Raw genomic sequence first — 72089 nt, forward strand, 5'->3', positions numbered from 1 at the left:
CCTGGACAGACCCTTGCATTCGTTTCTTGCTCTTCGGCCCTCCGGACAGACTCTCACCTTCATTCCTCGCTCTTCGGCCCTCTGGACAGACTCTCGCCTTCGTTCCTTGCTCTTCGGCAGGCTCTCAGTGCCAGGATGCTCTAGTGGGACTCGGAGCTGCACACATAAGACATATCCCGCCACCCAAAGAATGTTGTGCGCCGTCGCTGCACATGCAAAGCGTCATCACCTGCGCCGCGTGTCCTGTGTGTCGACCACGGACAGCAGGTTACCACAGATGAGTGGCTCGTGGCTTCTGAGTCTGCCTCAAAGTGTGAGTGCCCCCTTGACCCCCGAGGTGCCACAACTCAGACACATGAAAGGAAAAAGAGTTCCTTGAGACTCGTCCTACAGGCTGGAGCTCCACCGCACACCAATAGCGCCTCGAAGCCACCACGTGTCAGCATCCTGCACGTGACAGCTGGGACAAGCTGATTGGCTGAGTCCAGCCACCCCCTCTCTAGTCCAGCCCTGATGAGCCCACGTGCACAAACCCTTCTAAACTCCCCCGCGCGTGCAATGGACGAAAAATACCACTTGTGGCGGAACAGACCAGGATTTCGACTCGCGCGAGTGAGTCTTTCACTTTTTATTTGTAATTCAGTTCTAACCAAAACACAATAAATTACACGTCAGGCGCGAGCTGAAGCAAATGTTACCAGTGAAAGACGCCACGTTAAAATCTATGGGGCAAACATTAGAATATAAAGAAATATTAAAATGAACGAACAAGGCAGGAGGTAAAACCTTTCATTCTAAGTCCTACAGATCCCCCCCCCCCCCCGCTCCCCCCTCCCACCGCCGCCAATCAGGAACACAGACGGAATCAAAGTGACGAAGATATTCAAAGTACACAAATCATTAAAATGTCCAAATGAAAGAAGCACTTCTGGTCTTCAGGGGCATATTAAAGGGCGGAGATAATTTAAAATTATCTCTGTCTTCAATAATTGTTTTAAGATTTCCCTTGGCGAAGACAGGCAGCGAGATGGCTCCGTGGTTAACCACTCCCCGCTGACCTTGGCTGTGAACTGCAGGCCAAAAGGTTCAGATCCTGGAGTGATTAACTAAGTGTTTCATTCCTCGGAGATTGGTTAATTGTGGACCATAAAACTGGCTAATAGCTCACCTGCGCCTAGAAGCCCAGAGCTGCTTTACCTGCTTAGTGCAAGCGAGTGCTTTAAATAGAAATGTAAAAGTGCACATTTTTTTATTTTGAGAGGGAGAGTATCGGGACCTTTAATTGGAGAGCACCGGCCCTTCTCAGAAACAAGCAGGTACCCTGCTACGGAGTACCTGCACTTCTACGTTTACATTTAAAGCACTGAGTGCAGGTACACTCCCTTTCAAGCAAGAGAACTGCAGCTGCAGGTCCCTTCCATTACGAAGAGTGCACACATTTGCTTAAAGGAGGAGTGGTGGGGGCATTTGGGCAATCGTACCTTCCTGGTAGCCTGGGCTCGGTCTTCACTCCTTCCCGCCTCAGTCCCACGCGGTAACCAGTACCGTTGCACGGAGGGTGGGGAAGGGGGAGCCAGGCACTTCCGCTGTGACCGGTTAGCGGTCTAGTTGCGGGGAGCTTGTTCAGATAAAAGCTACATGCCTCAGCGGCCACGCAGCGGGTGCGCCGAAAGCGCACCAAAGGCAAGCCCGTCTGCGCACGGCCGGCCGGGACCCGGAGCCAGAACCCCTGGTGGTTCTGGGCCAGGGATACAGTATAGCGCCCAAGATCTACTGGCTCTCTGTCCAGGAATGGTGGATTTGTGTAGGCATAGCATTGAAGGAGGAAGTAAGTGCTGGGACTGCAGGCATTGCGCGTTTAGATCTAGCGCTGGGAGGGGGGTGAAGGTGGCGAGCCCAGTTGTGAACTGCGGCCTATTGAACTGCAGATCACCAAGGAAGCAGAGATTGGAGGTCTATGACCTGCTTTTAGAGGGGCAGGCAGATGTGATGTTCCTCTCTGAGACATGGCTGAACGAGGATTCTGCGCCTGAGATCTTAGAGGCACTACCTAGTGGCTATGTGATCCCTAGGATAGATAGGGGCTCCGGCAGAGGGGGTGGGGTGGCGAACATGTTTAAACACACCATCCAATGTGCCCTAGAGCCAGTCACTATTGCTGATAGTGAGGCTGGGTTCTTCACAATTAGGGTGGCTACAAACTACATCTTGAAAGGGCTCCTGATCCATAGACCACCTGGACCCCCTACTCGCTTTTCCCCGAGCCTGATAGAATGTCTCACGCAACCAGCACTGCGGTATGAAAAACTCTTGGTGCTTGGCGACTTTAATTTGCATTTGGATGATGCAAAGAACGTGGGGGCTAGGGAGCTGTGTCAAGAACTGCCTACCCTACAACTGATGTTAAAATCTGATTCCCCTACACACCAACTGGGCCATCTGCTTGACCCCATTTTTTTGCTAACTGGGAGGCCATAGTTGTGAACCCACCTCTTCCTGTTCCCTGGTCAGATCATTTCCTGGTCCCTTTTGAGCTAATGCTGCCGGGGTTATAGGTACAGCACGCCGGAAGTGGGCTGGTTTCTCGCAGGAGAAGTTTAACAGTGCTCTCTTGCAGGGTGGGCAGCCGGGGGTTACAGATGTCGAAAGCACATGCAAAAACTTAGACAGCCGCATTACGGAGGCACTGGATAGCACCGCTCCCTGGACACATCAAATGCCGGGGACAGCACAAAAATCTGCTCCCTGTTATAACACTGCCTTGAGAACTGCTAAAGCAGACTGTAAACGTCTAGAAAGGCGGTAGAGGAAAGGCTTCTCGGACCAGGCTAGGAGGGAGTATAAAGTCTCTCTGAAGAACTATCATGGGCTCATTAGAAGGGTTAAGGCATCATATTACCAGGGAAGAATTGGGGCGGCAGAGAATTCGGCAAGGGAGTTGTTTAGGGTCTATAAAGAAATATCTTCCCTAGCAACAACGGAAGTGCCAGCAACAGGCTCAGAGGAATCTTGTAATCGTGTGGCGGATTTCTTTGCAGATAAGGTGGAGACAACTTACTCCACCTTTCTGCACTCGAATCGGCCAAGAGATCCCTGGGAAATGAGGGCACGCTCTAGATATGGAATGTATTGACAGTTTTATCATTCCCCCTCCAGAGCTGTTAACGAAAATCTGTATGAGTGTAAAGTCGGGCTCACCAAGAGACCCTGCTTCCCCTAAAGTACTTGGAGGGAGTATTGTAACTCTTGAGCCATGCAACAGACACCTATTGGAATTATCTTTCAGGACAGGGACAGTGCCAGCTAGGTGGAAGGAAGCAGTAGTCCTTCCGCTACCCAAGAAACCGCTCATTAGCCCAGAGCAACTTGATAATCTGCGCCCAATCTCTCTACTCCCTTACTTCGCAAAGGTTGCGTAGAAGGTGGTAGATACGCAACTTACTGGGCATATTGGGTAATGCAATCTTCTGCATCCTACGCGGTCTGGATTTCGGGCACTCCACTCGACAGAATCAGCCCTGTTACTCACTACTGAAACCATCAGGAAATACATAGACGAGGGTCAGACGGCGGCCTTAATCCAGCTGGATTTAAGTGCCGCCTTTGACACTGTTGCCCACCATACCTTGCTGCAGTGTCTGAGGAAAGGAGTGTCAGGGAGTGCACTGAGCTGGATGAAATCCTTTCTGTCCGAGCGCAGTTTTCAGGTGAGGCGGGGCTCTCACTACTTCAAGGTCATCAAGCTGAAACAGAGAGTGCCGCAGGGATCAACCCTGAGCCAGACCCTGTTTAATCTCTATGTAACACTTTTAGCGGAGATTGCAGATGGTATTGGGATCATGGTTGTGTCCTATGCCGATGACACGCAACTGGTGGTCTCCCTGACACAGGATACGGCAGCCTACAATTTCGGGGCATGCATGCAAGATCTTGCATCATGGATGGCTAATAACTGCCTGAAATTGAATGGCAGTAAGACCGAGGTGCTTGTGGTTGGGAGAGCCCCGTCAGTGTGGTCATCGGTATGGTGGCCCCAGAGTCTGGGGCCCACCCCTACGCCCTGCAATCGGGCAACAAACTTGGGGGTTTGGCTGGACAGAAAGCTCTCCTTTGAGTATCATACAAGGTGGGTAGCAGGGGCCTGTTTCGGAGTCCTGAGGGGCTTTCGGAAAACCCTGGATATGCTGCTCACTGCAGCCAGAAGGACCATGGTTCATGCCCTGATTACAACGCGCCTTGATTACAGTAATATTCTGTATCTGGGTGCCATGGGTAAATGCATGCAAAGACTCCAAGTTATACAGAACGCGGCTGCTCGGCTGGTTCTTATGCTCCCAAGGAGGGCCTCCTGCACTGGCCGCCGATACGGGAGAGTGTCCTGTTCAAGCCACTGTGCGTCTGCCATCGTATCTTTCACGGGACGTGTCCATCCTATTTGTCAGATTTACTCACGCTCTACTACCCAACACGCCAAGTGATATCAGAGGGGATGGGTCTGGTGCGGTTCCCTGCCATTAACCGCATCGCTGCTGCGGTGATTTTTGCGCTGTGCTGCAAATTGCCATTTTGCTGTTGTCATGACGAGCTCAGCTCGTCATCAGCACACGACACCCGTGGGTGATGACGAGCTGAGCTCGTCATCAGCATCGAAAGGGTTAAGAGAGCTAGGATGGGCGGCCTCTCTTTTCGTTTTTTGGCTTAACAACAATGGAACAAGCTCCCTGTGAGCCTCCAGCTGGAGGGCTCGGAAGCTATCTTTCGGAAAAATCTGAAAACGTATCTCTTCCCCTTGGGATAGTCTTGCCGGGCTAGGTTAGGGGGTAATGCTTCATGCAGGTTTTGCACCGCAGCGCGGGGACACACTGGCCGAGTGTAACCATGCGCTCTATAAATGTGTTTATTATTAATATTATTATAAAAGCAATGCAGGTACTCAGTACCGAACAGGACCTGCACATTTAAAGCACTGGTGCAAGCTGATGCTAGTCCCAGTGTGTACCCGCTCCCAGCCCTGAGAGTGGCCACAGTGAGCACGCACTGCCAGCACTGATAGTGGCCACGGTGTGAACGCGCTGCCAGCACTGACAGTGGCCCCGATGTGCACGCGATCCCAGCCCTGACAGTGGCCATGGTGACCACGTGTTCCCAGTACTGACAGTGGCCCCGGTGATCACGCGCTCCTAACCCTGAGAGGGGCCCCGGTGAGCATGTGCTGCCAGCACTGACAGTGGCCTCGGTGTGCACGCTCCCAGCCCTGAGAGGGGCCATGGTGTGGATGCGCTCCTAGCTCTGACAGTGACCCCGGTGAGCACGCGCTGCCAGCACTGATAGTGGCCCCGGTGAGCACGTGCTCCTAGCCCTGAGAGTGGCCCCTGTGAGCATGCGCTCCCAGCTCTGACTGAGGAAAATTAAATTTTGGTCATGTTGTGTTCCCTAGCGCGTACCCCACCGACTCCATGTACCAGCTTAAAGTGCATGTAACTTCCCTCCTGTGCCAGCTATGAAGACGCAAATACATTTGCGTCCACCGTTGACTTGTCCTCTTTCAGATCCACCATGAATGGATTATGTAGTCCGTTCCTAAGTATGCTATGCCACCGTCTTTTTGTAATACACTCTACATGTTTTTCCTGCTCTAGCAAGAGTAGGCCCTGAATTCCTGCCATCTGAACCTCTTTTGTGGCTCCTGACTCTGCCCAGGCTACCTCTGTACCCGTGAACTCTGTCCTACTTTCAGCGCGGCCCCTCGCGCTCAGCTCAAGCCTGCTTTCTGCCAAGACTGACTATAACCTTCAAGTTATTGTTTCGCTCCTCGAGAATACATTCCTGCCTACTAGATCCTGTAAACATCCTCTCCAGCTGCAGAGCCAAAGGGCCGACCTGTCTTAATGCAAGTAATTCATAGCCTCTGTTGCCATGCTTCCATGGAAGGCCCCGTGCCCCCACGCTTCACATGTAGACACCCAGGCGCTTATACACGCATCCACAGTTAGCATAGAGTAGCTTCTGCCCTAGAGACCTTTCTGCCCAGATAGTATAGTTCCTAAACATCAGATATCAGATATGATAGAAGTACAAGTTGATCTGACATGCCAGACTTCTGTCTCTTTCCGTCAGTGTAAATGTCAAGTCCCCTGCACCCCGTCAATCACACGTCATGCAGCTGCGCGCGCATCCAAGCTTCCGAATTCTGCTGACATTGCAACATTCTGTTAGCACCACCCCTTGGTGCCACCCACTTGCGTCACCTATCAGTGACGTTTCTAGCACACACCTCTGGTTCACGCCTAGTTTACGCCTCTTGATGATGTACTAGTATCACGTGTATCATGTTATCTTGTCTTCTCTCAGCTGTTACGCCTCTTACATTATTCTTTATGGTATAAATCAAGTATATAAGCTATGTACTGTCAATAAAATTCAGCGCTCTATCCCTTCTGACACCCCTGTGGTGGTCAGAACATGATATCTTGATTCCTTTATGAGGAATAAAACCCTTAGAAACTCTAACACCACGGACTCTGTCTTTTTTCATTCTGATTGAGTTATTATTGATTAAGTACTTACCTGCATAGAAATTAAGAGAGTAAATTAATTATTTACGTCATTTTGGCGCCCGAATAGGGACCCCTCCCCCACCTCACGCGCCGGTTGGTGCGTTGCAAGCTGTGTCCCCTGCCATCAGTTAGATGGAACACACGTGTATTGGCAGGATTTCCTGCATCTCCCTCTGACCCACGGAGGTGACGAAGACTGCGATCAGTGCCCAGACGAGGCGGTGAGGAGTGCGGAGGATCCCGACCAGAGCCTAGCCGAAAGAAGCAAGGTCCGAGGTGTGAAGAGGCCCACCAGTTTTCCGAAGTTTTCCGAAATTTTCCGAAGTTTTCCGAAGTTTTCCGAAGTTCCGAGTCGAGTCCAGTCGAGTTTTCCGAGGCCTTCTGTTTCCGTGCTTCCCGGTGAGTACCATTGCTGGGTCGTATCTAGACGGGTTTGGGTACGCAAGTCCGGTCTGCACTGTTTTTAGGCAGTGTATCTGTACTGTTTAGCAGTATATCAAGTATTCCGAATTTCTGCACTGTTACACCAGTGTATCCGTACTGTTGAGCAGTACATCCAGTATAGGGGGGTAGTCATCTATGTCTTCAATGTTCTTATGTGATTAATGTTGTGGTATGAATGTGACTGTTTAAACGTGTATTATTGTGTTTCTCGTATAATCTAGCTGTCAAGAGTATTAAGGAATAAAGATCTAGCGTTCAGTAATAAGTAAGCAAGATGCCGTTTTTCAACAAGTTAAAACAGATAGGAACTAGGAAAGGGTTACTGGAGGAAGAAATTCCTATCCCCCCTAGGGACACTCCCGGCAATTTTATGTATCAGAAACATGGCATAGATGCCATATTATATCTAGATTTATGGGCCGATTATACCAAGCACCTAGACGAAAGGCACAGATGGCCTGTCACCGGAACATGGGATGCCGAGTGCATCATGAGGGTAGAAGAAGCATTATGGAAAAAGAAAGCTAGACAATCTCAGAAGGACGCCATAGAATTTTGGCGTAAGGAATCACGTAAGCGTGCTGATAAAGCACTCCGTAGAGAAGACAGACTTAAAGAATCAGAAAAAGACCTAGAAAACGAATTAGTTACTGAAGGAGTCCGAGTAAAAACAGAACAAATAGACCGTGCCCGAAATAATCTAGTAAACGGTATGTATCTTGCAGCAGATGGCACATCTGAAGCCCAATCAGAGTCACCGAAAAACTTACCGACACCATTAGTTCCAACTAAAGTAATGCATAAAACGACTAAAGACATATTCCTAAATTCATATCTAGAGGATGTAGCACCAGCTTACACCAATCTGCCTGTTCGTGCCCTGCCTACAGACAGGGATGGGGGTGGCACTGCGCCCCCAGATAATGTCCCGCCGGTACCACGACAGACCTCCCCTGTTCCGCCAGCTCCGCCACTTCCCGCACTCAAGACTGACCTACCGAAACCAATCCTACCTGATCTTACTAAACGACAAATTCAGACTCAGATCCAGACTCCGCGGAGAGATAATGCTCAAGCATCCGCCTCAGGAGGTGCGACTGCGGGTCTTCAGACCCCGCCATTGACACACAGACTCAATTTAAGGGACACGCAGAATCCTTTCCAGACTCCCCACTCGCCGCGTCTTGACGCATTCAAAGAGAAAATGTCAGTTTGCAGATATGATCCAGTCCCCGGAAGAACCGATCTAATGATATTAGCATCACTACGATTAAGATCTGCCACCGATAGCTTGCTATGCTATGTAGGAATGAAGGAACTCCTCGACAGATTATATAAGTTTATCCAGACAGGGAAAGACCCCGACAGTGTCAAAGATGCCATGCATAAACAGAAAGTTGACACTCAAGCACAGATATTACGATTTTTCATAAATTGTGTAATAAGAGAACGAGACAGGCCCGGGACAGATCAAAGTGAATTAGACGCATTAAACAAGTGGGGTCAAAATATAGCCGAAGGAAAGCATGATAGAGGGAATTGCATAGCCAGTATGTCCCAGAAAATTAGAAAGGCAGTATTGACTGCACACCAAGAAAGGAACGATAAAAGTTCCTCCGAAGAGGAAGATGAACATGAAGCATCAGGAAGATCTACAGATACTATAGCGTATGTAGGTAGGGGAGCCTACCTTAGGAAAGGTGTCCGTCCAGAAAGCAAGAGAGTTTTTCTCTCTGAGTTAACAAATCCGAACTCTTCTGAACATCAGTTCCAGGAAACTGATAAAAGGCTTCGAGACCGAATGGGGTACCATGTACTCAATTCTATGGATGAACAGGAATTAGCCCGGTCAGCTGTATTATGGGCTGAAAACTCAGACATGTATAATGATGACACGTTAGTGCAGACATTCCTGAACCTTTCCCCGGAAGAGCAGAAAATAGCAGGTGTATACATGATCCAGCACCTCCTCATCAAGTTCAGAAACCATCATTCTGATCCAGGTCCCTTACACGAAACATTAGAAGCACTACTCATGGATAGATGGAGAGGTTTTAGTACCAAATTAATACAAATAATTCTAGAACAACGACGTAAGTATAACACCTTTATAAGCTCTGAATATGTTCCCGCCCCGCCTCCAGAAAGAAAAACGTACCACATGCAATGCGGTAGTGGCATTGAAAGTCAGAATCCCTTACGAGAAGTACACCCAGTTATGGGTACGGATCAACGCTTGAAGCGTGTGTATGTTCACACACCACTGACTAAGTTAGAACTGTTAGAAATGAAGAAATTAGTCCCGTGTCATGATAAAGACCCTGCAGGTTTTCACAGAGAGCTTAAAGACATGTTACTGATGGGAGATTACACGTATGATGATATTATGAAAATGTTAAAGGTTCTGTTGCCCACGGGCATCTACGAGAAATTAAAGGAAAAGGATTGGGAGGTGGGAGAGTCAAAGATAGCATGGGCAGAAATAGAAGACGAAGAAAGCAAACGAGTCCCAGGGTTAGGCCTTGGGGATAAGACTAAAGCATTACCAGGTTTAATAGTACAGGTTTTGCCAAGATTATTGACAACTAGAAAGGAAGATTGGGACGCAATATCGTCCTGTAAACAGAAACAAGATGAAGATACTAGTGACTTTTATTCAAGATTCGAGAAATGTTTCATTATAAATAGTGGCCTAAAAGTTAGCAGCGAGTCATATCCACACCTTTTTGTAACAAAACTAGTCGAGAATGCCCTACCATTAGTCAAAAATAGAGTGTACAAGGTTGAAAGTACTTGGCAGGCAAATACGCCATCCCAGATGTTACAAATGTTGCAATATCACCAGAACAGAATTAGGGAGGAACAAGATCAGGAACAGAAACGTATGAAAGACACGAAAATGAAAATGTTAGTAGCTCAGACGATCCCAGCCGACGGTCATAGAAAAGGTGGGGCCCAGACCAATCATTCTGCAGCTCCCGTTAAAGGGACATGTAATTATTGCAAGCAGCCAGGTCACTACGTACATGAATGCCCAGTCCTGAAACATAACATCGCGACAGGTAAAACTAAAGAAAGACCGCATCCGCCTAGGCATGAACAGGGTCATCAACAGACCTCACAGAACGAACAGCCAATGCAGAATACACAGCCTATGCATGATCAGTCCCACACCGTACAGACAGTAGCAGTACCGCAGCCACAGCATGCCCAGACACAGCCCATTGCCGCAACTCGGCAAGTATCACAACAGATGTACCAGTATGCCCAATCAGCATATCCAGATTATCCCCGATACACATGAAACAGCCTAGAGAGGGAAAGTGATTTGCCTCTTATTGAAATTCCTGTAGATCAAGAAGGTCCTTATGTACACAGTCACGTATTAGGAAAAGACAGAAAATTTTTAATTGACACAGGGGCAAGTCGCACTACGATTAGTCACAATGAAGTCCCAGGGGCACCCCTCTCAGGCTCGCAGAATGTTTCCCTTGGTTTTTCAGGACAGCCTATTGTAAATGAAGTATCAGAACCAGTACCATTAGCTGTAGGTCCATTATCTCGAGTTACAGATTTGTTACTTACGAAATCATGTCCAGAGAATCTGTTAGGAATTAAAACACTGAAGGCTCTAGGAGCTATAATATGCTGTTCCCCGGAGGGAGTCAGACTCTTTCTACGGGATTTCAAGGGTCATTATGTTTTACGTGATTTTGATGTCAGATTGAAAAATGTACCAGATCACTTATGGGCAAAAGGCCCAGCTGATGTAGGTTGTATGCATATCACTCCATATCGTGTGACACTCAAGACAGGAGTTGTTCTACCCAGAATCAGACAATACAAGTTACCGCCCGATGCTGTAGTGGCCTTACTGAAAATAATTGAAGAGCTTATTGCCCAGGGAGTGGTCGTAGAGACCGACTCCAATATCTGTAATTCACCTATCATTCCGATTCTTAAACGTACAGACCGCAATGCACCGCCAGTATATCGGCTGGTGATTGATCTTCGAGAATTGAACAAATGCATTGTACCACAGTACCCTGTGGTCCCCGATATCTCTTCCCTATTGACTGCTATTGATTCAGAAGCAACGTTCTTTACTGTAATCGATCTCAAGAACGCTTTCTTCAGTGTACCTATTGACCCAGAGAGCCAATATCTCTTCGGATTCAGTTTAAATGGACGAAGTTTCAAATTTTCCCGCGCACCTCAAGGATTTACAGAAAGCCCCAGCATCTATAGTCAAGCACTGAAAAGACAACTAGATTGTATCCAAATGCCAGTTAATACCGCTTTACTGCAATACGTCGATGATCTACTGATCACCGCACGAAGTGAGCCCGAATGTGAACAAGCATCTCTGACAGTTTTACATTTTCTGGCAGACAAGGGACACAAGGTGTCCCCTTCAAAGCTACAATTCTGTGTTCAGCAAGTTGTGTACCTGGGTCACTTGCTGTCCAAAGTGGGGAGACAGCTCACTCCCGATCGCATTCAGTTAATTATAAATATGCCACGACCCCAGACACAAAAGGAAGTGCGGGCCTTCATAGGCCTCACCTCGTACTGCAGACAATGGATTCCTCAATATGCATTTCTAGCTAAACCACTCATCCAGTTAACGACACAGGAGGTAGCAACTTCCATTGCCCTCCCTTGGACTCAGGAACACACACAAGCCTTTGAGGAATTAAAGAAAGCTTTATGCCAAGCACCAGTTTTAGCAACACCATGTTACAGCAAACCGTTTACACTTTTTGTTACAGAACGTGATGGTACAGCATTGTCTGTCCTCACTCAAGATCAAGCAGGTTCACATAAGCCTTGTGCTTATTTTTCAAGTACATTGGATTCAGTGGCCCAGGCACTCCCTGCGTGCTTAAAGTCAGTAGCAGCAACAGCGTTAGCAATCAGACAAAGCGACTCAATTGTTTTAGGTCATCAGTTAACAGTACAAGTTCCGCATGCTGTAGAGGTTCTGTTAAACAGAACCCAGACTCAACACTTGACTATAGCACGACTTACAGGTTACGAACTGACATTATTCCAGCCACACATAGAAATCAGACGCTGCAGTATCCTGAACCCAGCAACACTGTTACCTACAGTTATGACAGATCCAGTTCCACATGATTGTATAGAGATCATTAATGCAGTAACAAAGCCCCGACGAGATTTAACAGATGTTCCATTGACAAATCCAGACCTGACACTTTATGTAGATGGTTCATGCATGAGAACAAGTACAGGAGAGTTAGTGGCCGCGTATGCAGTGACCACTGAAACTGAAGTTAAAGAAACACATCGTATTGATACACTGTCTGCTCAAGCAGCAGAGCTCATTGCTCTGACCCGAGCCTGTATTCTAGCCAAGAACAGAAATGTCAACATATACACAGATTCCCGTTATGCGTTCGGAGTCGTACACGACTTCGGCATGCTGTGGCAGGAACGAGGTTTTCTGACCTCTCATGGTACAAAGATACAACATGGTCCTCTCATTCAAGCACTGTTAGAAGCAATACATCTGCCTTCAGCCATATCCGTCATGAAGTGTAAAGCACATACTAAAGCCACAGATTCTGTTTCCCAGGGTAACGACCTGGCAGATCAAACAGCAAAACATACAGCACTGACTCACATTCAGACAACTGATACGACAAAAATAACAGATCCGACAAACTGTATGACAGTCAGGGATCCCACACTAGACGTTATTGACATACAGACACATGCTACTCCAGAAGAAATAAAGAAATGGATTGAACTAGCAGGGATCCAGACAGATCAAGGTTGGATGACGAAGGGAAGATCTACGTGGTTTCTCCCTGACTCTATGGTTCAAGTCATGATAAATACAGCACATAGTCCTGCCCATCTAGGAGAGAAAGCAATGCTAGACAGTTTGCAAAATCTCTGGAACAATAAACACTTACGAGCAGCAGCAAAACAGAAAGTGCGTACTTGCATGATCTGTTGTCAGTTCAATCCAGGTAAAAGCGTCCCTGTAGAGCAAGGTGGATTTCATCCTCCCGATCACCCTTTTGAAGTCCTCCAGATGGATTATATCCAGATGGACCGTTGTCGAGGATTTAAATATGTTCTCGTAGTTGTCTGTGCTCTGTCCCGCTGGACCGAAGCATACCCAGTCCCAGATTACACTGCTCCGACCACTGCCAAACAGTTGGTTCGTGAATTTTTCCCACGATACGGCCTGCCTCGTGTCGTGTACTCAGATAACGGTCAGCCATTCTCGTCTGCCTTAATGAAAGAAGTTTCCTTGTTACTGGGATACCAGTGGAAATTCCATTGTGTCCGACATCCAGAAGCCGCAGGCCTTGTTGAGAGGCATAACCAGACATTAAAGATCCGCCTTGCCAAAATATGTCAGGAAAAAGGGGTCGACTGGATAGTCGCCCTGCCAGTGGCACTATTCTATATGAGAATGGTCGCCCATTCGAGATCAGGGCTATCTCCGTACGAGGTGGTCTTTGGAAGACCACCGAATATGTGGGGGACGCCCATTCCAAAAAAGATTACTGATGTTGATTCTAACATGTTGACAGATTACCTTGCCTCCTTGATGTCTGCACTCCAATCATGTCGTTCACAGGTTGCCGCAGCCTTCCCTGACAACACTGATGTAAAGCCACATGACGTCCGTCCCGGTGATACTGTCCTCGTCCGCAATTTCGACAGAAAAAGTCCGTTGGAGCCCCGCTGGAAGTCTCCGAAGACCGTTCTTCTGACAACAAGGACGGCGGTGAAGATCGAGGGAAGAAAGGGGTGGGTACACACGAGTCACATAAAAAAGTTTGCTGGACTGAAACCTGACCTAGACTCGTCCACCCCCACCAAAGACTGTGTCAAACCGAAAGACTTTACCGAATCCGAACGAGAAAAAACTCCTCAAGAACAATATCGCATGAAATTACGATCTAGCAAGTCAGACAGTTTAATTGTTTAAGTCCTCCCCTAGGTGAATCGGTTAAATAGTCTCTGACATGTATCCCCTAGATCGAGATAGAGAGAGAGAAGCAAAGAAACGTACATATTGCAAATCACTTCGTAGTCACTGCATAGTGACACTAATAATCATGTTTATTCTCAGTATTTTAATTATTGTTGCTAGCATTTTATTGCCCATCTATTATCCTATTTTCAAGCGTGAACAATCTGCTTACAATGTTTCTGCTGAACACACTTTTAGTGAGTTACCTCCTCACGAGCTTTCCTACAGACTTGCGCTGCGCAACAATACATTCATTAGTATGTTACATCATTCTCATCAAACTAACAATGCTACAAATTGCTGGATATGTGGCCGACTCCCTCCCTACCAGAATTACAAGGGAGCTCTGCCCCTCTTTCCGTACCCGTTCACTCACAATGGCTCCTGTGGAGCATGGTTTAAAATAATTAATTCTTTAGATCCCGACATTGCTGTTTTCAATGGGGGTTGGGTTTGGGGAAACCTGAACTTAGTCCTACTAGACGTCTGTCACCCAGATAAAGAGGGACTCCCCACTAGAATAGGAACAGATCTAGAAAATGAAGTATATGGATTAGGTAATTATACAATTAGCCTTATGATTCTTACTGTCGAATCCGAAGCCACACCAGTTCTACCCATTATGTCAGTACTGCCAGTCACTGGTGAATTATGTATCAAGAAGAAAGGTTCAGTACACTTAGGTCATAGTAAATGCACTACTGTGGTCGAATTCAGTGATGATGGCAAATCATCTTTCAAAGCTATCAGTCATTCTTACTTTGTTTGTGGTCATACCGCATACATACGTCTACCTCCAGATTGGGATGGTACCTGTTACATTGCATTCCTTCTACCGCCTGTTTTTCTAGCTCCTCCTGATTACCATAGAAATAGCAATCTAGTAAAGAATAGACCCAGAAGAGATATCCCACTTGTCGACTACACAGAAACGGCATGGGAACAGTACACTGACTTTAATAAAGGATTCTTTTTCTTTTTAGGACCTGTCCAGAATAGTAAATTAATACGCAGATTAACTAGAACCCTTGAAGCAGTAGTAAATGAAACTGCCTCCGCCTTAGGTAACTTAACAGAAGAGCAGTCCGCTATACGGGTTGTTGTCCTTCAGAATCGTCTTGTAATTGACGTCATCTTGGCAGATAGAGGTGGAGCCTGTAAGGTCATCGGGTCAAGTTGCTGTGTTTTCATTCCACAAAACGCACCATCTGTATATCAAGCTATCACCCGTCTTCATAAAATTGCAAATCAGATACATCAAAATCCAGGCACCTGGACTTGGTCCGGTTGGTTCTGGACAACGTTAACAGCTTGGGGATGGAAGATCCTATCCTTCCTAGGCATTGGCCTAGTCCTAGTATTCAGTTGCTGCCTGTGCCTACAGTGTGGGCCAGCGATTTGTGGACTGTGTGCCACCTCTTGTATTGAACACTCCAGTTTTCTCTCAAAACGTAACCGAAAGAAAGAAGAACAAATGATGTTACAAGAACAGAATGATCGATTCATGAGGATCGATATTTCATGAAGGGTCCGTAGGGAACAAGGAGGGAATGAGGAAAATTAAATTTTGGTCATGTTGTGTTCCCTAGCGCGTACCCCACCGACTCCATGTACCAGCTTAAAGTGCATGTAACTTCCCTCCTGTGCCAGCTATGAAGACGCAAATACATTTGCGTCCACCGTTGACTTGTCCTCTTTCAGATCCACCATGAATGGATTATGTAGTCCGTTCCTAAGTATGCTATGCCACCGTCTTTTTGTAATACACTCTACATGTTTTTCCTGCTCTAGCAAGAGTAGGCCCTGAATTCCTGCCATCTGAACCTCTTTTGTGGCTCCTGGCTCTGCCCAGGCTACCTCTGTACCCGTGAACTCTGTCCTACTTTCAGCGCGGCCCCTCGCGCTCAGCTCAAGCCTGCTTTCTGCCAAGACTGACTATAACCTTCGAGTTATCTGTTTCGCTCCTCGAGAATACATTCCTGCCTACTAGATCCTGTAAACATCCTCTCCAGCTGCAGAGCCAAAGGGCCGACCTGTCTTAATGCAAGTAATTCATAGCCTCTGTTGCCATGCTTCCATGGAAGGCCCCGTGCCCCCACGCTTCACATGTAGACACCCAGGCGCTTATACACGCATCCACAGTTAGCATAGAGTAGCTTCTGCCCTAGAGACCTTTCTGCCCAGATAGTATAGTTCCTAAACATCAGATATCAGATATGATAGAAGTACAAGTTGATCTGACATGCCAGACTTCTGTCTCTTTCCGTCAGTGTAAATGTCAAGTCCCCTGCACCCCGTCAATCACACGTCATGCAGCTGCGCGCGCATCCAAGCTTCCGAATTCTGCTGACATTGCAACATTCTGTTAGCACCACCCCTTGGTGCCACCCACTTGCGTCACCTATCAGTGACGTTTCTAGCACACACCTCTGGTTCACGCCTAGTTTACGCCTCTTGATGATGTACTAGTATCACGTGTATCATGTTATCTTGTCTTCTCTCAGCTGTTACGCCTCTTACATTATTCTTTATGGTATAAATCAAGTATATAAGCTATGTACTGTCAATAAAATTCAGCGCTCTATCCCTTCTGACACCCCTGTGGTGGTCAGAACATGATATCTTGATTCCTTTATGAGGAATAAAACCCTTAGAAACTCTAACACCACGGACTCTGTCTTTTTTCATTCTGATTGAGTTATTATTGATTAAGTACTTACCTGCATAGAAATTAAGAGAGTAAATTAATTATTTACGTCATGACAATGGCCATGGTGACCACGTGCTCCCAGCACTGACAGTGGCCCCGGTGATCACACGCTCCTAGCCCTAAGAGTGGCCACGGTGAGCGCACGCTCCCAGCGCAGACAGTAGCCCCAGTGTGCACCCGCTCCCAGCCATGACAGTGGCCCCGGTGAGCATGCGCTCCCAGCCCTAGGGACGGTCTCTCTGCTGCCTAGGGACGGAGCTCTCTCGTGCCTAGGGACAGTACTCCCTCTCTACTGCCGATGGGAATTTTTTCTCTCTCCTGCATGGGGACTATTATCTCTTTCCTTCCTAGTTACTGTTCTCTCTCCCGCCTAGGGACGGATCTCTCTCTCCTGCCTAGGGAGGGTTCTCACTCTGATGCGTAGGGATGGAACTCTCTTTCCTTCCATAAGGACGGTTCTCTCTCTCATACCTAGGGACGGTTCTCTCTCCTGCTCATAGAGGGTTCTTTTTCCCCTGCCTAGGGAGGGTTCTCTCTCTCCTGCCTAGGGAGGGTTCTTTATCTCCTGCCTAGTGACGGTTCTCTCTCTTCTGCCTAGGGAGAGATCTCTCTCTCCTGCCTAGGGAGGGTTCTCTCTCTCCTGCCTAGGGAGGGTTCTCTCTCTCCTGCTTAGGGACGGTTCTCTCTCTCCTGCCTAGGGAAGGTTCTCTCTCTCCTGCCTAGGGAGGGTTCTTTATCTCCTGCCTAGTGACGGTTCTCTCTCTTCTGCCTAGGGAGAATCTCTCTCTCCTGCCTAGGGAGGGTTCTCTCTCTCCTGCCTAGGGAGGGTTCTCTCTCTCCTGCTTAGGGACGGTTCTCTCTCTCCTGCCTAGGGAGGGTTCTCTCTCTCCTGCTTAGGGACGGTTCTCTCTCTCCTGCCTAGGGAGGGTTCTCTCTCTTCTGCCTAGGGAGAGATATCTCTCTCCTGCCTAGGGAGGGTTCTCTCTCTCCTGCCTAGGGAGGGTTCTCTCTCTTCTGCCTAGGGAGAGATATCTCTCTCCTGCCCAAGGAGGGTTCTTTCTCTCCTGCCTAAGGACGGTTCTCTCTCTCCTGCCTAGGGAGGGTTCTCTCTCTCCTGCCTAGGGAGGGTTCTCTCTCTTCTGCCTAGGGAGAGATATCTCTCTCCTGCCTAGGGAGGGTTCTCTCTCTCCTGCCTAGGGAGGGTTCTCTCTCTTCTGCCTAGGGAGAGATATCTCTCTCCTGCCCAAGGAGGGTTCTTTCTCTCCTGCCTAAGGACGGTTCTCTCTCTCCTGCCTAGGGAGGGTTCTCTCTCTCCTGCCTAGGGAGGGTTCTCTCTCTCCTGCCTAAGGACAGTTCTCTCTCTCCTGCCTAGGGACAGTTCTCTCTATCCTGCCTAGGGACTGATCTCTCTATCCTGCCTAGGGACTGATCTCTCTCCTCCCTAAGGACGGTTCTCTCTCTCTCCTGCCTAGGGACAGTTCTCTCTATCCTGCCTAGGGACTGATCTCTCTCCTCCCTAAGGACGGTTCTCTCTCTCTCCTGCCTAAGGACGGTTCTCTCTCTCCTGCATAGGGAGGGTTCTCTCTCTCATGCCTAAGGACAGTTCTCTCTCTCCTGCCTAGGGACAGTTCTCTCTATCCTGCCTAGGGACTGATCTCTCTCCTCCCTAAGGACGGTTCTCTCTCTCTCCTGCCTAGGGACAGTTCTCTCTATCCTGCCTAGGGACTGATCTCTCTCCTCCCTAAGGACGGTTCTCTCTCTCTCCTGCCTAGGGGCAGTTCTCTCTATCCTGCCTAGGGACTGATCTCTCTCCTCCCTAAGGACGGTTCTCTCTCTCCTGCCTAAGGACGGTTCTCTCTCTCCTGCATAGGGAGGGTTCTCTCTCTCATGCCTAAGGACAGTTCTCTCTCTCCTGCCTAGGGACAGTTCTCTCTATCCTGCCTAGGGACTGATCTCTCTCCTCCCTAAGGACGGTTCTCTCTCTCTCCTGCCTAGGGACAGTTCTCTCTATCCTGCCTAGGGACTGATCTCTCTCCTCCCTAAGGACGGTTCTCTCTCTCTCCTGCCTAGGGGCAGTTCTCTCTATCCTGCCTAGGGACTGATCTCTCTCCTCCCTAAGGACGGTTCTCTCTCTCTCCTGCCTAAGGACGGTTCTCTCTCTCCTGCCTAGGGAGGGTTCTCTCTCTCATGCCTAAGGACAGTTCTCTCTCTCCTGCCTAGGGACAGTTCTCTCTATCTTGCCTAGGGACTGATCTCTCTCCTCCCTAAGGACGGTTCTCTCTCTCTCCTGCCTAGGGGCAGTTCTCTCTATCCTGCCTAGGGACTGATCTCTCTCCTCCCTAAGGACGGTTCTCTCTCTCTCCTGCCTAAGGACGGTTCTCTCTCTCCTGCCTAGGGAGGGTTCTCTCTCTCATGCCTAAGGACAGTTCTCTCTCTCCTGCCTAGGGACAGTTCTCTCTATCCTGCCTAGGGACTGATCTCTCTCCTCCCCAAGGACGGTTCTCTCTCTCTCCTGCCTAGGGACAGTTCTCTCTATCCTGCCTAGGGACTGATCTCTCTCCTCCCTAAGGACGGTTCTCTCTCTCTCCTGCCTAAGGACGGTTCTCTCTCTCCTGCCTAGGGAGGGTTCTCTCTCTCATGCCTAAGGACAGTTCTCTCTCTCCTGCCTAGGGACAGTTCTCTCTATCCAGCCTAGATACTGATCTCTCTCCTCCCTAAGGACGGTTCTCTCTCTCTCCTGCCTAGGGACAGTTCTCTCTATCCTGCCTAGGGACTGATCTCTCGCCTCCCTAAGGACGGTTCTCTCTCTCTCCTGCCTAGGACAGTTCTCTCTGCTTTCTAGAGATGGTTCTCTCTACTGCATAGGGAGGGTTCTCTCTCTGCTGCCTAGGGATAGTTCTCTCTGCTGTCTAGGGATGGTTCTATCTCCTGCCTAGGGACACATCTCTCTCCTGCCTATAATTGCCCGTTATGCCGCCTGGCAAGTACGGCCGCCACAAAGTACCCCCATTCTCTCTTTCTTGTGCAAGTTCCTGTACGGTGCCCCATCTGTGGTTCAGGGTCTTCATATCGGAGATTCTGCACTGTAGGGTGGGCAGAGTGCCGACAGTTTTATCCTCGGACTTCTGGCCTTTCCCTACAGAAGCTCCTCTGGTACCCGTGGGTATGGTACGCAATCTGGGGGTCAGCCTTAACTTAATGATAAGCTAAACCTGGAATTACATGTTATTAAAGTAGTCAGGAACTGCTTTATGCTCATCAAGGGACTTTGAAAGGCACGACCCCTCTTACCTCTTCAGGTTAGAGGCACAGTTGTTAGGAGTGTTGTCCTCAGTTGCCTGGATTACTGTAATGCCTTGTTACTGGAGTCCCGAGGTACTTGATCTCGTGGCTCCAGAGTATCCAGGCGGCAGCAGCTAAGCTTGTCCTAATGAGAATTCACAGGTCATCAACTTCCCAGGCGCTAGCTGAGCTGCATTGGCTACCGGTGAGCCAAAGGATACTGTTCAAGTCTTTGTGCATCACTTTCAAAGCACTTCACATCAACAAGAGGATCTCCTTCAAGCTCCTCATCCATGCACACAAGGCACTCCACAAGACCGGCCCAGCCTACCTCAACAGACGGCTCTCCTTCTACATCCCTAACCGCCAGCAACGCTCCGCCGATCTCTCACTCGCCACCGTCCCGCGCATCCGAAGAACAACCACCGGCGGGAGATCCTTCTCCCACCTTGCCGCCAAGACATGGAACACCCTCCCACTGAGCCTATGACAGACCCATGACCTGCTGACCTTCAGGAGGATACTGAAGACCCGGCTGTTCGATCAGTAGTGGTCCCCACCTCCACCCCCTAGCGCCTTGAGACCCTCGCGGGTATGTAATGCGCTTAACAAATGACTGATTGATTGATTGATTGATTGACATGGACCCAAACCACTTCAGGGTAGGTTCGGTTGGTACGCCCCTGCGCGTAGTTTGCGCTCCTCTGCAGCCAGTTTGTCAATCATCCCGAGGTTCATGAGATCCACATTAGGGGGAAGAGCGTTTGGCGTGGCAGCCGCCCGTCTATGGAACAGTCTCCCCCTGGAATTGAGGCAAATACAAGACCTTTTGTTGTTTCGGAAGACAGTTAAGACCTGGCTTTTTCCCAGAGTGTAATCGGCAGCTCGGACCCTTGTAACTTGCTCTCCGCCTTTTTACTGTGTCCCAGCGCCACGATGCCCGTAGGGTTACAGTGCGCTTTACAAATGTGAAATACATACATACATACATATACATACATATCTGTTTTCACAGTTCACCTCCATGTGTTCTTTGGCCTCTTCTGTTTGCCTCTGAGTTCCAGTGGGAGCTGTCCTTGTGATGGAGTCTTGTTCACCTTTGATGGTGCGTCCTCTCCTCTGCCTCTCTTCCTACTGGGGTCAAGTGGGAGCTGTCCTTGTGATGGAGTCTTGTTCTCTTCTGATGATGCGTCCTGTCCTCTGCCTCTCTTCCTTCTGGGGTCCGGTTGAGAGCTGTTCTTGTGATGGAGTCGTGTTCACCTTTGATGGTGTGTCCTGTCCTCTGCCTCTCTTCCTTGTGGGGTCCAGTGGGAGCTGTTCTTGTGATGGAGTCTTGTTCTTCTCTGATGGTGCATCCTGTCCTCTGCCTCTCTTCCTTCTGAGGTCCAGAGGTGAGCTGTTCTTGTGATGGAGTCTTGTTCTCTTCCGATGGTGTGTCCTCTCCTCTGCCTCTCTTCCTACTGGTGTGAAAGGCTAACCACTCGGTGATGTCACTTTTCATCATCCGCCAGAGTTCTGATCCATACAAGAGTGTGAACAGAAGGCATCTCAGGACAAGCCTCAGCTTCCTGTTGCACTGAGATGAACTCTACACATTGTTCGGCATCCGGAAGACTTCCTGGCCTTGTTCCATCTGTTCTTGATGTCACCGCTCGCCCCTCCATCATGTCTGATAGTACTACCTAGCGAGGGGAACTCTTCAGTCATGGTTTGCACCGGAGTAGAGGGACTCCCACGGGGGTCCCCCATGAGTGGAGCGAGGGTGAGTGTGCCAGAATGGAGCAGCAAGGAGCCACCCCCTAAGAGGGTGCACTGTGTGTGCCGCAGGTGGACGTAAACTGCCTAGGTGCTCACCCAGTGGCAGAGACAGGAACCTGATTGACCCCCTGATGAGAAGCGGCACCTGGAGACGCTCACTGCAAGATGTCATAGGGCCGGATTCACAGAACTAACTTAAGACAAAATCCTAAACTTACTACCATTTCGGTATTCACAGAAGGCACTTGCTCATTTTGGTATTCACAGAAGTTAGGAGTCCTAACTTTAGGACTCCTAAATGCCTTCTGTGAATACCGAAAGTCTTAACATTAGGATTTTTCTCAGTTTAGGAGTAGTAAAGTTAGGATCCTAACTTAAGACTTCAAGACTCTTCAAGATATGTGACGAGAAGAGAAACCTGCTGGGGACCAAGGCAAGGAAGAGGAAAGAATGGGTACGACAAGACACATGGCAAGATTTAGAAGACAGCAGGGCAGCAAAAACCTGACGAAGGCCAAATCTGAGAGGCTGCAGGAGAAGTATAAGCAACGCTACATAGAAACAACCAGAGCAGTCAATAGGATGACAAGCGCAGACAGGCCGGCGTAGATGGATAACCCTGGCAGCCAAGCAGAGGAGGCCTCGAGTGTGGACAACAGGCCACGGTTGTCAACATCCCGAGGTCAGTCCATAGTAAATCTTGTGCAACATACAACACCCCCATTATGGACAAGCAAGCAGACTCCTCACACCAGAGGAATAAATAAACACGCTGGACCAAGCAGTTCAAAGAAGTCTTGCACAGCCCAGCATCAACAAGAGGAGGGACATCCGAGAAGCAGAGACAGACTTGCACATGAACACCGCCCGCCACCAAAGAAGAGATGGTCCCTGTTGTTAGATCTCTCAAGAAAAGAAAAGCTGATGGTCAAGATGACCTGACTGCAGAAATGTTCATGGCAGAACCTGAAACATCAACCCAGATCCTGCAACCGCAGTTTACATTAAACTGGGAAGGAAAGAAGGTGATGAGAACAGTGGTGTGCAAAATTTGCCTAAATACACAAAATTTTGACATTACATGAAATTAGGCACAATTACATGAAAAGCACATCCGTCATGTTGTGGCATACTTTAGCGTGAAATGGATCCTCATGAGAGGTTTTAAGAAGATTTATTTATTTGAAAAGTTTTATATAGCGCTGGCTAGACCCGGAGGTGTCGGAGCGCTTTACATGAAATAAAACATTGTTCCAGAGCATTGTTACATAGTTACATCAGTTACAGTTACAGTTGCAGTTACCAGTAAATGCTTGGGACAAAAACGTGAGCTTACACAATAATACAAGAAATTAGCGTGTAGCATAACCAAGACACACGTCATATGGGGAATGGAAGGCAGTGGGGGAAAGGTAAACAGGGGAGAGGAAAGCAGACAGAGTCAGATAGATATGAAGGGGGAAAGTACTCCCGGGGGAATAAAGCAGACAAAGTAGCCAAAGAGAGAGACAGATAGAACCATGGAGAACCGTGAAAAACAATGTCCGGCTGGGTAGGTGACGGCCGGTGGGGTGATCCAGAGCCAGACTTCGCTATAGCTGCATAGGACAGCTCCACCGGACAGCGGCCACGGGTTGGTTCATTTCACGCGCGACAATAGTGCTAAACATCCTGAACAACAGCCGCTCATGCTCTGTTGTTTCATGTAGGCGCAGTAAATATTTACCATGAATGGCGCATAATTACTTAGGGCCAGATGTAGGTAATAAAGATTTACCGATTCTAAAATACATGGGATGTAGGTATTTATTCGATAAGTATTACCGAATCAGTCAGATTCGGTATTTACCGAATCGGTATTTACCGATTCAGTAATTCACATTCATTCCTATGGGCCTGAAGGCCCATAGGAATGAATGTGAATTACCGAATCGGTAAATACCGATTCGGTAAAATAGGGAAACATTCAAGGGTGGCAAGGTGTCACACTGACACCCTGTTGCACCCCTGAATAGTGCTTGTGTGCACATGTGGCACACATACATACCCTAAGGGCATGTATGTCTGCCACATGGCACTGTTGAAAATGCAGAAATTTGCATTTTCAAAGGTATTCCAAATTGTTAGAAATGGCGATTTCCGGTTGGCTAAGGCTTGCTCCAAAGCCAGGCAGAAACCACCATTCTACGTCAGGGTAAGGAAGTCACCCGCCAAGATAATCCCTGCTCACCCTCTTGGTAGCTTGGCATGAGCAGTCAGGCTTATCTCAGAGTGACGTGTAAAGCGTTTGCGCACGCACCCAGCAACAACACCCAAGGCCCACCACAAAGGAAACTCCACACAAGGTTATATATAAAAATAGCCTTTTTATTATACCAAACACATTAGATAATAAACACACACTTTACAATGTGCCATAGGCACAGGCAGAATTTACAGGGGATTGTATACACAGTACAGGGCCACATGGACCACTGTCAGGAATAAGCACTTTTAGAACTAGCATTTGGTAGAATTAGCACTTTGTAGGAATAACGCTTAGCACATAGCACATATAATAACTGTAGCACCAAATAGCAAATGTAGCACACAACCAGTAACCACTGGTAAAAGGTAAGTACCACCTACACAAACCCAAACACCTTAGGCAAATATCACGCAGGGAACCAGGAACTCACTAGTAGAACCTATATTAGGAAAAACAACCTCCTAAGCATCAACATACATTTAGGGGTATAGGCATAAAGCATTGCATAAATGCAGAAATCACATTAGGCAGGTAATCACACATTTGCGCCAAAAAGCACCCAGAACTGACCCCAGGCCAACCTGGCCTCTCAGGGGCTCAAACGCCCTGTGTGAAATGAAATGAAAATGATTCTTATAAAGCGCACATAGCTGCCCGGAGGCGTCCAAGCTCTGAGACTAAGGATGCTGTCTAGCGAGGCATGAGGGCCAGGGGAAGCTCTACTTATTAAACAGGAACGTTTTCAGTTGTTTTTCGGAAGGAGGTCAGTTCCGGATTGGACCTTAGATGGAAGGGGAGAGCATTCCATAACTTGGCCACATTGAAGGAGAAAGAACGACCTCTTGCTCTTGTTCTTCTGACCTTGGGCACTGCGGCCAGAAAGGCATTGGCTGAGCGCAGTTGTCTGCTGGGATGATACGGAGTGATTAGAGGAAGGTTGATTGCCGGACCAGTTTTCTAGAATGCCTGATGGGCAATACATAAGGACTTGAAACTGATTCTGTCCTTAACAGGAAGCCAGTGGAGGCTTTTCAGGCCGGGCTTAGCAGACAGCCTGCAAGGGATTTGCAAAAGCGTGTGGGCGGCACAATTTTGAATTACCTGCAGTTTGCGCAGAGTGAAGTCAGGGGCTCCCAGATATGTGTCCAGCAAAGTCAAGGCAGGCTGCGCAGGGAGCAAAAGAAGATTCACAAGGGCTAAACGTAGCAGCTGCCCACTAAGTGCTGGGCAGCTGTAGGACCTGAGCCTGGCACCAGCGTGCCTCCTGGTTCTTCTTCTGGGCTCTAATTAGCAAATGCCCCCTTCAGCATTGGGGCACCGTGGGCTCTAAAGAACTGTGTGCCCGGGAGCCTCGTGGCTCTAAATAAACAAATGTCCTCGCATTGGGGGAGCGGCCCGCTGCCAGCCAGGGCCGCTCTACCACCAAAACTGCCCCCAAATTACGTGTGAGTCCCGCTCAGGGGACTCAAAGAACAATAGCCCCCAGAGCCCTTGTGGGCTCGGACAGAAAAATGCCCCCGTCGTTGGAGCCTCTCGTGGGCTCTGAAGATAATGGGGGCTGTGTGGGAGCCCTCAGGCTCTAGAAATAACAATGCCGGAACGTTGGGGCTGACTGGTGCCCAGGAACCAATTCTGCCCATTGTTGGAGCGGCCCACTGCCAGACCGGGCCGCTCTGAAGGGCAAATAGACGTGTGCCTCGATCAGGCACACCACCTGATCTCGCTGCGCAGCCCTCTCCAGCCCTGTTCACTCACCGGGGCTTCCAGGGGCTGCTCGGGCCGGACCTGCACTGGGACTCCTCAGCTGCACCCCGGGGCTCTCCCTCGCTCTTGGGAGCCCCGGGGGACGTCGGCTTTTGGCTTCTTCTGTGGGCAGCGCAGGGCTCTTCTTCCAACACCGGAGCCCTGCCTGCACCTTCAGCCGCTTCTCCTTTCCTCACGCTGCGGCTGCGAGAGCGGAACCTCCGGCCTCTTCTTCCGGGGTCTTCTCCTGGGCTGCGCTGCAATTGGGCGGCCCGCGCAGCTTCCGGGTCGCCCGCCCCCAACCAGGCAATAGTGCCTGCCTTCCGGGTCTCGCCGATAGCGGCCTGGGAGGAACTTTGAAGAGCGGCTCGGGCTGTGGAGGTTACCCTGTTGGTGTGGCAAGTTTGCGGGGTAGGCACCCGAGTTAAGAACGGGCCCTTGGCGGGGTGGGCACCCTGTCAGGGGTCAAAAATAGGACAAATGCATGCAGTAGGCACCTGGTGGACAAGGTACAGAGGCAGGGGGGTCCCCACACGGTGCAGCTTCGTGCTGCAGGCCCCCAACAGCACTCCTTGGCACAATAAAGTGTTTCTTCAGCCAGGGAAATAAGAAGCCCTCTCAAGGAGGAGAGCTAAAGCGCCCCCTGGTGCTGGAGGCCCAAAAGTCCAGGGAAAGTCTTTTTAGAAGGTAGGGGGGGGCAAAGGCTGGGCCCAGGGGCCAGCTCACAGGGCCCCCCAGGCAGGGAGGCAGCACCCAGTGGTGGTCCTCCTGGTGCCCAGCAGCAGCAGGCCCCCTCCAAGGTAGGATCAGGAAGAGAGAACATTTTTCAAGGGGTCACAGCCCCTTTTTATGCACACAAATCTTTTGTCTGTGTCTGCAGCGTGGGGGGAAAACCAGTCGCAGCTGGTTTTGGAGCACTCTGTTGTGCTCAGCCCCTCTCACCATTCACTAGCCAGGCTAGGGTCATCTGTCGCACCACAGGGGGCGGAGCCAGCATTGTGTGGGGAAAGCCCAGCCCTATTCAGGTCCCAGGTGCACTGCTCCCTCACATCAATCATGCAGATCTCTCCACTCACCACCGGGGCAGACCCATCCTGACTCCTGGAGCCAGGCTCACCAGCCAGCTCCAGACAACTGCTAGAAGTGGCACTTCCACACTAGACACATTTATGCAGCACACATCATCGCGCAGCATTTAATCACACAAGTCCGCACATATCAAACTCGACCCTGCACTGCCCACGCATCAGGAACTACCAGGCACACATACATTCCCCCAGCATTCCTATGGGAGGGCAGGCCAAGCTCACTACACGCACGCACTTCACCCTGGGACACAGTGGTAAAGTGCACAGCAGCCAAAATCACTAATACCAGGTCACAATTAAAAGCAAAAAGTTAAGGGGTGAACCTGCCAGAAGAGCCAAGTCCAACACTTATTTACCACTGTTGGACAGGCCACATGAAGGGCCCGCTCCCCCTCTGCCCGACCAGGCCCGAGCCCGGTCCCTCAAGTGTTACACACCACCACTTCACGTTTTCCGTCCCCTCCGGGACCCCTGCCTCTGAACATCTCGACCTCTTGGGCCCGATCCACTACTGGCCCGCGCGCCCGACCTGGGCGCCATCTTGGACACTGCACCACGAGGCCGCGTGGCCTCCGATCGACCCTAACCCTGGGCCTGGCCAGGCCTCAGACATCCCGGCACCACCATCCACCCAGGAGGTGAGCGGACTACTTGGTAGGTCAATGGGAGAAAGAGGTGTCGATGGCTCTCCCCCGCCAGGTACTGCTCGCCCCCAGCCTCCCCGGGCGCTGGCTCCACCCCCCCGCTGGGTGTCTGGACTCCCTCACCCTGGACCCCCCGACCTCCAAGTGCGAGGGTCCGGACATCAAAGGGCAACAGCCCTATAACTGAGGCAGCTCCAGAGCAGGAAGGCAGTTGTATCCTGGAGTCGAGAGACGCAGAGAAGAACTCATCCTTGACGGACTACTGGCGCTGCCGTAGTCCTACCTTGTGAACTATCGTCCTGCCTGTTGGCGCTGCCGCAACCTTCGTAAACCTTCATCGTCGTCGGGACCTGCTGGCGTGGCCGCGGACCGTTTGTACCACCACCTTCATCGGGACCTGCTGGCTCCGCCGCGGACCGTCGCTACCTTCAACTATCTCGGGACCTGCTGGCTCCGCCGCGGCCCGACCATCTAGAACGCCGAGCTCGAGGATTGCGAGCTATCCATCCACCCAATTGGTAACAAGACTGTCCCGCTACCCCTTTTCCCCACCAGAGACCCGAACCGAGGGGACCCCTGAGTCCAGACCTCCTTGTACCATTTGACCGTACTCAAAGAATTGCTGATAAAGTACCGTTTAACCTTATCCTTGTGTGGTGTCCGTCTGTGGGGGGGAAGTTACTTGTCTGTACGATCGCTGGAGACGGCTCTCCCCGGAGACCTCTCCCCTTATACTCGGCCGACCCTCCCGGTCCGTCTAACATTGGTGGCCAGCGGCGCGATCCAAATCACCGCATAATCGTACAGAAAGTAGCTCACCCCACGACGAAATCACGATGACAACCAAAGAAAGCAGATCCACCGAGAAATTTCAGATGGAGAAATTGGAAGAATACAGCCATCGTGAATTAAAACAATTCTGCATCGAACTAGGTATCGCTACCACCGGTCTAAGTACCAAAGATGATTTCAAACAGGCCCTGGAGTCCTGGGCAGAAACCGGGGCCGTCAGATCCCCGGACCAAAATATCGCAGCAGTAGACACCGCGGCTCCCGAGGATCGAAGGACGGGCCTCTCGCAAGACGAGATCCAAGAACGAGAAAAAACAAGACTACATGAACTAGAAATGGCCCGGCTCAAAATGGATGGTGAACTCAAGTTGGCCGAACAGAAACTGAACTTAGAACATCTAAGGCTCCGAGAAGAAAGAGAGGAAAAACAGAGACAAAGAGAGCTCGAGGAAAAAAGACTGGCATATGAACATGAGCGCAAATTAGCTGAGATAGACTTACGCAAGCAGAACAAGGAATCAGGGGCGATCGAGCAACCCCGCACCCCGGGAGCAACAGATAAGAAGGTACACATCCCCAAGGATGTCGTTCGAGAATACTTCAGAGAGGACGACATCCAACAATGGTTCAAGGCCTACGAAATAGCTATGACCTACCACCGGATCGATCGAAGCGACTGGGGAGCCGGTCTATGGGGGAGATTCCTCAATGAGGGCCGCGATGCCCTGCTACAGCTCCCGGACCATCTGATGACCTCCTATGACCACATGAAAGCGGCCCTCCTCACCCGCTATGGGCTCACACCCGAGATGTACCGCCAGAGGTTCAGAGACTGCACCCGCATCCCGGGTACAACTTGGGTGGAGTACGTTAACTATTTCAGCAGAGCCTTCGAGGGTTGGATCAAAGGAAGCAATGTCACAACTTACGAACAGCTCTTCAATCTCATGGTGTGGGAGCATCTGTCAAACAATTGCTTCATCGAACTCCGGCAGCACCTCCTCGACAGCAAATTGTCTGATCCACGGCAGCTCGCAGCCAAAGCTGACCGGTGGGAAATCACCAGAGTGGGCCGAAATGGGTCCTATGAACAGAACCGAAACCACCACGGTCAGCACCGTCCCCGAGGAGGAGGAGGGGGGGCCAAGGAAGAGGAAAAGACAGCACTCCGGCCGCCCCCGCTGCCAGCACCACTCCCCCGGCCAACCGGGGCAGCACCCCGGCACGACCGGGATATAGGGCCAATGTCACGTGTCACCGATGCCAGCGAGTCGGCCACTACGCAAACGACCCAAATTGCCCACAGAACCAGAGCCCGAGACCCCGCCAGGTGGCTGCCGCTGCCCTGGGGGAAGAACAGATCTCCGAGGAACAAGAAGAATATGAGCAAGAACATCAAGAATGGGAGCCAGCCGCCATGGCTCTAGCTTGCTTAGGGGGGAAAGACATGGTCCCGCGGGTCCCCCTACCCGCTAACACCCGGAAATACAGCCAATGGGTGAGCATCAATGGACGCCGGGCCGAAGCCCTCCGTGACACCGGGGCCAGTGTAACAGCCGTCCGCTGTCACCTGGTGACCCCAGAACAGTTCCTACCAAATATTCTCTGCCCTGTCCGTTCAGCCGATAACTCGGAGAGTCTGTGTCGGATGGCCTGCGTCCCTTTCGAATGGGGAGGGGTCTCCGGCATGTTGAAGGTGACGGTCCGAGATGATGCCCCCGTAGACTGCCTCCTGGGGAATGACCTTGAAAGCTCTCCGTGGGCAGCCGTAGAACGAAGAGAACACCTGGGGATGCTAGGCATCCCGGACTGGGCGTGCGTCACCACCCGGTCCATGGCCGCCCGTGCCAATCTCCGACCCGAGGAACCTGAATGGCCGGCGCCTCCTCCCCCGGTCGCTCCAGTCGAAGACGCCGACCGTGCCGTCCCCCCAGAACCAGCTCAACCTCCGGGCCTCTCGGGCCTCGACCAGTGGCATCACGAGGGGGGGCCCACACAGGAGCAGTTTCGCCAAGAGCAGAAGACCTGTCCCTCCCTCGAGGGACTCCGCCAACAAGCCCTCGCCCAGAGCGCAGGGGATACCTCCGGAACACATTGGGTCTATTGGGACAATGATCTGCTATACAGTGAACAAAGGATCGCGGAGTTGGGGGCCAGTCGAGTGCTAGTGGTGCCCCTCCGTTTTAGAGACTTCTTGCTAAATCTGGCCCACGATGTCCCCCTGGCTGGACACCTGGGTCAGGATAAAACTTACAGCCGCCTAGTGACCCACTTCTTCTGGCCTAAAATGAGGAATGATGTACTCCAGCATTGCCGATCTTGCCCCACGTGCCAAGCCAGTGGAAAGAGCGGCCGCAAACTAAAAGCCCCCCTGCAACCATTTCCCGTGGTCACCACCCCGTTTGAGAGGGTCGGGATAGACATTGTGGGGCCCCTGGACCCCCGCACAGCACAAGGACATCGGTTCATCCTAGTACTGGTGGACCACGCCACCCGCTACCCCGAGGCTGTTCCCCTGCGAACTGTGACAGCCCCGGTAGTCGGCCGGGCCCTGATGGGGATCTTCTCCCGTGTGGGCTTCCCCCGAGAAGTCGTCAGCGACAGAGGCACGAACTTTATTTCTAAATATATGAAGTCCCTCTGGCAACAGTGTGGGGTCACCTACCGATTCACGACCCCCTATCACCCTCAAGGAAACGGACTCGTTGAGCGGTTCAACCGCACGCTCAAAGCGATGATTGGGGGGTTGGAAGAGCCCCTCCGTCGCCAGTGGGATGTGCTACTGCCGTGCCTCCTCTTCGCATATCGAGAAGTCCCCCAGAAGTCCCTCGGCTTCAGCCCGTTTGAACTGTTGTATGGACACCCCGTACGGGGGCCGCTCAGCCTAGTCAAGGAAGGCTGGGAAATGCCCCCTCTAAAGAACCCTCCAGATGTCTTCAAGTACCTCCTAACCCTCCGCAACCAGACCCGACGGTTCAGAGAGCTGGCAAAAGCAAACTTGGAGGCCAGTCAAGAGGACATGAAAAAGTGGTATGACCAAAATGCCTCCTCCATCGAATTTGAACCCGGCCAACAGGTATGGGTGATGTCCCCCACCGAACCATGCGCCCTGCAAGACAAGTGGACGGGGCCCTTCAAAGTAGTTGAGCGCAAGGGCCCTGTCACCTATCTCATCGACATGGAATCTTCACGGAACCCCCTCCGGGTCCTCCACGCTAATAGACTGAAACCCCATTTCGTGCGTTCAGAACTCAGCCTCCTGATGGCCACAGACAATGGAGCCGAAGAAGACTCCGAACCCCTCCCTGACCTCCTACGGACTCGGGAGAAAGACGGCTCCGTGGACGGGGTCCGACTCTCGGAGGCCCTCACCCTGGAACAACGCCAAGAATGTCGAGACCTCCTGCTGCAGTTCGCCAGCCTGTTCTCCCTCACCCCAGGTGTCACCTCCTGGTGTGTGCACGACGTGGACACGGGGGACAGCCCCCCTATCCGCCACCGGGCCTACCGCGTACCAGATCGGGTACGGGCCTGCATTCAAGAAGAAGTAACCAAGATGCTCACGCTCGGGGTCATTGAGCCCTCAGACAGCCCCTGGGCCAGCCCAGTAGTACTGGTCCCCAAAGCAGCCACCCCCGGCACCACACCGGAACTCCGGTTCTGCGTCGACTACCGGGGCTTGAATGCGGTCACCAGAACAGACGCACATCCCATCCCCCGGGCAGATGAACTAATCGACCGCATGGGAGCTGCCCGCTACCTCAGCATTTTCGACCTGACGGCGGGCTACTGGCAGATCGGCCTCACACCCCGGGCCCAAGAACGATCTGCGTTTTCCACTCCTGACGGCCATTATCATTTCAAGGTCATGCCCTTCGGCATGAAGAATGCCCCAGCAACGTTTCAGCGACTCGTTAATCAGGTCTTAGCCGGACTCGAAGGATTCAGTGCCGCCTACCTAGACGACATCGCTGTATACAGCCACCACTGGTCCGACCACCTCCACCACCTCCGAGAGGTGCTACAGGCCCTTCAGCGAGCTGGCCTCACGATCAAGGCCAGCAAATGCCAGATTGGTCAGGGGTCCGTGACCTACCTCGGACACCAGGTGGGAAGCGGCCGGGTAGCCCCTCTGCAGCTCAAGATCGCCGCCATCCAGTCCTGGCAGCCCCCCATCACCCAGACCGAGGTACGCGCCTTTCTGGGACTCACGGGCTATTACCGACGGTTCGTGAAGGACTATGGTAGCATAGTGGGGCCCCTCACAGAACTCACGTCCAAAAATCAACCAAAGAAGGTCAACTGGACCCCAGATTGTCAAACAGCCTTCGAAGAACTGAAGGCCGCCATGTGCTCCGCCCCTGGGCTCCAGGCCCCCGACTACAGCCGGGAATTCGTCGTCCAGACGGATGCCTCCGACCACGGCATTGGGGCGGTCCTGTCTCAATTGAACCCCGAAGGCCTTGATCAGCCAGTGGCCTTCATCAGCCGGCGACTCCTGCCTCGAGAACAACGCTGGAGCACCATCGAGAGGGAGGCCTTCGCCGTGGTATGGGCCCTCAAAAAGCTCCGGCCCTATCTTTTTGGCACACACTTCCGGGTACAGACCGACCATCGACCCCTGCAGTGGCTGATGCAGATGCGGGGGGAGAACCCAAAACTACTACGTTGGTCCATCTCCCTACAGGGGATGGACTTCACTGTGGAACATCGACCTGGACAAAACCACGCCAACGCGGATGGCCTGTCACGCTTTTTCCGCCTCGACGAGGAGAGTCCCCAAGAGGATGGGGGACTCTCCCCGCCTTCAGCTGGGGGGGACGCATGTTGGACAGGCCACATGAAGGGCCCGCTCCCCCTCTGCCCGACCAGGCCCGAGCCCGGTCCCTCAAGTGTTACACACCACCACTTCACGTTTTCCGTCCCCTCCGGGACCCCTGCCTCTGAACATCTCGACCTCTTGGGCCCGATCCACTACTGGCCCGCGCGCCCGACCTGGGCGCCATCTTGGACACTGCACCACGAGGCCGCGTGGCCTCCGATCGACCCTAACCCTGGGCCTGGCCAGGCCTCAGACATCCCGGCACCACCATCCACCCAGGAGGTGAGCGGACTACTTGGCAGGTCAATGGGAGAAAGAGGTGTCGATGGCTCTCCCCCGCCAGGTACTGCTCGCCCCCAGCCTCCCCGGGCGCTGGCTCCACCCCCCCGCTGGGTGTCTGGACTCCCTCATCCTGGACCCCCCGACCTCCAAGTGCGAGGGTCCGGACATCAAAGGGCAACAGCCCTATAACTGAGGCAGCTCCAGAGCAGGAAGGCAGTTGTATCCTGGAGTCGAGAGACGCAGAGAAGAACTCATCCTTGACGGACTACTGGCGCTGCCGTAGTCCTACCTTGTGAATTATCGTCCTGCCTGTTGGCGCTGCCGCAACCTTCGTAAACCTTCATCGTCGTCGGGACCTGCTGGCGTGGCCGCGGACCGTTTGTACCACCACCTTCATCGGGACCTGCTGGCTCCGCCGCGGACCGTCGCTACCTTCAACTATCTCGGGACCTGCTGGCTCCGCCGCGGCCCGACCATCTAGAACGCCGAGCTCGAGGATTGCGAGCTATCCATCCACCCAATTGGTAACAAGACTGTCATGCTACCCCTTTTCCCCACCAGAGACCCGAACCGAGGGGACCCCTGAGTCCAGACCTCCTTGTACCATTTGACCGTACTCAAAGAATTGCTGATAAAGTACCGTTTAACCTTATCCTTGTGTGGTGTCCGTCTGTGGGGGGGAAGTTACTTGTCTGTACGATCGCTGGAGACGGCTCTCCCCGGAGACCTCTCCCCTTATACTCGGCCGACCCTCCCGGTCCGTCTAACAACCACCAACTCATAGTTGGTGGTAAATAACGAATCCTAAAATAGGAAAAGCACTCATTTGAGTGCTCCCTACATTGCAAATTCGGTAATTTACTGATTCAGTATTTTAAGAAATCGGTAATTTACGGATTCCTTAAAATACCGAATCGGTAAATTACCGAATTTGCAATTTAGGCCACCTACATCTCAGTAGCTTAATACCGGTCGGTAACGGCTGAAATTCAGTAATTTCGGCCGTTACCGACTGGTATTGGGCCACCTACATCTGGCCCTACAAGTGGTGTAACAGCATAATTTAGGGGTTTCACACAAATGTGGTGAGCTTGACACAATACAAGAGGTGTCAAATAAGTGGAAGGGGTACAGCCACAGGTGGGGGGGGGGGGGAGCTTGCTGCACTTCTATTGCAGCAAAAAATTGGGCTTGGAAGCTTTCTGTGGAGGCATTACGCCTCATGTAATAATCAGAACAAGGAGGCATGGGTTCAAAGTAATGCATTCCCAGGAAGTAATGTAATTTAAGCATCATCACACCGCAGAATGGGCGACAGAAGTCATATGTCTAACTCAACAAAGCGGCCCTTCAGACTTAAAAGCGCTTTTAGTGAACACTCTAGCATTGAATGGTCCATTTATTAGTAGGAGCAGCGCACTCAGCGCATTAACCAATAAAAGCAAGTGCTGTATAACTTTATCAGCATGAGGGGGGTGCTGCTGAGGGGCCCGCTCCAAATCAATGCCACCCCCCCACCGCTGCCCCAGAAGTAACAACAAGTAATCACCTTGGTGTCTGGCTTCGACAGGCACTCACTACTTCTTGGATTATTTAAGTGTATATGGCCTCCTTTGCAGACAAATGCTAATATTTCATGTACAGCCGGAAAACTCCAGGCGAGGCGGCGCTGCCGCCCCTCCCCCCCTTTCTGATAAGCACAACGCCTATGAAAAGCGCCCAGAACATCCTTGTTTCAGTGTCTTGCCGCCACTGTGAATCACACATATAGAACTGTGTGTAGGTGAGTATCAATGTGCCATTTGTAATAGCGCTTGTGATCTCAAGGGCTTCTTGGCGCTCCTGCACAGACAGACAGATGCGCACACCACCAACCAGTCAAGGGCTCACAGCTACGGAGGTGGGGTGGAAGTGGGTCATTTACAGCCCCCAAAATGACAGTGGGGGCTGCGGGACCTTGGTCGGGGCTGTGGGGCTTGGGTGTGGGCTGTGGAGATTGTGCAGCACCACCAGTGGGGGCTGTGTGGCCTCAGTTGGTGGTGTGGGGCTTGGGTGGGAGCTGTGGGGCCTGGTACGGCCTGTGTTAGTTAGTTAGTTAGTTAGTTAGTTGCCTTTATTGTATATTGAAAGGGTTCTCCGAGCACTCAATAAATTAATGTCGAGGTCGCGGTGTCCACTGTGCTTTTATTTCAGTGTCAGATTCTTCACACATTCAGTCTTGTCACTAGCCCACTTGCCAACACGTTTCGTCAATGCTGTATCCTGTGACAGCAGGCTTCATCAGGGCTCCGTAGCACTTTGTACGCAATCAGCATGTATAGTATATCGCAAAGTTCAGATCCAACAATCAGTACCAGTGGAATATGTGTGCGTCATATCTAATGTTCCGTATCACCAGGTACGTACTGGTTATGTACTCAGCAAAATCTCTTAACTGGAGTAGTACCTTGAGGTTGCAAGACTACTTTCTAAATCGATGCCTGGCCAGCGATATTGATCTATGCTGTAGCTCCTTCCAGAGTAGATGGGTTAAAGTTGTTGGGGGGTGTGGCCAAGATGGCGGCTCGATAGGACATGCTGCTCTATCTCTCCCGCCGGCGACCTAGCAAAGCACCGGCGTTTTGCCGCTAACAGCAGTTGGATCCTCGTTAATAGGTGTCTAACTGTCACAGCCAATGCAGAGGCTGTCGCAGTGGTGAGCAGTTGCTGAATTTCCAGCCCGCTGCGTTACAAAGAGCCATGACGCCGGTAACGACCCTGCGGGGATGCGGCCTAACTTGAGGGCAGCCACGCACTGGTGCGGCAGCTGCTGGGAAAGAGAGGCCCGAGAGCGGTCCGGTTCTCCTGACGAGACCGAGACAGAGGGAGCAGACCGGGCTGCTGACCCAACAGTGCCCGGAGAGCAGCGGGTGACCTGAACGCACCTCATGCAGAGAGGAGGGCTAGCAGGCTCCAGTTCAGGCAAAGCCAGCAGTGGAGCAGTGGAACGCCCGCCATTTTGTGATGAGATCCAGCAGCAGTTTGGCGATCCTGAAGCCACCAGGCGGTACCGCGGGCCTCCGGAGCTCCATCCACCTACCACAAATCAGGCAAGTGACCTGCCCCGGGGAAAAAGTCGCAGTGTGCAATCGACCCTGTGAGTGAGAGGAGAGGGGGGCGGCGGATGACACCGGGAGGCCCAGGATGCAAGTGAAGTGTGCTTGACATCTGAATGCAACCGAGTTAAGGCCCTGCGATTGCATCGGCCATACCTGGGAGAGACCCTGCAGCAGACTGGCTCGGCGACCCGAGTAGGGCCCGGAACACAGAAGCAGTATGGGGGTACAGCGGAGGGTGCCTGGCCCGCGAGGATTGTGACAGCGAGCTACGCCCGGCACAGGGGGATGATTCGAGCACTGCCACCCACAGGGTCTACCGAGCCTACTGGGGTCGCCCAGAAGATTGACACAGAAGACCCGCTTGGCCCCGGGACGCGCCAGTCAAGGCCTAAACGTACTGCACAGGACGTGTGGCACCCCAGAGGCCTAAGCGTGGCATGGGCCCAACGCTGGAGGGGGGATTAGACACCAGGCAAGCTGAGGGTGAAAGTGACGCATCCGCTGGGGAGTGGCGCAAGCAGGCTTACACCTGGGAATGAGAAGGGACCTACCAGAATCTTGCTATAGCTGACCAGATGGATCACATTGATGGCCCACAGACGGAGGGTCAGCCTAAAGACCATGAAACGCGGCCGGGGCCGGGTGAAACCAGATCGACACGTGGTGCCTCCGAGAGGGGGCCGCAGGAAGACATCAGGGACCAGTGCCACTGCATTATGCCCCGCATAAACTCATACGGGGCCCACCAGAGCCCGCTCCAGTCGCCTGTTGGGACACGTTTTACATAAAAGGGATAACCCTGTGTCCCTCAGAACCTGGGTAAGCGTGATTAAAAACAAAGTGTTTCTGTTGGGTGGCAACAAAAATTGCTTTGAAAGAAGGCTGAATCAGCTCATTACACAATGAAGTAAACCTCTCTGAAAACAACTAAAGTTCAAATCTTTATATAATTTAAACAATCACAATACACAGGAATTACTTCATTCCGTGACGACACAAGTTTCAATAAATGCTAAAACATGTGATAAAAAGTGACTGTTGGTGAACAAAGTGATCAGTGCATTAAATTCAGTGATACATATATACAAATTGTTTTGGGAAGGCCAGAGTTTTGAGTTAGTACTCCAAGGAAACAAGAGGTTGCTGTGCAAGTTCCTGGAGGTATCTTGACCAATATTGAGCGTCGACGTTTTGACCCTGGTGCGCCCCAGTCGGTGGTCGCGGCGGGTCTTTATCAAGACTGGGGAGTGTCTGGAAATTAAGGGAGAGAGATGTCAGAGAGGTGTGGGTTTTGAACGTCAAAGAATGACGTGTACGAGCAAGGAATACTCACATTCAGTTATGGGTTGACTGACCAATTCACTTATGGTAAATAGATTAGTCCTTAATATTTAAAGTGGGAGTATCCAGCTCAACAGAGAATAAACCACATTACGTACCACGCGGGGTGTGGGGCGTCTGTAAATTAGCCAAGGTGAGGGGAACAACCACAGTTCTGGGACACCCCCGCGCCGCACGGCCACCAGCTGCTGCGTGTGCCTTCCCGCCCTGTGCCTCGCCTGCCCCGTCTCCGCCGCGAGACCACGCCCCCTGCCACCGAGCGGCGTGGTCTGCACTCGATTCCTGCCCTGTGCCCCTGTACTCGTTTTTGCCTTGTTTTTGGTCCGTTTAAATTGTAATTGTATTGCTGTTTGTTGTGCAAATTGTTTTTTTTTCTCTCCTCCTTTGTTTTCCCTGGTTTGCCTCCCTCTGCCACCCCGTCTCATCCCTCCCCGCTCCCCGCTTCCCGCCACCACCGCTAACCCCGCCCCTTTTCTTTCTGTACCCTCCCCGCTCCCGCCTCCCAGCTGCTCCGCCCACCCGCGCACTTGGCCATATATGGCGACCGTGCGACGCAGGTGAGTGTGACCCAGTTCTGGGACACCCCCGCGCCGCACGGCCACCAGCTGCTGCGTGTGCCTTCCCGCCCTGTGCCTCGCCTGCCCCGTCTCCGCCGCGAGACCACGCCCCCTGCCACCGAGCGGCGTGGTCTGCACTCGATTCCTGCCCTGTGCCCCTGTACTCGTTTTTGCCTTGTTTTTGGTCCGTTTAAATTGTAATTGTATTGCTGTTTGTTGTGCAAATTGTTTTTTTTTTCTCTCCTCCTTTGTTTTCCCTGGTTTGCCTCGCTCTGCCACCCCCGTCTCATCCCTCCCCGCTCCCGCTTCCCGCCACCACCGCTAACCCCACCCCTTTTCTTTCTGTACCCTCCCCGCTCCCGCCTCCCAGCTGCTCCGCCCACCCGCGCACTTGGCCATATATGGCGACCGTGCGACGCAGGTGAGTGTGACCCAGTTCTGGGACACCCCCGCGCCGCACGGCCACCAGCTGCTGCGTGTGCCTTCCCGCCCTGTGCCTCGCCTGCCCCGTCTCCGCCGCGAGACCACGCCCCCTGCTACCGAGCGGCGTGGTCTGCACTCGATTCCTGCCCTGTGCCCCTGTACTCGTTTTTGCCTTGTTTTTGGTCCGTTTAAATTGTAATTCTATTGCTGTTTGTTGTGCAATTTTTTTTTTCTCTCCTCCTTTGTTTTTCCTGGTTTGCCTCCCTCTGCCACCCCTGTCTCATCCCTCCCCGCTCCCCGCTTCCCGCCACCACCGCTAACCCCGCCCCTTTTCTTTCTGTACCCTCCCCGCTCCCGCCTCCCAGCTGCTCCGCCCACCCGCGCACTTCGCCATATATGGCGACCGTGCGAACGCGCAGCGGTCACGCGCAGCGGGCGCGCCGATTGTGCGCCAAAGGTAAGCCCGTCTACGCCCGTCCACGCCTGGACCGCGCCCAGTGCCAGGACCCCTGGCCCCCGCCGAAGCAAGACGACCCGCCGGACCTACGACGCCGCAACACTCATCGCACTCAACACTGGCCGAATCCCAGGATGCTACCGAGCCACCCCACGACGCTCCCACGGACCCTTCAGCTGCCATGCCTGCAAGTTCACCTGCATCCGGTCCTGCCCGGCACCAGCACCCGCCAAGCCGAACACCAGCAGCAACCACCTCAAGTGCATCCTGCTCAGCACCCGCTCCGTCCACAGACACGCCATCAAACTCTGGAACCTCCTCGACACCACAGCTCCTGACGTTGCCTTCCTCACGGAGACCTGGATGAACGCCTCCTCAGCGCCCGAAATCGCCATCGCCATCCCAGAGGGCTACAAGATCACCCGGAGGGACCGCAACGCCAACCAGGTGGGAGGAGGCATCGCCATCATCCACAGGAACACCATCCGTATCACGACCAGCACCGACAACACCCCACCCTCCGCCGAACACCTGTATTTCCAGATCCACACCGACCCGAAGACCACCCTCAGAGGCACCCTGATCTACCGACCTCCGGGACCACGCACTCAATTCAGCGAGGACATCGCCGACTTCGTCAGCCCGCATGCCCTCCCCTCCGCTGACTACATCCTCCTGGGGGACTTCAACTTCCACCTGGAGAACAACAACGACTGCAACACCAGCACCCTGCTCGACAATCTCGCCAACCTTGGACTCAAGCAACTGGTGAGCACCCCCATCCACCTCGCCGGACACACACTCGACGCCATCTTCTCATCCAGCAAAGACATCGCTTTCAGCCACGCCACAGAACTCCACTGGACGGACCACAGATGCGTCCACTTCACCTTCAGAAGAACGACGATCCACCACCACCAGCAACAGGTTGCTCGAAGAAGCTGGAACAAGATCACAGCCGACCAGCTCGCCGCTTCCCTGAGCCAGCACCCTCCGGCCAGCTCAGCGAACCCCAGCCAGGCCGCCGACAACCTCACGAAGTGGATCAGCAACTGCGCGGACGAACTCGCCCCTCTGAGGACCCCGCCCAGCAGACCCGGCAGTAAGAAAGCCCCATGGTTCACCGACGAACTCAAGAGCTCCAAGAAGAACTGCCGAGCCCTCGAGAATGTCTGGAGAAAGGAACCCACACCGGACAACAGGACCACCCTCAAGCTCGCCACCCGAAAACACCACCAACTGATCCGCACCGCCAAGAAAACGGCTTTCAAGAACCGACTGGACAACAACGCACACAACTGCAAGGAACTCTTCAACATCGTGAAAGAGCTCTCCAACCCCAACGCCGGAAACAACGACATCACCCCATCGCAAGACCTCTGCAACTCCCTCGCCTCCTACTTCCACAACAAGATCGCGGACATACACAACAGCTTCAGCACCCATCCGACCCACGCCACGACCACAGCAACGCCGCCCACCACCACCCTCCGAGCCTGGACCCCGATCAGCACCGAAGACACCGTCCGCATGATGAACTCCGTCCACTCCGGATCTCCGACCGACCCCTGCCCTCACCACGTCTTCAACAAAGCCGACGCTGTCATCGCACCCCACCTGCGGGACATTATCAACACCTCATTCGACACCGCCACCTTCCCCGAGAGCTGGAAGCACGCCGAACTCAGCGCTCTACTCAAGAAACCTACGGCAGACCCCACCGAACTCAAGAATTACCGCCCCATCTCACTACTCCCGTTTCCAGCCAAAGTCATCGAGAAGACCGTCAACAAACATCTGGCCGCCTTCCTCGAGACGAATGGATCCCTCGACCCCTCGCAGTCCGGCTTCCGTGCCAACCACAGCACCAAGACCGCCCTCATCGCCGCCACCGACAACATCCGAGCCCTGATGGACAACGGAGAAACAGCGGCCCTCATCCTCCTAGACCTCTCCGCGGCTTTTGACTCGGTCTGCCACCGCACCCTAGTGCAGCGCCTCAGCAACGTCGGAATCCAGGAGAAGGCACTGGAATGGATCGTCTCCTTCCTCGACGGAAGAACACAGAGAGTCCGCCTACCACCGTACAAGTCAGAGGCCACCGAAGTCATCTGCGGCGTCCCTCAAGGATCCTCGCTGAGCCCTACCCTCTTCAACGTCTACATGAGCCCCCTCGCGGCCATCGCACGCCAACACAACCTCAACATAATCTCCTATGCCGACGACACCCAGCTGATCCTCTCCCTGACCAACGACCCCGCCGCCGCCAGAGCCAACCTGCACGAAGGGATGAAAGAGGTAGCCGAGTGGATGACGACGAGCCGCCTGAAACTGAACTCAGACAAGACGGAGGTCCTCATCCTGGGCTCCTCGCCCTCCGCCTGGGACGACTCTTGGTGGCCCCCCGCCCTGGGCACCGCACCCAAACCGACGAACCACGCACGCAACCTGGGCTTCATCCTGGACTCCTCCCTCTCCATGACCAGGCAAGTCAACGCCGTCTCCTCGTCGTGCTTCAACATCCTGCGCATGCTTCGGAAGATCTTCTGGTGGATCCCCACGGAGACCAGGAAGACCGTCACCCAGGCCCTCGTCACCAGCCGACTGGACTACGGCAACGCACTCTACGCCGGAACCACCGCCAAGCTCCAGAAGAGACTCCAGCGGATCCAGAACGCCTCAGCCAGACTCATCCTCGACATCCCACGGAACAGCCACATCTCCGGACACCTGAGAGACCTGCACTGGCTCCCCGTCAACAAAAGAATCACCTTCCGGCTCCTCACCCACGCACACAAAGCCCTACACGACCAAGGCCCGAGCTACCTCAACAACCGAATCAACTTCTACGCTCCCAAACGCCACCTCCGATCTGCCAGCCACGCCCTCGCCGCCGTTCCACGCATCCGTAGAGCCACAACAGGAGGAAGGTCCTTCTCCTACCTGGCTGCCAAGACCTGGAACTCCCTCCCGGCCGACCTGCGCCTGACCCAAGACCACCTCTCCTTCAGGAAGAAGCTCAAGACCTGGCTGTTCGAGCAGTAACGGCACCCCCCTCCCCCTAAGCGCCTTGAGACCCTACGGGTAGGTAGTGCGCTCTATAAATGTCATTGATTGATTGATTGTTAAATGAAATGAATTCAGCCACTAGGCCTTATCCAAGCATAAGCCAATTCATCAATAAAGCTGGATACTCCCACTTTAAATATTAAGGACTAATCGATTTACCATAAGTGAATTGGTCAGTCAACCCATAACTTTCCGGCTCCTTAGCTAAACTAGTTCATAATTCTCATTTTCAGGTTCACCCACCGGCTGCCCTCCTGGTTGTGATACTTCCTCCTGTCCCACCAGACCCCAATGTGAGTATTCCTTGCTCGCACACGTCATTCTTTGACGTTCAAAACCCACACCTCTCTGAAAACTCTCTCCCTTAATTTCCAGACCCTCCCCTGTCTTGATAAAGACCCGCCGCGACCACCGACTGGGGCACACCAGGGTCGAAACGTCGACGCTCAATATTGGTCAAGATACCTCCAGGAACTTGCACAGCAAGCTCTTGTTTCCTTGGAGTACTAACTCAAAACGCTGGCCTTCCCAAAACTTCCCCTTGTACAATTTGTATATATATGTCACTGAATTTAATGCACTGATCACTTTGTTCACCAACAGTCACTTTTTATCACATGTTTTAGCATTTATTGAAACTTGTGTCGTCACGGAATGAAGTAATTCCTGTGTATTGTGATTGTTTTTAATCATATAAAGATTTGAACTTCAGTTGTTTTCAGAGAGGTTTACTTCATTGTGTAATGAGCTGATTCAGCCTTCTTTCAAAGCAATTTTTGTTGCCACCCAACAGAACCACTTTGTTTTTAAGCCTGTTGGGACACAGCATGTCCTCCTCCTGAGGGCAGAGAGAAAAAACCTAAAGGACTTATTCGCAGAGGCCCAAGGCGGAAATCAAACTGGCGCTACACCCGCAAGCAACCAATTACCTTCACAAATGAGTGGTGAAGGTGGGGAGCCAATAAAGAAGGCCTTCCTGGAGTCCCTGTTCCTGTCACTACAAGAGGACCTGCAAACACTCAAACGGGGCCTCATGGCTGAAATCAAAGAGGTCCGAAGAGACATGGACAGCATAGGTGAGAGGGTCGCCAAGCTGGAGGAGCAAAAGTGACGGGAGAGACGCGGAGCTGTCGACTCTTCAACAAGAATTCATTCATCCGGCTGCCACAATATCAGGATCGGAGGGGTGAAGACTAATGAGGAAGTGGGCGACATTTTCAAGTATACCAGGGAACTCTTTAACCATATCTTGGGCAACCCGCTAGAGGCCGATCTTAAGTTAGACAGGGCGCGCAGAGTGGGACCACCATGCCCTGACACGGCCCGCCATCCCAAATTTTGGTCTGCGTTCAAGACTTTCGAACCAAAGAAGAAATCTTACAGAAAGCCCAACAGATACACCTCCTAACATTCCGTGGACAGAACCCTGTCCTGTACCAAGACTTGGCAGCACTTACTTTACAAACAGGCATTTGCAATGCAATAGGTCTCGCATTTTTGAGAGTTAGAACTATTAGAGTTGTAAATGACAACGTATTTTACATATGTGTTTTGGTTTGGAATGTAATGATGTATGAACAGAGACACAGCTGTAGCACTACCTAGAGGACTTAGAATGAGGAATTACCACTGGGACCAGAGAAGCAGCTGCAGCACTGTCTAGAGGACTAAGAATGAGGAATAACCACTGGAAAAACACATGCAGCTGCAGCACTGTCTAGAGGACTAAGAATGAGGAATTACCAACAGGACCAAAGATGCAGCTGCAGCACTGCCTAGAGGACTATCAATGAGGAATTACCAACAAGACCAAAGATGCTGCTGCAGCACTGCCTAGAGGACTTAGAATGAGGAATTACCGACAAGACCAACGAAGCAGCAGCAGCACTTTCTAGAGGACTGAGAATGAGGAATTACAGACAGGACCAAAGATGCAGCTGAAGCTCTGCCTTAAGGGCTAAGAATGAAGAATTACTGACAGGATCAAAGATGCAGGTGCAGCACTGCCTGGAGGACTTAGAATGGTATGTTCACTGTTGCCAGGCCTATTGGTGATGTCACAGTTGGAAACTAACTACAAACTGCTTGTGATGTCGCAAAAAGTAAACGCTGTTACTAAGGAGTTTATGACTCAAGTCACACAGATAAGCAAAACAAATCTGGATAATTTGACAATGCCTCTTGGGCTAGTATTACACATATACTTAACTTCAAGAAAACAAAAAGACTGCTTATAGAACAGCATGGCAGCCATTACTTTTGTTTTTCTGAGGGCGCTTCTTAGCGTACTGGGGGGCAAAACAGACAGGGCAGAGAACGCTGGAACCTTCCCCAACGTGCCCAGCAAACATTTTCCATAATGACTTTGAGGCTTCTATACATACCAATGAATTGCTCCACCTCACACGAACTAAGTCACATCACACATAATGCATACACACTGATCAGATCACTCCAAGCACATCACTGGCCACAGGACGGAGGGCACGCACACAACAACAGAGAGTGCTGTGAGGCTACCTGAATTACAGCCTGTGTGCTACGCAAATGCCTTTATTGTGTTCTTTTCAAATACAAGGGAGTAAATTCACTCTCATCCGAAGAAAATAGCGCCTACAAAAAAGTCGATTAATTTTCCTTTTTGTGCCTAATTAGTGGTGTTTTGTAGCACGGCGGAGAATACCGATAACAGCTACATGTAAAGATTAACTGCGCATTCACTCGTAGCGGAGACAAAACTATTTGACAATAGTTGTGCCAGAGTTTGGGTCTGAACCAGTCTGCACAGATGTGAGTGTCTGCTAAAACGTCTGCTAGCGGTGCAATTTGTGGCCCTGTCGTCACCATCAAAATTGTTTAAACCAAGTACTAAGTGAAATTATTGTTTTCAGAAGATCGGAGGAGGTGGGCCCACTGGGTTTTGTAGTTTACAAACTGATAATTAATGTGTCCCTTGGAAGGTGTCTTCAGTCATCGCTTCGAGGCCTTATTTTACAAAGTGAAATCACCGCATCCAGCCTCTAGATGGCACAAAACACCCTCCATACTGAAGGTGTCCTTTAAAATGTATATAGTCCAAGAACTCGTCACTCGTTTGAGTCTCCGCCTCAAGTCATTACGTGCCAGTGCGATCACAACAAGCTGTCTCCGCGCAGGCACAGCGAGCAGGAGACAGGGAGGAAAAGGAGATGTGCACACGTACACATGACTCGTACAGGACAAGAGATGTGAACGTGTACACATGTCCCCTACGCGTGCACATCTCCTGTTCGTACGCGTGCACATATCCTGTCCCCCTTCGGAAGAAAAACCCACAAAAATAGATCTCGCCAAGGGGAGCAGCGCATGCGCTGTGTCACTAGGCGAGCCCTAAAAAGGAGAATCTTCAGACCCATCACCTCGCACCGTTGCCAACGCAACATTTCCTACAGCTGGGGCCACCCGTTTCATCTGATCTACCGGATGGATGGCAAACTCTTCCAGCTCCGCTCAATCTGGGAGCCCTGCCGCCTCCTGCGAATCGATCCCCCAGCTGAGGAGGATGGAGACGATGGTCCTACCCCCAGCGCAGAGGATACAAGACCACGATGGAAGCAGCAGGGACGGCGGGGTCGGCCTAAGCGACCACACCACGCAGAAGTTTTAGGGGGACAGAAAGCAACACTCAAGACTCTGCCCTAAGAATTGGCAAAGACACAACCTGGTTAACATTCGCCCGACCTAGCTGTTTTCCTCTGGCCCCACCAAATCAGCTGGCGTGGCCATACTGGTTGACCATGGGTTTCAAGAGGAGATCCTTCAGAAGGAAGCCGAAATTAAGGGGCGGCTCCTAACCTATCGCTTCACTCTAGGGGGTCTAACATTCACCATAGGCTCAGTGTACGGCCCTAACGAGGGACAAGAAAAGTTTCTACACACAGCGCTCACCGAAGCGACAGCTAATACAGAACGGAGGATCCTATTGAGGGGTGACCTGAATTTGGTCTTTGACAACAACGCAGACAGATCATATCAATGCAAAAGTCAGACAGGTGCACTATCGACGGCAGATTTAACACAACTGCAAGACTTAGGCCTCAAAAACCTGTGGCACTGCCTTTCACCCCCATAGTCGTGAATACTCTCACTACTCTAATGCACACAAAACGTACGCTAGACTTGACTATCTGTTGACTTCGAGCACCTTTGCATGCGCTAGCGACAGATGTAGAGATAGGAGTAGCTTCTCTATCTGACCACGCACCAGTAATCGCTACCTTCCCTCTCCCTCCCATGCAGTGACCCTCTCGACAGTGGCGCCTCCGTGAAACTCTTTTACATCGCACAGCAGTAGTAGAACAGATACAGCGCTCCATAAAAGATTACCTCTCCCATAACACTAATAATGAGACTTCCCTATCTACACAGTGAGCAGCGTTTAAGGCTGTCATATGCGGGGAATTGGTGGCCATCTCAGTGGTAGAAAATGCAAAGCGTAAGCGCAAGGGGGATGATCTTACTTAAAAAAACAAAAGAGCTAGAACAAATGCATCAGCGTACAGGGGCGCCATGGGTATGGCGTCAATTGAAAGCTACGCGACAACAGCTCGCGGCACTGGACCAAGACAGAGAACGGAGTATGCGGTCCTCCAGCTGCGACATGCCTATTACACTGGGGGAGATAGAGGTGGTCGCCTCCTCGCCCATAAATTGCGGGAGACACGACAGAGACAGGGGATCCAGGAGATTCAACGTGGAGATGGTTGGCGAGTTTCAGAGGATTCCGAGATCGCTGAGGTGTTCCGAGATTTTTACGCTCGTCTGTATGCCAGCGCACCACTGACGAATGCGGACGGAGCTGCTTATCTCGCGACCACTTACCAACCCACTTTGACTAAAGCCCAGGCTGATCACTTGGACAGAGACATAAGAATAGAAGAGGTAATTGCAGCCATTTTTACGCCTTAACCCCTTCGCTGCGGGGTTTTTTCCCCCCGCTGTGCAGGGGGGGGGGGGGGGCGCGCAGCTCGTCAAGAGGCACAGCGGAGCTGCCCTCATCACATGCTGAGCTCGTCACGGCCGCACCCGTTTTTAGAACGTTCAGCACAGCGGGGTAAATACCCCCGCGTGCGTACGTTCCAACGGCCGTGACGAGCGCAGCTCATCATGAGTACAGCTCAACTGTACTCCATGATGAGCTGAGCTCGTCACCAGCATGGATGAGGTTAAGCCTGCCAAGGCCCCGGGCCCGATGGCTTCTCTGCAACATTTACCAAAACATTTTGTACATTTGCGACCCCTGTCCTGACTAAGCTTTTTAATTAAATCGCCGAACCTGGAACGATACCGGGAGACACGCTTGAAGCTTCCATAGCGGTTATCCCGAAACCGGGAATGGACAAGACTACATGCGGAGCTTATCGCCCCATATCTCTTCTCAACATTGATATTAAGCAATATACTGGGATATTGGCTGCTCGCCTTGCGCCCTATATGCCTGGTCTGATTGATCCAGAGCAGGCTGGCTTTATCCCCCAGCGCTAAACAAGCGACAATACCAAACGAGCCTCCACCTTATCGAGAAAGCCTCGCGGACGCAGGGGAAGCATATGCTGCTCACTATCGATGCCGAGAAGGCCTTTGATAGGGTCCATTGGCCATACCTAGAACAGGTTCTCGAACAGGTGGGGATGGGGAAGAAGTTTGGGATACACATCTTAAACTGCTATCGGTCCCCAACAGCCACGGTTCGAGTAAATGGCTACACATCATCCCGGTTCCCCATAGAGAGAGGCACGAGGCAAGGGTGCCCCTTGACGCCCCTTCTCTTTGCGTTTTATATGAAGCCTTTGGCCCACCGCCTTAGACACAACCCAGCGATCACAGGGATTAAATTTGGGGGTGATATCCACACAATTAGTTTATATGTAGATGACGTCCTGATCTCGTTATCAAATCCAGCTCTTGCACTGCAAGCGTGCCTCGCAGAATTAGAGACCTTTGCGCAAGCCTCAGGGTTTAAGGTGAATATGGATAATCGGTAGAGCTCAACCTCTCACTAGCGTCCTCCACCCGCGCTTACCTCCAGGAACATCACCCCATTCAATGGGCAACAGACACAGTTCCCTATCTAGGGATCCAGTTAGCTACCTCCCTACCGGTCATAGTAGCCACTAATTACACATGGCTGTGGTTGAAAATCTGCAAGGAGCTGAGCCATTGGAAGCACTACCCACTTTCCTGGCTCGGTAAAATAGCAGCAGTTAAAACGACTATATTACCCCAGATCTTATATCTGTTTAAAACGCTGCCTCTCCGGCCCCCAAATGGGTGGATACAACAAACTCGGTCCGAACTTGCACAATTTATATGGAATGCTCGAAAGCCAAGGATGAAGCATGCCTTGGTGGTGCTTCCACCGGCAGAGGGGGGCATCGGTATCCCCGATCTCCTACTCTATTTTCAAGTGAAACAATTGTGCCATTTAGTTGAATGGAGCCGGTAGGAGTCAGAGAAGTACTGGTTGTTCCAGGACCAGGCGGTGGCCGCCAGACCCCTACAGGTAATCCCCTTTCTTCGGAAGGTGCACAGACCACTCAACTTATACGCATCCTATATCACCCGGGTCACCCTTGAAACGTGGGACATCACCAACCTCAAGCACAATTTAACTACCTTCCATTCGCCACTTACTCCGTTGTTTGATAACCCCGAATTCCAACCAGGCATGGACGTAGCAGCTTTTACACAGTGGAGGTCCTCAGATTGCCGCTCCCTGGGCCATCTCTTTGATGTAGACGGGATCATACCATTTCAGCAGAGCAGGTTGGATTATGGGTTACCTGAAACTGAACAGCTCCGGTACCTCCAGATTAGGCACTGGGCCTTGCATACCGAGGTTAAGCCGACTGCCTGTAGACACCTCTCCGCTTATAACAATGGCTTCTCACCCACACATCAGTTAAAAAACTCATCTCGGATCTGTATAAGATGCTACTATCCAGAAATACACACATATACAATGCCAGCCGCGCGAGATGGGAAAGGGAGCTGGGCAGAACACTCAGCCACAAGGAATGAGAGGGGGTGTACTATAGAGCTCGCCACTCAGCAAACCATATGGGACTGACCGAAACCCTTACCAAACTGACTACTTATTGGTATTACACTCCCGAGCGCCTTCACTTAATGGATCCCACCGGAGGGTCGGACTGCTGGCGGGGATACAGTAGAGTGGGTTCTCTAGTGCACCCGCTGTGGGACTGCATACATCTCCAGACGTACTGGACTCAAGTACTTGATGAAGTGGATAAACACCTAGACACACAAATAACGTGATTTCCCGCATACGTCCTCCTGGGCCTTCCGAACCCTTTGACCTACCCGCTCAGATCCCGTAGAGGCTGCTTGATTGCAATAGCGCTGGGTTCCGCAGTGCTAAACATACTAACACATTGGCGCACCTCTCATATCCCTACCCTCACAGGTTGGCTATACCGCCTTTGGCATGTCCTGGGGATGGAGAAGTTGACTTTGACAATAGGGGGAGGGGATCCATGTTCAATGAATTATGGCAACCATTTGTGTCCCTTCTTTCCTCCGAATTCAGGGAAATCACCAGTCCCAGGTATCTCCGACTCCTACGGCTTTCTGATCCGCAACTGGTAGGGACATGATACCTACGTTTAAATAGCGGGAACCAGGCAACGCTTATATTTGTTTATTTGGTTGACAAGGGACGTGGTGGGGGTAGAGGGAGGGGTTAAAATAAGTTTCCTTTTTTACGTCATGTTATGTTTTGCCTTCATTTCGATGCGTTCTTTACATACTCTGACCTCGTAGCCATGACATATGTCAGCCGTGTAACTATAGCTATAACACAGTTCTTGAAATGCCGAACATATTGAATGTTGACACATTTCAATAAAATGATTTAAACCATAAAGTATTCAGCGGGCATTCCTGATTTTGTGCCAGCATGTTAGGTAGGACCCCGGTCTGTCCAGGTATTGATTGGTGAGCCGAATTCCAGTCTAATCTGAACTGCCGAGGTGTAAATTGGTATGTCGAAGAGAATCCTGTAGGCTCTGATGATTGTGCTGTGAGAAGTTGGCCTGGCAAATGCTGTCCACTATTCTAGTGGGCACATTGCACCAGTCCAAACGACCCTTATTGATAGTAGGTTTATAGACAACCTATATAGAAAGCTATCCTAGTGGTAGCTGTGGAGAGCAGCCTTCAGGCTAAGTCTTGAAGGAATGTAAAGCAGCTTGTTTTACCAGTCTATAATCTATTGAATGGCAAAATGAAAGGAGAACCACACCAGGTATATATATAAAATATATGTGTTTATTCTAAACACGTCCCTCTAGTCCCTTTATGAGGCTAGAGGCAAAAGTACATTCAGTAAACTTAATTAGCACACAGTAAATTAGCACAATGTACGTTGTACCAAACCATATATTAAGAAAGTGGTATAAGAACTACGACTGACATAGATACAAAGTCTAGAACCTTTATAACCGCTGGGGCCACCCTTGTCCTCTCCGCCCTTAACAGGCTCAAACAGGCAACTACCCTTGTCCTCTTCGCCCTTAATAGGCTCAAACAGGCAACTAACCTTGTCCTCTCCGCCCTTAACAGGCTCAAACAGGCACCTACCCTTGTCCTCTCCGCCCTTAGCTGAGACGCCCTAAGCCTGGCCTTTTTTATAGCCCTAGTATTCAAGTGCCCCCTTCAGCCAATGGGAACCCTAGCCCTAATACTATCCAATCACAACGCTAGCACTAAAAATCTAGAACCAATAGGAGACCAGGACCTTACAGCCAATCTTAGCCCTAGTCCAAGCACCCAATCAGTTAGAAAACCCTGATCTCTACGTCCAATAAAGGCCATAGCCTACCACTAGTCCCAACCCAAGTCCAAGCAGCTCCTATAAAGCGCTAAAGGAGCGCTATAAAAATGTGCTTAAAAAAGTACATTTCACAGTCACTAGAGCCAGGAGCGCCTCTCCCCTCTCCCCCTCCAGGTCTCATAAGCACTCCTCACCTGCCCTCTCTCTGAGCAGTCTCTGTGAGACCCCCATCTGTCCTCACAGGCACAGTGTCACAGTCACTGCGCCCTTCAGCTCTCTCCAGCCCTCCACGCCAGCCTTCTCTCTAAGCAGTCTCTTTGAGACCCTCCCACCATAGACACCATCTGCACTCACTGGCTCCTGCACCGCCTCTCTCCTCTCCACCTCCAACTTTCATCAGCCCTCCCCGCCTGCCCCCTCTCTGAGCAGTCTCTGTGTATTCAGTCACTATGGCCTGCCCCTCCTCACCCCAGCCCTCCCAGCCTGCCCCGTCTCTGAGCAGTCTCTGTGTATTCAGTCACTATGGCCTGCACCTCCTCGCCCCAGCCCTCCCAGCCTGCCCTCTCTCTGAGCAGTCTCTGTGTATCCAGTAACTGGGCCCTGCACCTCCTCGCCCCAGCCCTCCCAGCCTGCCCTCTCTCTGAGCAGTCTCTGTGTATTCAGTCACTATGGCCTGCACCTCCTTGCCCCAGCCCTCCCAGCCTGCCCCCTCTCTGAGCAGACTGTGTTTTCAGTCACTATGGCCTGCACCGCCTCGCCCCAGCCCCCCCAGCCTGTCCTCTCTCTGAGCAGTCTCTGTGTATCCAGTCACTGGGCCTTGCACCGCCTCTCGCCCCGGCACTCCCAGCCTGCCCCCACTCCGATCAGTCTCTGTGTATCCCGTCACTATGGCCTGCACCGCCTCGCCCCAGCCCTCCCAGCCTGCCCCGTCTCTGAGCAGTCTCTGTGTATCCAGTCACTATGGCCTGCACCTCCTCGCCCCAGCCCTCCCCGCCTGCCCTCTCTCTGAGCAGCCTCTGTGTATCCAGTCACTATGGCCTGCACCTCCTCGCCCCAGCCCTCCCAGCGTGCCCCGTCTCTGAGCAGTCTCTGTGTATCCAGTCACTGGTCCCTGCACCGCCTCGCCCCAGCCCTCCCAGCCTGCCCCCTCTCTGAGCAGTCTCTGTGTATCCAGTCACTATGGCCTGCACCGCCTCGCCCCAGCCCTCCCAGCCTGCCCCGTCTCTGAGCAGTCTCTGTGTATCCAGTCACTATGGCCTGCACCTCCTCGCCCCAGCCCTCCCCGCCTGCCCTCTCTCTGAGCAGCCTCTGTGTATCCAGTCACTATGGCCTGCACCTCTTCGCCCCAGCCCTTCCAGCGTGCCCCGTCTCTGAGCAGTCTCTGTGTATCCAGTCACTGGGCCCTGCACCTCCTCGCCCCAGCCCTCCCAACCTGCCCCCTCTCTGAGCAGTCTCTGTGTATCCAGTCACTGGGCCTTGCACCGCCTCTCGCCCCAGCCCTCCCAGCCTGCCCCGTCTCTGAGCAGTCTCTGTGTATCCAGTCACTATGGCCTGCACCGCCTCGCCCCAGCCCTCCCAGCCTGCCCCGTCTCTGAGCAGACTGTGTTTTCAGTCACTATAGCCTGCACCACCTCGCCCCAGCTCCCCCAGCCTGTCCTCTCTCTGAGCAGTCTCTGTGTATCCAGTCACTGGGCCCTGCACCGCCTCTCGCCCCAGCACTCCCAGCCTGCCCCGTCTCTGAGCAGTCTCTGTGTATCCAGTCACTATGGCCTGCACCTCCTCGCCCCAGCCCTCCCAGCCTGCCCCCTCTCTGAGCAGTCTCTGTGTATCCAGTCACTATGGCCTGCACCTCCTCGCCCCAGCCCTCCCAGCCTGCCCTCTCTCTGAGCAGTCTCTGTGTATCCAGTCACTATGGCCTGCACCTCCTCGCCCCAGCCCTCCCAGCCTGCCCCCTCTCTGAGCAGTCTCTGTGTATCCAGTCACTATGGCCTGCACCTCCTCGCCCCAGCCCTCCCAGCCTGCCCCCTCTCCGAGCAGTCTCTGTGTATGCAGTCACTATGGCCTTAACAGCCTCGCCCCAGCCCCCCCAGCCTGTCCCCTCTCTGAGCAGTCTCTGTGTATTCAGTCACTATGGTCTGCACCGCCTCGCCCCAGCCCTCCCAGCCTGCCCCCTCTCTGAGCAAACTGTGTTTTCAGTCACTATGGCCTGCACCGCCTCTCGCCCCAGCCCTCCCAGCCTGCTCCCTCTCCGAGCAGTCTCTGTGTATCCAGTCACTATGGCCTGCACCTACTCGCCCCAGCCCCCCCAGCCTGCCCTCTCTCTGAGCAGTCTCTGTGTATCCAGTCACTGGTCCCTGCACCGCCTCGCCCCAGCCCTCCCAGCCTGCTACCTCTCCGAGCAGTCTCTGTGTATCCAGTCACTGTGGCCTGCACCTACTCGCCCCAGCCCCCCCAGCCTGCCCCCTCTCTGAGCAGTCTCTGTGTATCCAGTCACTATGGCCTGCACCGCCTCTCGCCCCAGCCCTCCCAGCCTGCTCCCTCTCCAAGCAGTCGCTGTGTATTCAGTCACTATGGCCTGCACCGCCTCGCCCCAGCCCTCCCCGCCTGCCCCCTCTCTGAGCAGTCTCTGTGAGACCCCATCTGTCCTCACAGGCACAGTGTCACAGTCACTGCGCCCTTCAGCTCTCTCCAGCCCTCCACGCCAGCCCTCTCTCTAAGCAGTCTCTTTGAGACCCCCCCACCACAGACACCATCTGCACTCACTGGCTCCTGCACCGCCTCTCCCCTCTCCACCTCCAGCTTTCATCAGCCCTCCCCGCCTGCCCCCTTTCTGAGCAGTCTCTGTGTATTCAGTCACTATGGCCTGCACCGCCTCGCCCCAGCCCTCCCCGCCTGCCCCCTCTCTGAGCAGTCTCTGTGTATCCAGTCACTGGGCCTTGCACCGCCTCTCGCCCCAGCCCTCCCAGCCTGCCCCGTCTCTGAGCAGTCTCTGTGTATCCAGTCACTATGGCCTGCACCGCCTCGCCCCAGCCCTCCCAGCCTGCCCCGTCTCTGAGCAGACTGTGTTTTCAGTCACTATAGCCTGCACCGCCTCGCCCCAGCCCCCCCAGCCTGTCCTCTCTCTGAGCAGTCTCTGTGTATCCAGTCACTGGGCCCTGCACCTCCTCGCCCCAGCCCTCCCAGCCTGCCCCGTCTCTGAGCAGTCTCTGTGTATCCAGTCACTATGGCCTGCACCTCCTCGCCCCAGCCCTCCCAGCCTGCCCCCTCTCTGAGCAGTCTCTGTGTATCCAGTCACTATGGCCTGCACCTCCTCGCCCCAGCCCTCCCAGCCTGCCCTCTCTCTGAGCAGTCTCTGTGTATCCAGTCACTATGGCCTGCACCTCCTCGCCCCAGCCCTCCCAGCCTGCCCCCTCTCCGAGCAGTCTCTGTGTATGCAGTCACTATGGCCTTAACAGCCTCGCCCCAGCCCTCCCAGCCTGTCCCCTCTCTGAGCAGTGTCTGTGTATTCAGTCACTATGGCCTGCACCGCCTCTCGCCCCAGCCCTCCCAGCCTACTCCCTCTCCGAGCAGTCTCTGTGTATCCAGTCACTATGGCCTGCACCTACTCGCCCCAGCCCCCCCAGCCTGCCCTCTCTCTGAGCAGTCTCTGTGTATCCAGTCACTGGTCCCTGCACCGCCTCGCCCCAGCCCTCCCAGGCTGCTCCCTCTCCGAGCAGTCTCTGTGTATCCAGTCACTGTGGCCTGCACCTACTCGCCCCAGCCCCCCTAGCCTGCAGTCCGGCTTCCGAGCCAAACACAGCACGGAGACCACTCTCATCACAGCAACAAACGACATTCGAACTCTACTAGACAACGGAGACACAGTCGCCCTCATCCTCCTCGACCTCTCCGCAGCCTTCGACACAGTCTGCCATAGCACTCTCCTACAGCGCCTCAACAACATCGGGATCCAAGGAAAAGCACTGGAATGGATCACCTCATTCCTCACCGGAAGAACCCAGAGAGTCCGCCTCCCACCTTTCAAGTCCAAGGCCACTGAAGTAATCTGCGGCGTACCCCAAGGTTCCTCACTCAGCCCCACCCTCTTCAACGTATACATGAGCCCCCTCGCAACCATCGCTCGCCAACACAACCTCAACATCATCTCCTATGCAGACGACACCCAACTGATCCTATCACTCACCAAAGACCCCAACACCGCCAAAACCAACCTACATGAAGGAATGAAAGAAGTAGCCGAAGCACAGCCGTCTGAAACTGAACTCAGACAAAACAGAAGTCCTTATCTTAGGCACCTCCCCCTCCGATTGGGACGACTCTTGGTGGCCAGAGGCCCTTGGAAAAGCACCCATCCCGACGGACCACGCACGCAACCTGGGCGTCATCCTGGACTCCTCTCTCTCGATGAACAGACAAGTCAACGCAGTCTCATCTTCATGCTTCAACATCCTCCGCATGCTCAAAAAAACATTTCGCTGGATCCCCACCGAAACCAGAAAGACAGTCACCCATGCACTGGTTACAAGTCGCCTGGACTACGGAAACACCCTATACGCCGGTATCACCGCAAAACTCCAGAAAAAACTCCAACGCATCCAGAACGCTTCAGCCAGACTCATACTAGACATCCCACGCAAAGACCATATCTCTAGCCACCTGAAAAACCTCCACTGGCTCCCCGTCAGTAAGAGGATTACTTTCCGACTCCTAACCCACGCCCACAAAGCACTCTACGAACTTGAACCCGAATGCCTCAACACACGACTTTCCTTCTACGCCCCCCCTCGCCAGCTTCGATCTTCCAACCAAGCCCTTGCTACCATTCCTCGCATCAATAAAACCACCATGGGAGGTAGATCCTTCTCCTACCTCGCAGCTAAAACCTGGAACTCTCTCCCCACCCACCTACGTCTCACACAGAACCACCTAGCATTCAGAAAGCAACTTAAAACCTGGATATTCGACAAGTAACTCCCTTCCCCTCCTCAAGCGCCTTGAGACCCTCTGGGTATGTAGCGCGCTATATAAATTTCTGACTTGACTTGACTTGACTCTCTGAGCAGTCTCTGTGTATCCAGTCACTATGGCCTGCACCGCCTCTCGCCCCAGCCCTCCCAGCCTGCTCCCACTCCGAGCAGTCGCTGTGTATTCAGTCACTATGGCCTGCACCGCCTCGCCCCAGCCCTCCCCGCCTGCCGCCTATCTGAGCAGTCTCTGTGAGACCCCATCTGTCCTCACAGGCACAGTGTCACAGTCACTGCGCCCTTCAGCTCTCTCCAGCCCTCCACGCCAGCCCTCTCTCTAAGCAGTCTCTTTGAGACCCCCCCGCCACAGACACCATCTGCACTCACTGGCTCCTGCACCGCCTCTCCCCTCTCCACCTCCAGCTTTCATCAGCCCTCCCCGCCTGCCCCCTCTCTGAGCAGTCTCTGTGTATTCAGTCACTATGGCCTGCCCCTCCTCGCCCCAGCCCTCCCAGCCTGCCCCGTCTCTGAGCAGTCTCTGTGTATTCAGTCACTATGGCCTGCACCTCCTCGCCCCAGCCCTCCCCGCCTGCCCCCTCTCTGAACAGTCTCTGTGTATCCAGTCACTATGGCGTGCACCGCCTCGCCCCAACCCTCCCAGCCTGCCCTCTCTCTGAGCAGTCTCTGTGTATTCAGTCACTATGGCCTGCACCTCCTCGCCCCAGCCCTCCCCGCCTGCCCCGTCTCTGACCAGTCTCTGTGTATCCAGTCACTATGGCCTGCACCGCCTCTCGCCCAGGCCCTCCCAGCCTGCCCCCTCTCTGAGAAGTCTCTGTGTATTCAGTCACTGGGCCCTGCACCTCCAGCTTTCATCAGCCCTCCCTGCCTGCCCCGTCTCTGAGCAGTCTCTGTGTATCCAGTCACTATGGCCTGCACAGCCTCGCCCAGGCCCTCCCAGCATGCCCCGTCTCTGAGCAGTCTTGGTGTATTCAGTCACAATGGCCTGCACCGCCTCGCCCCAGCCCTCCCAGCCTGCCACCTCTCTGAGCAGTCTCTGTGTATCCAGTCACTGGGCCCTGCACCTCCGCGCCCCAGCCCTCCCAGCCTGCCCCCTCTCTGAGCAGTCTCTGCGTATCCAGTCACTGGGCCCTGCACCTCCTCGCCCCAGCCCTCCCAGCCTGCCCCCTCTCTGAGCAGTCTCTGTGTATCCAGTCACTGGGCCCTGCACCCCCTCGCCCCAGCCCTCCCAGCCTGCCCCCTCTCTGAGCAGTCTCGGTGTATCTAGTTACTAGGCCCTGCACCTCCTCGCTCCAGCCCTCCCATCCTGCCCCCTCTCTGAGCAGTCTCTGCGTATCCAGTCACTGGGCCCTGTACCTCCTCGCCCCAGCCCTCCCAGCCTGCCCCCTCTCTGAGCAGTCTCTGCGTATCCCGTCACTGGGCCCTGCACCTCCTCGCCCCAGCCCTCCCAGCCTGCCCTCTCTCTGAACAGTCTCTGTTTATTCAGTCACTATGGCCTGCACCTCCTCGCCCCAGGACTCCCAGACTGCCCTCTCTCTGAGCAGTCTCTATGTATCCAGTCACTGAGCCCTGCACCGCCTCGCCCCAGCACTCCCCGCCTGTCCCCTCTCTGAGCAGTCTCTGTGTATCCAGTCACTATGGCCTGCACAGCCTCGCCCCGGCACTCCCCGCCTGCCCCCTCTCTGAGCAGTCTCTGTGTATCCAGTCACTATGGCCTGCGCCGCCTCGCCCCAGCCCTCCCCGCCTGCCCCCTCTCTGAGCAGTCTCTGTGTATCCTGTCACTGGGCCCTGCACCTCCTCGCCCCAGCCCTCCCAGCCTGCCCCCTCTCTGAGCAGTCTCTGTGTATCCAGTCACTATGCCCTGCACCGCCTCTCGTCCCAGCCCTCCCCGCCTGCCCCCTCTCTGAGCAGTCTCTGTGTATCCAGTCACTGGGCCCTGCACCGCCTCGCCCCAGCCCTCCCAGCCTGCTACCTCTCTGAGCAAACTGTGTTTTCAGTCACTATGGCCTGCACCGCCTCTCGCCCCAGCCCTCCCAGCCTGCTCCCTCTCCGAGCAGTCTCTGTGTATCCAGTCACTATGGCCTGCACCTACTCGCCCCAGCCCCCCCAGCCTGCCCTCTCTCTGAGCAGTCTCTGTGTATCCAGTCACTGTGGCCTGCACCTACTCGCCCCAGCCCCCCCAGCCTGCCCCCTCTCTGAGCAGTCTCTGTGTATCCAGTCACTATGGCCTGCACCGCCTCTCGCCCCAGCCCTCCCCGCCTGCCCCCTCTCTGAGCAGTCTCTGTGAGACCCCATCTGTCCTCACAGGCACAGTGTCACAGTCACTGCGCCCTTCAGCTCTCTCCAGCCCTCCACGCCAGCCCTCTCTCTAAGCAGTCTCTTTGAGACCGCCCCACCACAGACACCATCTGCACTCACTGGCTCCTGCACCGCCTCTCCCCTCCCCACCTCCAGCTTTCATCAGCCCTCCCCGCCTGCCCCCTCTCTGAGCAGTCTCTGTGTATTCAGTCACTATGGCCTGCACCGCCTCGCCCCAGCCCTCCCAGCCTGCCCCCTCTCTGAGCAGTCTCTGTGTATCCAGTCACTGGGCCTTGCACCGCCTCTCGCCCCAGCCCTCCCAGCCTGCCCCCTCTCTGAGCAGTCTCTGTGTATCCAGTCACTATGCCCTGCACCGCCTCTCGTCCCAGCCCTCCCCGCCTGCCCCCTCTCTGAGCAGTCTCTGTGTATCCAGTCACTATGCCCTGCACCGCCTCTCGTCCCAGCCCTCCCCGCCTGCCCCCTCTCTGAGCAGTCTCTGTGTATCCAGTCACTGGGCCCTGCACCTCCTCGCCCCAGCCCTCCCAGCCTGCCCCCTCTCTGAGCAGTCTCTGTGTATCCAGTCACTATGGCCTGCACCGCCTCGCCCCAGCCCTCCCAGCCTGCCCTCTCTCTGAGCAGTCTCTGTGTATCCAGTCACTGGGCCCTGCATCTCCTCGCCCCAGCCCTCCCAGCCTGCCCTCTCTCTGAGCAGTCTCAGTGTATTCAGTCACTATGGCCTGCACCTCGTCGCCCCAGCCCTCCCAGCCTGCTCCCTCTCTGAGCAGTCTCGGTGTATCCAGTCACTATGGCCTGCACCTCCTCGCCCCAGCACTCCCTGCCTGCCCCGTCTCTGAGCAGTCTCGGTGTATTCAGTCACTATGCCCTGCACCTCCTCGCCCCAGCCCTCCCAGCCTGCCCCCTCTCTGAGCAGTCTCGGTGTATCCAGTCACTATGGCCTGCACCTCCTCGCCCCAGCACTCCCCGCCTGCCCCGTCTCTGAGCAGTCTCGGTGTATCCAGTCACTATGGCTGTTAGACGGACCGGGAGGGTCGGCCGAGGATAAGGGGAGAGGTCTCCGGGGAGAGCCGTCTCCAGCGATCGTACAGACAAGTAACTTCCCCCCCACAGACGGACACCACACAAGGTTAAAGTTCAACGAGACTTTATAGGCAATTCTTTAAGTTTACGATGGAATGGTACAAGGAGGTCTGGACTCAGGGGTCCCCTCGATTCTAGTCTCTGGTTCGGGAAAAGGGTAGCGGGACAGTCTTGTTACCAAAAAGATGAAAATAGCTCTCAATCCTCGAGCTCGGCGTTCTAGATGATCGGGCCGCGGCGGAGCCAGCAGGTCCCGAGATGGACGAAGGAAACGACGGTCCGCGGCGGAGCCTGCAGGTCCCGATGAAGATGATGGTTACAAACGGTCCGCGGCCACGCCAGCAGGTCCCGACGACGATGAAGGATATGAAGGTTACGAAGGTTGCGGCAGCACCAACAGGCCAGACGATGGTGCACAAGGCAGAGCTACGGCAGCGCCAGTAGTCCGTCAAGGATGAGTTCTTCTTTGCGTCTCTCGACTCCAAGATACAACTGCCTTCCTGCTCTGGAGCTGCCCCAGTTATAGGGCTGGTGTGCTTTGATGTCCGGACCCTCGCACTTGGAGGTCGGGAGGTCCGGGATGAGGGAGTCCAGACACCCAGCAGGGGGGTGGAGCCAGCGCCCGGGGAGGCGATGGGCGAGCGGCACCTGGCGGGGGAGAGCCATCGACACCTCTTTCTCCCATTGACTTGCCAAGTAGCCCGCTCACCTCCTGGGTGGATGGTGGTGCCGGGATGTCTGAGGCCGGGCCAGGCCCAGGGTTGAGGTCGATCGGGGGCCAGGCGGCCTCGTGGTGGATGGTCCAAGATGGCGCCCCAGGATGGGCGCGAGGGCCGGCAGTGGATCGGACCCACGAGGTTGACATGCTCGAGGGCAGGGGTCTCTGAGGGGACAGAGGACGTGCAATGGTGGTGTGTGGTACTTGTGGGCCTGGACTCGGGCCTGGTTGGGCCGGGGGAGAGCGGCCCTTCATGTGGCCTGTCCAACATGCGTCCCCCCCAGCTGAAGGCGGGGAGAGTTACCCATCTTCTTGGGGACTCTCCTCGTCGAGGCGGAAGAATCGGGACAGGCCATCCGCGTTGGCGTGATCTGGCCCAGGCCGGTGTTCAACTGTGAAGTCCATGCCCTGCAGGGAGATGGACCAGCGTAGTAACTTCGGGTTTTCCCCCCGCATCTGCATCAGCCACTGCAGGGGTCGGTGGTCGGTCTGCACCCGGAAGTGGGTACCAAAAAGGTAGGGCCGGAGTTTCTTGAGGGCCCAGACTACAGCGAAGGCCTCCCTCTCTATGGTGCTCCAGCGTTGTTCCCGTGGTAGGAGTCGCCGGCTGATGAAGGCCACTGGCTGATCAAGGCCTTCGGTGTTCAATTGCGACAGGACCGCCCCAATGCCGTGGTCGGAGGCATCCGTCTGGACGACGAACTCCCGGCTGTAGTCGGGGGCCTGGAGCACCGGGGCGGAACACATGGCGGCTTTCAATTGTTCAAATGCAGCTTGACACTCGGGGGTCCAGTTGACTTTCTTGGGCTGATTCTTTGACGTGAGTTCTGTGAGGGGCCCCACCATCGTACCATAGTCTTTCACGAACCTTCGGTAATAGCCCGTGAGGCCCAGGAAGGCTCGTACTTCGGTCTGGGTGATGGGGGGCTGCCAGGATTGGATGGCGGCAATTTTTAGCTGCAGAGGGGCCACCAGGCCGCTTCCCACCTGGTGCCCGAGGTAGGTTACAGACCCTTGCCCAATTTGACACTTGCTGGCTTTGATCGTGAGGCCAGCTCGCTGAAGGGCTTGCAGCACTGTTCGGAGGTGGTGGAGGTGTTCGGACCAATGGTGGCTGTATACAGCGATGTCGTCTAGGTAGGCGGCGCTGAATTCTTCGAGCCCCGCCAGGACCTGATTGACGAGCCGTTGGAATGTTGCTGGGGCATTCTTCATGCCGAAGGGCATGACTGTGAAATGGTAATGGCCATCGGGGGTGGAAAAGGCAGAGCGTTCTTGCGCCCGGGGTGTGAGGCCGATTTGCCAGTAGCCCGCCGTCAGGTCGAAGATACTGAGGTAGCGGGCAGCTCCCATGCGGTCGATTAGTTCATCTGCCCGGGGGATGGGATGTGCGTCTGTTCTGGTGACCGCATTCAAGCCCCGGTAGTCAACGCAGAACCGGAGTTCTGGTGTGGTGCCGGGGGCAGCTGCTTTGGGGACCAGTACTACAGGGCTGGCCCAGGGGCTGTCTGAGGGCTCGATGACCCCGAGCGCGAGCATCTTGGCTACTTCTTCCTGGATGCAGGCCCGTACCCGATCTGGCACGCGGTAGGCCCGGTGGCGGATAGGGGGGCTGTCCCCCGTGTCCACATCGTGCACACACCAGGAAGTGACACCTGGGGTGAGGGAGAACAGGCTGGCGAACTGTGACAGGAGGACTCGACACTCCTGGTGTTGCTCTCTGGTGAGGGCCTCCGAGAGTCGGACCCCATCCACGGAGCCGTCTTGCTCCCGAGTCCGTAGGAGGTCAGGGAGGGGCTCGGAGTCTTCTTCAGCCCCATTGTCTGTGGCCATCAGGAGGCTGAGTTCTGTACGCACAAAGTGGGGCTTCAGTCTGTTAGCGTGGAGGACCCGGAGGGGGTTCCGGGGCGATTCCATGTCGATGAGATAGGTGGCAGGGCCCTTGCGCTCGACTACTTTGAAGGGCCCCGTCCATTTGTCTTGCAGGGCGCATGGCTCGGTGGGGGACATCACCCATACCTGTTGGCCGGGTTCAAATTCAATGGAAGAGGCATTCCGGTCATACCATTTTTTCATGTCCTCTTGGCTGGCCTCTAGGTTAGCTTTCGCCAGCTCCCTGAACCGCCGGGTCTGGTTGCGGAGGGTTAGGAGGTACCGGAAGACATCTGGAGGGTTCTTTAGCGGGGGCATCTCCCAGCCTTCTTTGACTAGGCTGAGTGGTCCCCGCACTGGGTGTCCATATAGCAGTTCAAACGGGCTGAAGCCCAGGGATTTCTGAGGGACCTCCCGATAGGCGAAGAGGAGGCACGGTAGCAGCACATCCCACTGGCGACGGAGGGGTTCTTCCAACCCCCCGATCATCCCTTTTAGCGTGCGGTTGAACCGCTCAACGAGTCCGTTCCCTTGAGGGTGATAGGGGGTCGTGAATCGGTAGGTAACCCCGCACTGTTGCCAGAGGGATTTCATATATTTAGAAATAAAGTTCGTGCCTCTGTCGCTGACGACTTCTCGGGGGAAGCCCACCCGGGAGAAGATCCCCATCAGAGCCCGGCCGACTACCGGGGCTGTCACGGTCCGCAGGGGAACAGCCTCAGGGTAGCGGGTGGCGTGGTCCACTAGCACCAAGATGAATTGATGGCCTTGTTTGGTACGCGGGTCCAGGGGTCCCACGATGTCTATCCCGACCCTCTCGAACGGGGTGGTGACCACGGGAAAAGGTTGCAGGGGGGCCTTTAGTTTGCGGCCGCTCTTTCCACTGGCTTGGCACGTGGGGCAAGATCGGCAGTGCTGGTGTACATCGTTTCTCATTTTGGGCCAGAAGAAGTGGGTCACTAGGCGACTGTAGGTTTTATCTTGTCCCAGGTGTCCTGCTAGGGGGACATCGTGGGCCAGGTTTAGCAGAAAGTCTCTAAAACGGAGCGGCACCACTAGTACTCGGCTGGCCCCCAGCTCTGCGATTCTTTGCTCACTGTACAGCAGATCATTGTCCCAGTAGACCCAGTGAGTTCCGGAGGTATCCCCTGCGCTTTGGGCGAGCGCTTGCTGGCGGAGTCCCTCGAGGGAGGGACAGGTCTTCTGTTCCTGGCGAAATTGCTCTTGCGTGGGCCCCCCCTCTTGAGGCCACTGGTCGAGGTTAGCGAGGTCGGAAGGTTGAGCTGGTTCGGGGGGGACGTCATGGTCGGTGGTTTCGGCTGGGGCGACCGGAGGCGGTGGCGCCGGCCATTCGGGTTCTTCTGGGCGGTGGTTGGCACGGGCGGCCATGGACCGGGTGGTGACACACGCCCAGTCTGGGACGCCTAACATCCCCAGGTGTTCTCTTCGTTCTACGGCTGCCCACGGAGAGCTTTCAAGGTCATTCCCCAGGAGGCAGTCTACGGGGGCATCGTCTCGGACCGTTACCTTCAACATGCCGGAGACCCCTCCCCATTCGAAAGGGACGCAGGCCATCCGACACAGACTTTCTGAGTTATCGGTTGAACGTACCGGGCAGAGAATGTTCGGTAGATATTGTTCTGGGGTCACCAGGTGACAGCGGACGGCTGTTACACTGGCCCCGGTGTCACGAAGGGCTTCGGCCCGGCGTCCATTGATGCTCACCCATTGGCTGTACTTCTGGGTGTTAGCGGGTAGGGGGACCCGCGGGACCATGTCTCTCCCCCCTAAGCAGGCTAGGGCCATTGCGGCTGGCTCCCATTCTTGATGCTCTTGTTCATATTCCTCTTGTTCCTCTGTGATCTGTTCCTCCCCTAGGGCAGCAGCAGCTACCTGGCGGGGCCTTGGGCTCTGGTACTGGGGGCAGTTTGGGTCGTTCGCATAGTGGCCGACTCGTTGGCATCGATGGCACGTAACATTGGCTCGGTAACCCGGTCGCGCCGGGGTGCTGCCCCGGTTGGCCGGGGGGGTGGTGCTGGTAGCGGGGGCGACCGGGGCGTTGTCTCTTCCTCGTCCTTGGCCCCCTCCTCCCCCTCGGGGGCGGTGCTGACCATTGTTGTTCCGGTTCTGTTCGTAGGACCCATTCCGGCCCACTCTGGTGATCTCCCACCGGTCAGCTTCGGCTGCGAGCTGCCGGGGATCCGTTAACTTGCTGTCGAGGAGGTGCTGGCGGAGTTCAATGAAGCAATTGTTCGACAGATGCTCCCATACCATAAGATTAAACAGTTGTTCGTAGGTTGTGACGTTGCTTCCTTTGATCCAGCCCTCGAAGGCTCGGCTAAAGTAGTTTACATAGTCCACCCAAGTTGTACCCGGGATGCGGGTGCAGTCTCGGAACCTCTGACGGTACATTTCGGGTGTGAGGCCATAGCGGGTGAGGAGTGCAGCTTTCATATGGTCATAGGAGGTCATCTGGTGGTCCGGGAGCTGTAGCAGGGCATCGCGGCCCTCATTGAGGAATCTCCCCCATAGACCGGCTCCCCAATCGCTTCTATCGATTCGGTGTGCAGTCATAGCGATTTCATAGGCCTTAAACCATTGCTGGATGTCGTCCTCTCGGAAGTATTCTCGAACGACATCCTTGGGGATGTGTACCTTTTTCTCTGTTGCCCCTGGGGAGTGGGGTTGCTCGGGCACCCCTACTCCTTTATTCTGCTTGCGTAGGTTGATCTCAGCTAGGTTCCGCTCGTGTTCGTACGCTAGTTTCTTTTCCTCGAGCTCCCTTTGTCTCTGTTTCTCCTCTCTTTCTTCTCGGAGACGCAGGTGCTCTAAGTTGATTTTTTGTTCGGCCAGCTTAAGTTCAATGTCCATTTTGAGTCGGGCCATTTCCAGCTCGTGTAGTCGGGTTTTTTCTCTTTCCTGGATCTCGTCTTGCGAGAGACCCGTTCTTTGCTCTTCAGGGGCCGTGGTGGTTTTTGCTGCGGTGCTCTGATCGGGGGTTCCGGCGGCCCCGGTTTCTGCCCAAGACTCTAGGGCATGCTTAAAATCGTCTTTGGTACTTAGTCCGGTGGTAGCGATACCTAGTTCGATGCAGAATTGTTTTAGTTCACGATGGCTGTACTCATCCAATTTCTCCATCTGGAACTTCTCGGTTGATCCGCTTTCTTTAGTTGTCATTGTGATTTCGTCGTGGGGTGAGCTACTCTCTGTACGTTTATGCGGTGATTCGGATCGCGCCGCTGGCCACCAATGTTAGACGGACCGGGAGGGTCGGCCGAGGATAAGGGGAGAGGTCTCCGGGGAGAGCCGTCTCCAGCGATCGTACAGACAAGTAACTTCCCCCCCACAGACGGACACCACACAAGGTTAAAGTTCAACAAGACTTTATAGGCAATTCTTTAAGTTTACGATGGAATGGCACAAGGAGGTCTGGACTCAGGGGTCCCCTCGATTCTAGTCTCTGGTTCGGGAAAAGGGTAGCGGGACAGTCTTGTTACCAAAAAGATGAAAATAGCTCTCAATCCTCGAGCTCGGCGTTCTAGATGATCGGGCCGCGGCGGAGCCAGCAGGTCCCGAGATGGACGAAGGAAACGACGGTCCGCGGCGGAGCCTGCAGGTCCCGATGAAGATGATGGTTACAAACGGTCCGCGGCCACGCCAGCAGGTCCCGACGACGATGAAGGATATGAAGGTTACGAAGGTTGCGGCAGGACCAACAGGCCAGACGATGGTGCACAAGGCAGAGCTACGGCAGCGCCAGTAGTCCGTCAAGGATGAGTTCTTCTTTGCGTCTCTCGACTCCAAGATACAACTGCCTTCCTGCTCTGGAGCTGCCCCAGTTATAGGGCTGGTGTGCTTTGATGTCCGGACCCTCGCACTTGGAGGTCGGGAGGTCCGGGATGAGGGAGTCCAGACACCCAGCAGGGGGGTGGAGCCAGCGCCCGGGGAGGCGATGGGCGAGCGGCACCTGGCGGGGGAGAGCCATCGACACCTCTTTCTCCCATTGACTTGCCAAGTAGCCCGCTCACCTCCTGGGTGGATGGTGGTGCCGGGATGTCTGAGGCCGGGCCAGGCCCAGGGTTGAGGTCGATCGGGGGCCAGGCGGCCTCGTGGTGGATGGTCCAAGATGGCGCCCCAGGATGGGCGCGAGGGCCGGCAGTGGATCGGACCCACGAGGTTGACATGCTCGAGGGCAGGGGTCTCTGAGGGGACAGAGGACGTGCAATGGTGGTGTGTGGTACTTGTGGGCCTGGACTCGGGCCTGGTTGGGCCGGGGGAGAGCGGCCCTTCATGTGGCCTGTCCAACAATGGCCTGCACCTCCTCGCCCCAGCACTCCCTGCCTGCCCCGTCTCTGAGCAGTCTCTGTGTATCCAGTCACTGGGCCCTGCATCTCCTCGCCCCAGCCCTCCCAGCCTGCCCTCTCTCTGAGCAGTCTCTGTGCATTGAGTCACTATGGCCTGCACCGCCTCTCGCCCCAGCCCTCCCAGCCTGCTCCCTCTCTGAGCAGTCTCTGTGTTTTCAGTCACTATGGCCTGCACCTCCTCGCCCCAGCCCTCCCAGCATGCCCTCTCTCTGAGCAGTCTCGGTGTATCCAGTCACTATGGCCTGCACCTCCTCGCCCCAGCCCTCCCAGCCTGCTCCCTCTCTGAGCAGTCTCGGTGTATTCAGTCACTATGCCCTGCACCTCCTCGCCCCAGCCCTCCCAGCCTGTCCTCTCTCTGAGCAGTCTCTGTGTATCCAGTCACTGGGCCCTGCACCTCCTAGCCCCAGCCCTCCCAGCCTGCCCCGTCTCTGAGCAGTCTCGGTGTATCCAGTCACTATGGCCTGCACCTCCTCGCCCCAGCCCTCCCAGCCTGCCCCGTCTCTGAGCAGTCTCGGTGTATCCAGTCACTGGGCCCTGCATCTCCTCGCCCCAGCCCTCCCAGCCTGCCCTCTCTCTGAGCACTCTCTGTGCATTGAGTCACTATGGCCTGCACCGCCTCTCGCCCTCCCAGCCTGCTCCCTCTCTGAGCAGTCTCGGTGTATCCAGTCACTATGGCCTGCACCTCCTCGCCCCAGCCCTCCCAGCCTGCTCCCTCTCTGAGCAGTCTCGGTGTATTCAGTCACTATGCCCTGCACCTCCTCGCCCCAGCCCTCCCAGCCTGTCCTCTCTCTGAGCAGTCTCTGTGTATCCAGTCACTATGCCCTGCACCTCCTCGCCCCAGCCCTCCCAGCCTGTCCTCTCTCTGAGCAGTCTCTGTGTATCCAGTCACTGGGCCCTGCACCGCCTCGCCCCAGCCCTCCCAGCCTGCCCTCTGATACCTGCCCGGACCCAGCGGCTGCTGGTCCCGCGGGGACTCTACCTGTGACTGGGGATCACCGGGGTGGGCCGCGGCTCCTGCCGCCTCCTGTTCCTCAGTGATGGGGGGGAGGGGCGGGGCCCAGGGCGCTTCTCCGCACAATTAGGCGAAGCTTAGAAGAGGAGAAAGCCTCATTAGCGGCCCTGGCTGAGCGCCCACAGGCGGGGTCAGCTGGGGTCAGCCGGGGGCAGCAGGGGTCACGCTCAGAGTTCATCAAACTCTGGGATTCGGCCTGGAATCCGTCTGAGCCGGGGGAATGGTGCGTGTGCTGTGACCCCCTAACAGCCCCTGACCTCTCACCCCAGAATACAGGGGTCCGACGTGGGGGGGGCATTAGAGACTCTGAACAGCTCTAGAGATGCGGTAAGGGCTGGGGACAGACACCGTACCGCGTGCCCAGCTCTACAGATGTGCCAAGGGCGAAGAACAGACACCTTACAGCGTGCCCAGCTCTACAGATGTGCTAAGGGCTGGGGACAGACACCGTACCGTGTCAGTGACTGTACAGCTCTACAGACGTGCCAAGGACTGGGGACAGACACAGTACCATGTGAGTGACTGTACAGCTCTACAGACGTGCCAAGGGCTGGGGACAGACACCGTACCATGTGAGTGACTGTACAGCTCTACAGACGTGCCAAGGGCTGGGGACAGACACCGTACCATGTGAGTGACTGTACAGCTCTACAGACGTGCCAAGGGCTGGGGACAGACACAGTACCATGTGAGTGACTGTACAGCTCTACAGACGTGCCAAGGGCTGGGGACAGACACAGTACCATGTGACTGACTGTACAGCTCTACAGACGTGCCAAGGGCTGGGGACAGACACAGTACCATGTGAGTGACTGTACAGCTCTACAGACGTGCCAAGGGCTGGGGACAGACACAGTACCATGTGACTGACTGTACAGCTCTACAGACGTGCCAAGGACTGGGGACAGACACTGTACCATGTGAGTGACTGTACAGCTCTACAGATGCGCCAAGGACTGGGGACAGACACAGTACCATGTGAGTGACTGTACAGCTCTACAGACGTGCCAAGGGCTGGGGACAGACACCGTACCATGTGAGTGACTGTACAGCTCTACAGACACCGTACCATGTGACTGACTGTACAGCTCTACAGACGTGCCAAGGACTGGGGACAGACACAGTACCATGTGAGTGACTGTACAGCTCTACAGACGTGCCAAGGGCTGGGGACAGACACTGTACCATGTGAGTGACTGTACAGCTCTACAGACGTGCCAAGGGCTGGGGACAGACACCGTACCATGTGACTGACTGTACAGCTCTACAGACGTGTCAAGGGCTGGGTACAGACACCGTACCATGTGACTGACTGTACAGCTCTACAGACGTGCCAAGGGCTGGGGACAGACACTGTACCATGTGAGTGACTGTACAGCTCTACAGATGCGCCAAGGACTGGGGACAGACACAGTACCATGTGACTGACTGTACAGCTCTACAGACGTGCCAAGGACTGGGGACAGACACAGTACCATGTGACTGACTGTACAGCTCTACAGACGTGCCAAGGGCTGGGGACAGACACTGTACCATGTGAGTGACTGTACAGCTCTACAGACGTGCCAAGGGCTGGGGACAGACACAGTACCATGTGAGTGACTGTACAGCTCTACAGACGTGCCAAGGGCTGGGGACAGACACCGTACCATGTGACTGACTGTACAGCTCTACAGACGTGCCAAGGACTGGGGACAGACACCGTACCATGTGAGTGACTGTACAGCTCTACAGATGCGCCAAGGACTGGGGACAGACACAGTACCATGTGAGTGACTGTACAGCTCTACAGACGTGCCAAGGGCTGGGGACAGACACCGTACCATGTGAGTGACTGTACAGCTCTACAGACGTGCCAAGGGCTGGGTACAGACACCGTACCATGTGAGTGACTGTACAGCTCTACAGACGTGCCAAGGGCTGGTGACAGACACAGTACCATGTGAGTGACTGTACAGCTCTACAGACGTGCCAAGGGCTGGGGACAGACACAGTACCATGTGAGTGACTGTACAGCTCTACAGACGTGCCAAGGGCTGGGGACAGACACTGTACCATGTGAGTGACTGTACAGCTCTACAGACGTGCCAAGGGCTGGGGACAGACACTGTACCATGTGAGTGACTTTACAGCTCTACAGATGTGCCAAGGGCTGGGGACAGACACCGTACCATGTGACTGACTTTACAGCTCTACAGATGTGCCAAGGGCTGGGGACAGACACCGTACCATGTGACTGACTGTACAGCTCTACAGACGTGCCAAGGGCTGGGTACAGACACCGTACCATGTGACTGACTGTACAGCTCTACAGACGTGCCAAGGGCTGGGTACAGACACCGTACCATGTGAGTGACTGTACAGCTCTACAGAAGTGCCAAGGGCTGGTGACAGACACCGTACCGTGTGAGTGACTGTACAGCTCTACATTCGTGCCAAGGGCTGGGGACAGACACCGTACCATGTGAGTGACTGTACAGCTCTACAGACACCGTACCATGTGAGTGACTGTACAGCTCTACAGACGTGCCAAGGGCTGGGTACAGACACCGTACCATGTGAGTGACTGTACAGCTCTACAGACGTGCCAAGGGCTGGTGACAGACACCGTACCGTGTGAGTGACTGTACAGCTCTACATTCGTGCCAAGGGCTCGGGACAGACACTGTACTGTGTGACTGACTGTCCAGCTCTACATGCACAGTACCACATGCCCAGCTCTAGAGATGCTGGGAGGGCTGGGCACAGACACCGTACCGTGCCGTGTGAATGACTCAGCACAGCTCTACATATGTACCAAGGGCTGTGTACAGACACCGCATCGCGTGCCCAGCTCTAGTGATGAGCCAAGGGCTGGGGACAGACACCGTACCATGTGACTGACTGTACAGCTCTACAGACGTGCCAAGGGCTGGGTACAGACACCGTACCATGTGAGTGACTGTACAGCTCTACAGACGTGCCAAGGGCTGGGGACAGACACCGTACCATGTGACTGACTGTACAGCTCTACAGACGTGCCAAGGGCTGGGTACAGACACCGTACCATGTGACTGACTGTACAGCTCTACAGACGTGCCAAGGGCTGGGGACAGACACCGTACCATGTGACTGACTGTACAGCTCTACAGACGTGCCAAGGGCTGGGTACAGACACCGTACCATGTGAGTGACTGTACAGCTCTACAGATGTGCCAAGGGCTGGGAACAGACACCGTACCGTGTGAGTGACTGTACAGCTCTACAGATGGATGTGCCAAGGGCTCAGGGCAGACACCGTACCGTGTGAGTGACTTACAGCTCTACAGACACCGTACCTTGTGAGTGACTGTACAACTCTACAGATGCATCGGCAAAGGCCTCGTTTAGGCACGCACTGCAGGGCTATAAGGCGCAGATTAAGTTGGCAAAGACGGCCTTTCTGGAATCCACCTTGAATAAGGCGCCTAATAAATCTCAAGCCCTGTTCAAAATTGTCAGAGACTTGTCTCACCCAGTGTGTGTGGCCAACACGGTCGTGGCGTCGCAGGCCCTGTGCGATGCACTGGCGGGTGCCTTTGAAGAGAAGACTGCAAAGATCTTAGAGGGCTTAAAAACCCTCTGCCCGCGGCCCTCTGTCTGGGAGCTCCGGTTAGCCCGCTCAGTCGACCCCGGCCAGTCGGGTTTTGCCCTGGCTCGGGAGCTCCGAACGGGTCACCCAGTCGACCCCAGCCGATTGGTGCAGCTCTTACACAGGGTTCTCTTGGCGTGGGAGCTCCGGGTGGTCCGCCCAGTCGACCCCAGACTGGTACGTCTGGCCCCAAGCTGGGAGCTCTGGCTGGAACACCCAGTCGACCCCAGCCGAGTGACCCAGTTCTTTGTTTGGGAGCTCCGGAGATTCCCTCCAGTTGACCCCAACTAAGACTGTTTCCCTGTCCCTCTTATGAGGAATTTTGCAGCTTGGCACACACGGTTGCCTCGGGCTCTCCGCTTGACCCTTTACCTCCCAAATTCTGGAAGGCCTTCCACGCAGAACTCTTTCCGCCTCTGCATTCTATCTGTCTCCAGTCACTGGAGCTGGCCTCGGTTCCTGACTGTTGGAAGTTAGCAGTAGTGTCACCTCTGCTCAAGAAGCCAACGCTAGACCCTGCTTGCCTCTCCAACTATAGGCCAATCTCCCTGCTCCCATTTCTTATCAAGTTTAGGAAAAATGGGTGACCCGTTCGCTCTCAGGCTTTCTGGAGAACATCGGTTGGTTTGATGAGGCACAGTTTGGCTTCCGCCCCGGGCACGGGACGGAGTCGGCACTGGTAACCGTATTGGACAACCTTCGTTCGCGTGTCGACAGTGGTCGGGCAGCCTTTTTAGTGCTGCTCGACATGTCGGCCGCGTTCGATACGGTCTGCCATCAAACCCTCATCAGAAGACTGGAGGAGTGTGGGGTCACAGAGAGTGCAAGAGATTGGCTGACTTCCTATTTGGGTAGCCGGCAACAGTTGGTCTCGCTTCCTCCATTCTGCTCCGAGCCAAGGAAAGTTGGACAGGGGGTCCCACAGGGCTCGGCCATCAGCCCTATACTTTTTAATCTGTATCTTCGCCC

This window comes from Lissotriton vulgaris, chromosome 2_2 (genome assembly GCF_964263255.1).
Source record: "Lissotriton vulgaris chromosome 2_2, aLisVul1.2, whole genome shotgun sequence".
Classification (NCBI taxonomy): Eukaryota; Metazoa; Chordata; class Amphibia; order Caudata; family Salamandridae; genus Lissotriton; species Lissotriton vulgaris.